Source organism: Phragmites australis, chromosome 16 (assembly GCF_958298935.1).
Source record: "Phragmites australis chromosome 16, lpPhrAust1.1, whole genome shotgun sequence".
NCBI classification, from domain to species: domain Eukaryota; kingdom Viridiplantae; phylum Streptophyta; class Magnoliopsida; order Poales; family Poaceae; genus Phragmites; species Phragmites australis.
The window spans coordinates 18,514,832-18,585,923 of NC_084936.1; the positions used below are offsets into that span (position 1 = coordinate 18,514,832).

Genomic DNA, 71,092 nt, shown 5'->3' on the forward strand with positions numbered 1-71,092 from the left:
AGATGGTGGGTACGCAAACACACCATCCTTTATTGCCCCATATATAGGAGTTCGATACCACCTCAGTGAGTTCAGGAGGCGTCGTTCATCTCAAAGTGGTTATGCTAACTATAGAGAATTGTTCAACCATCGTCATGCAATACTTCGCAACCACATAGAGAGGGCCATTGGTGTTCTAAAGAAGCGGTTTCCGATTCTAAAAGTAGGCACATTCTATCCCATAGAGTCTCAGATTAAGATTCTAGCTGCAGCTGTTGCATTTCACAATATAATCAGAGGGCAAAATGGTCAAGAAGGGTGGCTAGATGACCAACCAACTAATATCTCACCAGTCGACTATGTTGATGTTCCGGAGGGCGATGACAACTACCTAAATGACTTGGAGTCAAGTGATGGAAGTACTCTCAGAGATCAGATCGCACTACAGATGTGGGCTGCCTACAATAATTAGTTCAACATGATGTCTTGTAAAGTAGTATGGTACCTCTACTATGTGTAATGGATGCTTAAAGTAGTAGTACTCACTAGTTTGCTTATGATTTGATATGTAAGAGACATCATTATACTTTGATATGTCTTTTTTTTAATGCTGGACATGCTTTCTTTTTTTTTTAATCCTGGACATGCTGTCTTTTTTTTAATGCTGGACATGCTGGACGTTCTTTTCATAGAATTGATATGTCAAAAGAAGTTGCAAGGGCTGCTTGGAACTCCACATATGAGAAATGTCTTGTTGATATATTACATGACCATAACAACAACCCAAAGTTCAAAGGGCAAAATGGTTGGGTATCAGAGGGTTGGAGGAGTATCACCATCAAGTTCAATGAGAGGTTCCCTATAGCACATTTCACAAAGCAACAACTACAAGAAAAGAAGAAGGAACTTAAAGCAAGCTATAAATCAATAAGGGATGCAAAGAAACAGAGTGGTACGGGTTGGGATGATTCTATGGGCATGATAATTGCTGAACCAAAAATCTGGGATAAAATTATTAAGGTAAGACATTTACTCTCTCTAGAAATAGTAATCTTGTAATATTTTTTTACTAATTACATTGTTATGTTGCATAGGATCACCCTAAAGTGAGGAAGTTCCGCCAAAAGCCTTTTCCTCTATTTAATTACTTGGCATCTCTATATGAAGGTAAAATTGTTCCTTATATTGTGTAATATTATGTAAGAAATATGCTGTTCCTTACTGTTACATCTGGATAATACCACTGCTTCCATCAACTGTGCTTAGTAAATGAGTATAATGTGCTTAGCACATTACAGTGCTGTTGTTCCTTACTCTTTAATTTCTTGGTTGTTCTTTTTTTGGATTCTCCTGTGGCACTGTAATGTATGATAGTTTTTAGTGAATGAATGAATGAGGCATCATGTCTCATATTAAAGATCATGGAAAGTAGAGAACATGTTCAATAGAGTTAAGACCAATATGATCCTCGTGAAACCAGTCCTCTCAAATCCAGCACTGTATCATTTCAACTTGTTTTTGGCTTCTGGATCATGATAAGGCCTACCACATGTGCAATAGGAACCTTTGAAGTTATGGTTATAAGAATTTGCTTGATTCTCATAATTATGATCCTCGTTTTATCAGTTTTACAGTTTTTTGTACTGCTGATTTTTGCTTTGGAATAGGAAGCATTGCTACGGGAGATTTAAATTTTATATCAACTGAGCGAGTGAAACCTCCAAATGAAAGAAGTACCTCCGAACAAAGCATAAAACATGTGCCCCTGCCTCTGAACACGTGCATACAAATCCATTTGCTTCAAGTTTGGATGGTCAAGGGACATCAAATCAATATATTGAACCCAATGAAGCTCAATCTGCACCATCCGATCATAATTTAGGACAGCAAGAAGGTGATAGTGGGAAAAAGCGCAAGCAAAGTCAAGTTGCAGCTGTTCTTGGAGACTACTTGGACTACAAAAAGGAACAACAGAAAAAGTTATGGAAAATCTGGATGAAAAGAGAAGGCGTGAAGATGATTATTCCATTGAAAAATGTATCGATAACTTGGAAGCCATGGAAGAATTAACCGATGAAGAGAAGGCAGACGCATTGGTGGTCTTCGAAAGTGAGGTGAATAGACAAATATTCATCAAAACCAAGAATCCAAATGTGCGATTAATCTGGCTGAAGAAGAAAATTACTCCATAGGTATGATCCTTTCAAGTTGTATGCACAGGTTGGAAATGCAGACGCATGCATTAGGGGATGGGCTACTTCACCATGTCTTATAAATGTTGTTTTGAAGATATAATGTTATAATCCATTTAGTCCCTCAGCAGCAGAATATTGTTGTTTTTGCAGGTCAATTGTCTTCAGAAGTTCATTCAAATTTAGGTGACCTATCGTCAGAAGATTCCATGCTAAGGCAGAATATTCACAGTGTAGTGCTGATCACTAGCTATTTTGGAAAACAGAGTTTTAAAGTGATATTCTGTAACAGAAGTTTAGTCTTTAATCTTACGTTCTTGCCACATTTCAAGTTTATCTGGATGCTATAAATTGATACGTACATACTTCTTATTTTGGTTTGGCAATCGAGGAGTCAAGAGCAATATGAAAGCTGTATGACTTTATTCTGGTTTGGCAATCGAGGAGTCAAGAGCAATATGAAAGCTGTATGACTTGATGGATTTGCATTTCTATGCTTGGACATGAAAATACTCTTCGATTTTCAATATTACAAATCATAGTACTCTTTATCATAAGTATGTGTGATGATTTGATTAGTTTTGATCTACCAAATCAACAGCAACGTACAGCAGCACATGAAACCTACTGCACCAGCAGCAGCAAGGTACTGCAGCAGGCACAAAGACATCCCTGGAATTTCCCTCCAAACAGCAGCAGGGGAGTGGTTCCCCCCCCCCCCCCCCGGGGTTTGCATGTGCCATCAAAAACCCCCCTGGGACTTTCCTTCCCTGGGTTTGCCTACTCTTGCATCCAAACGAAGCCTTAAACTAGATTAAAGGTCTAAACCTCTCGCAGCGCATGTATGTACTTTTGACAATGGAATATACCCACGTATACATGTTATCCCTTTAGCCGCATGCCTTGATATGATAGGCAGCATTGTAGTGCTAAGGTTGGCTCCCCATTAGGAAGTTGTAGCACTACACTATCAAATTCCCATATTAAAGGTTTAAAATTCATTTATCAGATTTTGATCCTTGAAATCAGAAATTCAATTTTGAGGATCCCTAAATACTAAATTCTTAGTAAAAAAAATCCACAGAATTAAGATAATTTAGATCGAAAAGTTCATATCTGAATTTCAGCACCAGCATCTTCAAAATTCAATTCAAATATAAATATAAAATTCGAACCAAGGAAACACCGTCGGATACAATCCCTGATTCCGCCCATAGAATCAACCTATACAAAAATTCCTTAAATTCCATACCAAAGACAAAACAGCATTAAACCCAAACATCACAATGAAACAAACATCAAAGAGGAATATTTTGCTTGGGGCCCTAGATAGCGACCGCGGTGCGCGGAGGCGAAGCAGGACATCCTAATTGAAATCCTTTGGCTTTATGAGGGAGTGTATAACTGTATAATATTATTGTACCCTCTCGTAAAATACTGTTCATAAAAGGATCTGGATTGGATCGAGGGACAGCCCACATGAGCTGGTAGCAAACCCACCTCCACTTTCCTCCTCCCCAATTTCGTCCCAATTTCCCATCTATAGCAATCCTCATGCTGCCCCAATTGCCCTCTCGGACGCGCAGCAATCCCGCATAAATAGCGCGATTTCCACCCACTCGACGGGGCCACGGACGAACTGAAGCAAACCCTCTTTCATCTGCCTCGGAGATTGAGGTAGTTTCCCTCCATCTCGCCCTAACCCCAAGGCAGTTTCCCTTCTCTTGCGGCGGCGGACGGGCAGGTGATCCGTGACCCAACCGAGTTCTTCCCCGCGGTTTCTTGTAATTTGAGACGCGTTTGTTCGGAAATTTCTGCTGCGATGGCCGGGTTACGTTCTTGCGGGGGAGGGATTTCTTTTTCGCGACTGGTTTCTTGGGGATTTCTCCATGGGGCAGCTTTCTTGGAAATTTTCTCCGGCTACCTGCGCCTTGCTTCCCTTCCCGTTTAGACAAAAAAAAATTTAACTTTTTGTTCCTATCAAGGCTGGTGATTTCGACTGCTACCTCTTGTCCTCCGCCCACGACTCGTTCGTTGTTTGTGTGGCCGCCGCTTGAAACTTGGTGTCTGCCTCAACGAAGCGAGCACGACCTTGTAATTTCAGATGTTCTTAGTCGAGCACATGTATTTTTATATACGGTTATTCCACCTTTGCGACTCGGTTGCTTAATTATTGAGCACAGCCGCCAAATTTTCAATGGTGAAGGATACAAAGATAAGGTACCAGCAGGTGGCGTAGGGCAGATGCATACTGGCATGAAAGACCGCGACGTGCTGGTCACTAGTCGTTGGATAAGCCTTGCGGGTTTGTGCATTGACCATTCACTAAATGCTAATTATTAGCAGCATCTTGTGGAGTTTGACCACGCTTGTTCTGGCACCGTGTTTCTGCGGTGGATTTATTGAGGCCTCGCGCTGGCATCTAACCTTTATATGATGTATCCCTTCCCACGTCCTCCAACGTTACCACTTGTCTTGGCTCTACTCCTATATAGACCAAGATAAACCTTGCCTCTCCTTACTAAGCTTGTCGAGGCATATAGGTTCTTGTTCTTCTTTTCATCTTTGTAGTTCATAGTGCATCTTGTCTATGCTAGTTTGATATATTATTTGGCTATCTTTATCGTGGAATTTTCTTTTGTGAATCCATTCAAGCATGATTCTGTTGCGCGGTGATGTCAATGATTGAGCTGTTTTATGGACATATTTATCTAGCAGGAATTGTAGAGTTTTGGCATGGTAATGACATGCTTTTTAACATGATCTATTTATTGTTTGCAATACTGTTTCCTTTCCTCGCTCTAAGTGGTATAAATACTGCAATTGGTTGAGTCTTCATTACGAATGAGCTAGCCATTCTATGCTATCCAGCATACATTTATCTTTACTCATTTCCCTTAATTTTAGTCCAATAATGCTATCCCTTGTTGATTAGCACATCAGCTGTTTGTATGACACTGAAAGAAAATTTTGATCCAATGAAATTATTTGGAGAAGGCAACATCAACTGGATGCCACTTCTTTAGCATATGACTTCATTAAAATCCATTGTTCCTTCCTTGTAGATAAGACATGGGTCAAGCACTCGGTTTGATACAAGTGGATCAATCGACCGTAGCCATCAAGGAATCTTTTGGAAAGTTTGATGAGGTCCTAGAGCCTGGATGCCACTTCTTGCCATGGTGCATAGGGAAGCAGGTTGCTGGGTATCTTTCACTGCGTGTGCAGCAGCTTGATGTCCGCTGCGAAACAAAGACAAAGGTTTCCCTAATATCTCGTGTCTTGGTTTTTCTTTATGCTTTGCTAAAGCAATTAGTATGCATGGTGAAAAAAAAGTAGTTTTGTGACGTTCTGCATTCTGTTCAACATTTTTTTGTTTGTGCTGAGAATATCTATATTTGTGTCCACCATTTGGCCTAGTGTTAAAAGCATAATATTTTGGTGGTTGAGGACGTTGGGGCAAACCTCATTTGTTCAATCCTTCACTCCTTACATTTAAAGATGTCCTCCAATGTTAAATTAGTGTTGTCATCGAGTGTCTGCAGTAAAAGTATTTTAACTTAAATAAAAAATAATGCAATCATGAATATTTAGATAGGCCATACAAGAATATATGAATATATTTGTCTCAAGAAATGATTTCACAATATTATAATTTTTTTAGGTTTTGCAAATATTTTTCCATAGATCTTGATTGCCAAAGCTCTACTTTCGAGACAGAGTCTCCATACGACATTTAATGTTTGACTAGATGAGTAGTTACTCCTGTGTTTGAGTTTGTTCAAGAATATATATTTGTTTTCTCATTGAAATAGAATATTTATGCATTACACATATACTTGTTTTCCCAATTTTAGCTTTCTGATGATGAATATCATGTCGTGAATAATCTGCAGGATAATGTCTTCGTCAATGTTGTTGCATCTGTGCAATACCGTGCCCTTGCTAACAAGGCATCTGATGCCTTTTACAGGCTTAGTAACACTAGGGAGCAAATCCAGTCATATGTCTTTGATGGTAAGGCTTTTACTTGTTTCAAACTGCAAAAATCATGTTTCCACTGCATCCACAGCTTTATTCAATATTCATCTTGACTTGTCTCTCATTCTATACTCATGTAGTAGTCACCTGAACATGTTACTCATCCTCAGTCCTCCCATTCAATGCTAATAGAATTTTGTTACTCATGTTCAGTCATCAGGGCTAGTGTTCCAAAGATGAACTTGGATGATGTATTTGAGCAGAAGAACGATATCGCCAAAGCTGTGGAAGATGAGCTTGAAAAGGTTTGTGTTCATCATTTGTTGGTCTTCCAGAGCATAGATGCATTTTTACTGACCGTTTTAATCCACTGTACAGGCAATGTCAATGTATGGATATGAGATTGTGCAAACACTGATTGTTGATATTGAGCCTGATGAACATGTGAAGAGAGCCATGAATGAGATCAATGCAGGCAAGTTCAACATACTTGTTGTCCTTAGGAATTTTTTTTATTTTAGTCCTTTTAAAACTAATATTTTAAAAACAGCACGTGAGACATTAAATTTTCAAGAACCCTTTTGTCACGCTCGGCGTGACCACGTGGTGAGTCACGCCATGTACTTTGGCGTGATAAAAAGGGCCACGTGGCAAGGCACCGGGGCGGAACGCCAGTGCGGCTACCTTGGTCACGCCACCTGCATTGGTGTGATCAAGATGTGAGTCACGCCATGTACTTTGGCGTGACAAATGGGGCTAGTTTTTAAAAATTTAGTGTCACACTTACTGTTTTTAAAATATTAGTTTAAAAAGGGCTAAAATAAAAAATCTCTTGTCCTTAGTTAAAACTTAAAACATCAAGTGCATGCAGATTTCTTCTGAAGCACTACCAGTCCAACTGTCAGTATTTGACCAGTTGACATTTTGAGCAATGCTATGCGTTGACACTAAATACATTAGAAAAGGGGAAAAAGGGTCAGTGCTTCACTGGCTTGGCCTTGAGAGAGATTCAGCTTCTTGAGAGCTGTCGTCAAGATGGCACCTAATGCTGTTAAACTCAGTAGCATATGCATCAATGTTATATTAGTTGATCAAGATATTAAAAAATTTATACAAATTTAATCTCCCATGTTCCTGGTTTTCTTAAATTCAAATCATGATATTAAAAATAGTTGTCAGAATGTTATCAAATCTTTCACATGTAGATTTCAAGCTTCTGAGTTTAATTTGTAAGTGACAGCAAAATTTTAATACTCCATTGTAATTATATGGTATCCTAGAAGTCCTGAAGTCAAACCTATTTAACTCTGACTAGTAATTTAAAAAGAACTAGTCGGATTGGTCAAATAATATCACTGGATTTGTTTACATGATATTTCTGAATTGTTCACATGATTTGACGAAACAGCTGCTAGGATGAGGTTGGCTGCCAACGAGAAAGCTGAAGCGGAGAAGATACTGCAGATCAAGAGAGCTGAAGGTGATGCAGAATCCAAGTACTTGTCTGGTCTGGGTATCGCAAGGCAGCGTCAGGCAATAGTGGATGGGCTTAGAGACAGTGTTCTCGCTTTCTCAGAGAATGTGCCTGGGACCTCCGCCAAGGATGTCATGGATATGGTTCTCGTGACCCAGTACTTCGACACCATGAAGGAGATCGGGGCCTCATCCAAGTCCTCTTCAGTCTTTATCCCCCATGGACCAGGAGCTGTCAAAGATATCGCGGCACAGATAAGGGATGGTCAGCTCCAGGCCAGGATGCTCTGAGAAAGCATTGGAAACCACACGCTTCTCATTTCCCAATCATTAAAGAAGTCTGCATCACTATATATATCTTGTGAGATGGAGTAAAACATAGGGGATACGGTAGTAAATGAGTATTGCTTGCACTTCTGTACAGTTTATTCGTGCTATCTACTTGCATGGATTATGTTGTACAGTAAAATGACCTATCTGCTGTAAAAGTTTACTGGGTATTATGTTGTTTGGACCTATTTATGTAGGTGAACCTGAGAAAATGCCTTTACCAACTGTTTGGTGGTGTTCTTACTGCTTGTTGAGATAATCTTGTATTGATGCTTGTTAAGATGACTCTCATCTTGATTTTATGTGCCATAGTTAATCTAGAGTGTTGCTGTGAACATTATGATTCTTCTATTTGATTGGTTTGTTTTAGGATGCGTACCGAGTTGCTGTTACACATAATGCTCGAAAGAAATCCCAGACTGCAGTAGTCTGTTTCAGTGTTTCCATAGTGCAATCTCGGTGCAAGGCAGATGAGTTTCTTTTTTGTTTTGCAACCCAGGCAGGCTCTAGGGGCATATCTTGCATCAGAAATTAATTTTTGAGAACAAGCATAATATCAACGCATATTACTGTATCCACTGAAATTCTGATGACACAATTTTCACAACGTATGAACACAATATCTTGGGTACAACCAACTTTCATGTGACTGATTTCACATTGATCAAGCTGGTCAGGCACTGTATAGAATTTAGGAAAGTCGAAACTAAAATGTACATTTTACGGTACGGAAATACAAAACTTGTCCATTCAAACACAAAGGTCATCAGCTGCATTAGCTGAAAAATTGCTTCTTCTGCTCATCCGATGATCTGGACAAAATCTGAAACTTCCCTCGGCATTCAGCTGTCGCCATAACCCGCTCGATGATGGTGCAGCTGCTGCTGCACAGGCTGCAGTCCCCTCGAGCTCGAGGAGCCGAGCCACAGTATCCTGCTTCTTCGCCTTCAGGCCATCGATTTTCGCGTGGATCTTCTCCAGCTTTGCTCTCAGCTTGGTGGCAGCAGTAATCTCCTCAAACTCCTCCCTTTGCTTTCTTTCCTGTACTTCGCCGGTTTCGCCTAGTCAGTGTGGTCCTTTTACAATTTCATTGCAAACATAATCAAATTGCAGATATTCGTTAGTGATCTTGCAGCAAACAAAATTAACCGTTGATTGTAGGTTGTTGCTTAAAATATAAGGTTAAATGTTGCGATTACTTATTGTCGACGATCGGTGAACCATCGATCTTATGAATACGTGATAAATATAGGAGATACTTTCTCATGTTGAATCAAACGTCGAAAGATAAAGATTTATACAGATTAAAATCATCTGAAGGATAATAACCATATGTCATATGTTTTTTATTGATCTTGAGACAGATTATAATGGGGTCATACTAGCCTAGATAGGATCTATAGCTAGTCGAAGATAAATTTAAACATTGCAGCAGATTAAACAAAATCCGGAACCTTCAGGTTCAATCCGTAACTTCCGGCCTTATCTGGAAGTTTCATGCTTGATCTTGATATTCCAGTCACAGAGCTCAAAACTGAAATTAAACTATGCCTAATGAGTTCTAGCTCAAACCAAATTAAGTCGTGTGTTTCAAAAGATGATTTCAAGCAGATCCACTAAGCACCAGCAGTCAATTTCACACGAGCAAGTAGATCAAGCAAATAGGCACAAATAGAAAGCAAGAAGTCAAGAACAATAAAACCAAGAGAGGAGACACGTGATTTGTTTCCCGAAGTTTAGACATCTCCATCTGAGATTCCTACGTCTCTGTTGAGGAAGCTCGGTCACACTTGAATCGTGTCTTTTTTAACTATTTTCCTCATCAATACAACACCACCGTACCCATTGGGTTTACTCTTAATTTCTTCCCTTGTAGAGGCGAAATCAAGCCTTCACAAACTTCCTACGGCACACCAAAAGCTTAGGTGCTCGCCGGCGACTCCTAGTCATCTAGGAGACTTTGATCTCCAAGAGTAACAAACACAATCGAAAATTTGCTTGCTATGAACTCAAATGTTCAAGAATGGAGTTTAGCTTACTTGCACTCAATTTTTTAACCTCTCAACCCAACTCACTTCTCTTCTCAAATCTCACACTAAACTGGAGAGGGGGGGGGAGCTCAAATGGCTTTGGCTTTGAGTATATTCGGGGAGCACCAGTTGCTCTCAAAGGAGGGATGAGGGGGGTATTTATACCCAACCCTAAAAAACTAGCCATTACAGAGAAATTTGGCTCAATCCGGAATATCCAGATTCATCCAGAACTTTCGGATTGCCCTGTGTTAGATTCACTCAGAAACTCGACGATTTAACAGAATCCAGAGGTTCCAGATTCACCCGGAACTTCCGGGTCCAAACTTTAGTTCAACCCGAGGACCCCAACTGGAAACAATCCGGACCTTCCAGATAACATGTCCAAAATCCCGAGATTCCGAACCCAATCCGGAACTTTCAGGTCTAGAAAGAACTTTCACCCGAGAACCCTATTTCAGAGAAAATCCAGAGGTTCCGACTATTCAGAACTTCCGGATCAGCCCGGAACATCCGGGTATAGTTAGCACACTAGAGTTGCCCGGTGTTCGTGAGGTGTTTTGTCTCTCTCATCTTTAGGCTAAATGGATACTTTGAGTACTGAGACATAAACAAAGTTATCAATGTTACATCCTCTCAATAGTACGGCATTTCTATACTCAAATTCAAATAGATAATCTATATCAATAGGAACACCCTCATACCATCTTCTTTCTTCACCTTGAGAGGTGCTAACGTCAAATTTATTTCATCATTGGGACTATTCACCTGATCACAACTCATTGATCACATTAGTCCCATATCATTTATACCATTGCTTTGAGCAATGCCCACTTTGGATTTTGGCTTGATGTTCCTCAACTTATGAAGTTTAACATCTTCTATATCATCAAGCCACTTGATGTCCTTCAACATATGAAATCCAATATTTGCTCTTCACTCCATGTCTTCTTGCATTCTTTATGTGATTGATGCGAATCACCCATAGCTTCATATAGCCTTATACGGTCCATTGGCGCAAAACCTTCATTTATCCATCACCATCACATTGGTCCTTCAGCGCCAAGCTCTTTGCTTGCCTTTCCCCACCGGATGGTCCATTACAACCGAGTATTGCTTGCCCTTCACGTCTTGTCATAGAAAGCCACTTTGTATCTGGCATCTTCAATTTCTTCACTTTGTCATTTTAATCATCATTGGATCTCAAGAAGCTCAAGGAAACTCTCTTGATAGCTCCCATGCACCAAGCATGAAAGACTTCTCTTTTTACATCATCTTCATATGGTTTATCACCAAGACATGAACCACAAGCATAAATCGTATAAGTTATCCACTAAGCTTGCCTTGACCTTGCTCTTCCAACCTACCATATTGAATATCTTAATTCAACTCATGTATTTTTATGGAACCTAACACCAACTCACTCTCAAGCACAAAGCACATAGGTTAGTCCATAAAATATAATTGACAATCTCATACCTTTAGCCACTTAACCTCCATAAGTGACTTAGTCTTCACGCTTAATGTCAATCTTCTTGAGCTTCTCCTTCATCTCATGAGCATCATCTAGAGCTCAATGACATCGATGCATTTATTTGACCTCACGACATTTCTCAATGAATCCATATTTTATCACTTATACATCTCACATGGAACAATTTACTAACAATTTTTAACATAATTGTTAGTCTATAGATATTGTCATTAATTACCAAAACCATACTTAGAGGCTAGTTACACTTACAATTCCTTCACTAGATACAATTGAATGCTCTAGGTATCTAGGAGACCCACAGAGATTCATATACATATAAGATAATCATATACAATAGATCTATACCACTCATCATCAAGCTCCCATCAATATGCAAAATGAGACTGTGACAAGTCAAGAAACTGAGCCTAGACAAAAAAAACATCTCGGCAGGTTGCCTTTTTGAGTGATAACTCAGGTCTCCAGGTAGGGTGTACATTTAACTAGGTTCCTGGTTGTCCTCGAGTCATCTAGTCGGGATTTTAGGCATCTTCCGGGTAGCTCCGTGAGCCTCCTGGAAGAACCCTCATCCAAATAGGAACTCCGGGTCAACCAAAAAATATCATCCCAAATTCTCAAAATCCTAAGAAGGATGTGGAAATTTGGCTTTTCTTATGGCATGTCTTTCAAAATTCAAACCATCACGGCGAATATTTCGTGTGGTTGTGAAAGGATATTTCCTCTTTTTTGGCAAAATATCATGATGACGTTTGGAAACCAAGGCGCATTCCTCAGGGATGTGCGCTAGTTCACTTGGGATTTCGCGTCAACTGCCCCCACACGTGCCGAAATGGATTTCGGGCATTAAATACGATGGGCCCTTGGCAATAAACAACATAACTATGAGTAGTACTCAGAATCGTTGTGGGGTTAATCTGACTAACTTTGTTGTAGAACTATCCAAAGCCCGATATGCCCTAGTCCAGGCGGAGTTCCGAACAACCTCCGTCTAGCGGACCCTCACCTCCACCCTAGATTTGTTCCACATTGCTTTGAGTGGGGTGGGGCTATAGGTCAAGCCCCTGGAGGACTCCAGCATTATCGGCCTTGCCAACCGGGTGCCGGAGCTAGCTGAGGTCTTCAACGGCTTTTGGCTAGTAGTTGCCGACCACACCACCTGCCAGGCCTAGAAGGGAGTGCAGGATGCGGTTGCCCATGTGCTGGCGATCCTGAAGGCTCGTTACCCAAAGGTGGACATGGATATCCTGCAAGAAGACTTCCTGGGGGAGATTGAGGAGGAGTCCAACCAGCTGGTGGAGGTGATGGTGGGTGCGGCCAAGGGTTACGTAGACGAGATGACCTTCTCTGCATCTCCTTAGGCTTTCTTTTGTGGTAACCTATACTTAGGAACAAACTTGATCTTTCGTTAATAAACAAGTGTTATATGAAATGCTTGTATGTAAATGAAGTGGTAGGAATTCTTGGGGACTTGATACCGAGCGAATCCCAATAACCTATTATGCTTAGTACTACTCGCCTCTCCCTCCGGCTAGGGTAGAACTTTGTTACTACTCCGTCGAGCTTATTTGGCCAACCTTAGGTTCGACATGCGTGGGAGGTTCCGTGCTCCCCAAGCACTCATAGACGCAATAAGGAACCTTTTTACATCATATGAGGTCATAACTTAGAAAACCATCCCTTTGCGAAGGAAGCCTCTTTGGCACAAGTGTGATACGCTGTCGTTAGCTCTTAGTATATTGTACCTATCCAGGCCCTGACTGGCTACTACCTCCATTCTCTTTTAGATATCATTTTAGCCTTCGGCACAAATAAAAAGGTTGTAATAAATTCTTTCATGCATGACATGTTTACCCCTCTCAATTTCTCCCACATTCAATCAAATAGCACATAAGCCACCAATCCACCACACTAATTGAATTGAAACTCCACTTTCCAATAGCCTTTAATATGGGCACTCTAGTAAAACACCACCTTGAAAACTTAAAACGACATCTATTTGAGAATGAAATCAAGTTCCTAAAATGACATCTATTTGAGAATGGAGGTAGTATTTGGGAAGAAATCTCGGATAGGTGGTCAGAGAGAAAAGAATAAAGCTATCAACTGACTACTCGGAATTAGCTAGCCAGGATAAGAAAAAGTGAATGCCCATACCACCCCTTTAGTCGTAGAATCTTTTTTTTACCTAACATTGACCTTGTGTCACCCTTGCCCAGGCATATCCGGGTGCGTGTGCCAGGTAAAGGTACCCGAATAGAGGCTTACCATTGGTGTTCCCATCTTATGAGTGCCAGACGTTGATTTGTGGGGAAGATAGAAAGGCTCAAAGAGATTCATTCAACTTTAAGAGCAATGTGACATTTATTAATGTGAACACATTCTTAGTACTTACACATAGAACTTTTGGAGCTGGTCGATGTTTCAAGAATTATTGAGGAGTTGTCTATCCTCCATTGCTAACCTAAATGACCTAGGGCGAGTAGACTCGACCACCGTATAGGGAACCTCCCACTTCAGAGACAACTTGTTGCTGCCACTTTGGTTCTGAACAAGTCATAGAACCAGGTCTCCAACTTGGAGGGTTTGTTTTCGGACATTCTAGTCGTAGTAGCGTCGAAGGGATTGTTGATATTTTGTTGATCTATCAGTACTTGAGTCCTCTTTTCCTCAATGTTGTTTAGGTCATCCTCTCTCCTGAGGAGTTCATCCTTGTCAGAGAACAACTCGACACAAGGAGATTTTAGCTTTAGTTCATAGGGAAGCATGGCTTCGGCCCCTGTAGATTAGGAAGAAAGGTGTTTCACCTATCGCCTTGTTGGGTGTGGTCTGTAATGCCCAGAGTACGGAGGGCAACTCAGATGCCCAAGCTTTGGAGTGGGTGGATAAGCAGTTGAAGACGTGGGTCTTGATCCCTTATAGCACGAGGCCGTTGGCCTGCTCCACCTGTTCGTTGCTCTATGGATGAGCAACCGATGCGAAACAGACCTTGGTACCTAGCCTCTCATAATACTTAATGAACACCACACTCGCGAACTAAGTGTCATTGTCAGTGATGATCCTACTCAGGATGCCAAACCTTGTCATGACGTTCTTCATGATGAACCGTTTGGCAGCTTTCGAGGTGATCCTTCCAATTGTCTTAGCTTCGATCCACTTGGTGAATGTATCGATGGCAATGAAAAGGTACTTAAAGTCCCCAGACGCTACCGGGAAGGGCCCCAAAATGTCCATCCCCCATGTCGAGGAAGGTGACGACAAGGGGATTGTCTCCAAAGCCTGAGCGGGTTGGTGAATGTGTCTACTATGAAATTGGTATTTGGCACATATTTTAACTATCTCACTCGCATCATGGAGAGCCATAGGCTAGTAGAAACCTTGTCTAAAGGCCTTTCTGACCAGGGTTCAGAAGGAAGTGTGAGCTCCGCACATCCCTCCATAGATTTTTTTCGATTAGTTCGCTACCCTACTTCTGAGAGATACATTTCATGAGCACTCCATGGGTACCTCTTCGATAGAGGATGCCCTCAATTAGGGTATACATCCTTGCCCTATGAGAAATATGCTCGGATAGTACCTCATCCTCAGATATAATTCAATTTTGAAGAAACTTACAGATTGGATCCATCCATGTATCTTCGTACTCAAGCGGAGCTAAAACGAGTTCCCTTGTGACCCCTTGTAGAGCGTCAATTCTTGGTGACGTCCCAAATTGCTTATAGGTCTCTTGGACCACCAATCCTTTTGTTGTGCCACCTTTCAGTATCATGGAAGGCTTTGAGAGTCTTTCTACAAAGATCCCAGGTTGTATTGGAGATCGTGAGGAGGCTAGTCAAGCAAGACTATCGGTGTGGCGATTATCCTTTCTCGAAATGTACCTAACCTCAAGTCTGATGAATTTCTTTTCTAGATTCCTCACCTCTACAAGATAAGCTACCATGGTCTTATCTGAGGTTTGATACTCCTTACTAACTTGCTTCACCACTAGCTGTGAATTTCCATTCATGAGGAGGCGGCGGATGCCAAGCGCAGAAGCTTCTCGAAGACCGGTAAGAAAATCTTCGTACTCAGTGATGTTGTTTGTGGCTGGGAAGTCAATATGCAAAGCATACTGTAGGCCTTCTCTAGTCAGGGAGATGAGGATTATCTGAGCCCCCGGCCCTTTGAGCATTTGTAGAGTCCATACATCGATCATCTCATCGTGGGCGTTCTGGAGCGGTTCGAGTTCGGTCCATTTACCGACGAAGTCCACGAGCACCTGTGACTTGATCGTTGTGCGAGGGACGAAACGGACATCAAACTCCCAAAGTTCAACATCCCACTTTGCAATCCTTCCTGTGGCATCTCTATTATAGAGGATCTCTTCGAGTGGAAAAGTAGATGGTATGGTGATCTTGTGAGCCTGAAAGTAGTGTACTAATTTACGGGAGACCATCAGTACCGTATATATCAATTTTTGTACTTGTGGGGGTAGCATTCCTTCAGACCATGAAGAACTTTGCTAACATAATATATCGATCTCTGGCTCTTCTCCCATTTGTCGGGTACTTCTCTTTCTACTGCCAATACTCCACTCATGGCATGTGGTCCGGCCGTTATGTAGAACAGGAGTTCCTCCTTTGGGTTGGGAGAAACTAGCACAGGAGGGATGAAAGATGTCTTTTGATGTTCTGGAAAGCCATTTCTACCTCCTTCAACCACTTGAACCCATGGTGTTGGCGTAGCAGCTTGAAAAAAGAAGCCCCCGATCTCCAAGTTGGGAAATAAAATGTCTTAGTGCCACCATGCAACAGGTTAGCTTTTGAACATCTCGTATTGACCTGGGGGACCGTATTTCCTCGATGGCCTTGATCTTCTAGGAATTGACCTCGATTCACTGGTGAGATACCAGAAACCTGAGTAGCTTTCCCACGTCGACTCCAAACGCGCACTTCTCTGGATTCAGCATGACCCAATGTTTACATAGGTTGTTGAAGGTTTCTTATAGGTTGGAGATAAGGTCCTCCTTACTTTTTGATTTGATGACAAGGTCATCGACATAAGTCTTAATGTTTCTGCCAGTTTGGTCATGGAGAGTTATTTGCATATCGTGCTAGTACGTAGTGTTGGAGCTTTTTAATCCAAATAGCATCTTTACATATCAAAATATTCTGAAGGGGTTATAAAGGAGGTCTTCTCATCCTCAGAACACATGCTAATCTGGTGATAACCAGAATAAGTGTTGAGAAGGCTTAGATAGTCGCACTTAGAGGTGGAGTCAACTATCTAGTCTATTCTCAGTAGAGGGAAGGTATCTTTTGGATAGGCTTTTTGTTGAGGTCTATGAAGTCCACACACTTGTGCCACTTGTTGTTCGACTTTCTAACCATGATGGAGTTAGCCAGCCATCCAGTGTGCTCCACCTCTCTGATGAATCCTGGCTTCAAACGCCTCTCAATTTTCGCCTTGATTGCTTCTTTCTGGTCGGGGCTGAACCACCGAAGCTTTTGCTTGACAGGCTTGGCGTCGGGACAAATATCCAGCATGTGCTCAATCAGCTCCTTGGGGATCCCGAGCATGTTGGATGGTTGCATGTGAATATGTCAGTATTTGCTCGGAAGAAGGTGATGAGGTCGAGTTCCTATTTCTGGTTCAGGTCGGGGCCGATCCGAACGGTCTTGAATGGCACCACTAGGTCCAAAGGAACGGTCTTTACTTCGTTGTGAGATTTCACGGCTACCTTGGGTCTCGAGTTCTTGGTCTCCTTGTCAACGCGATGCTACTCTGTCATGTCTAAACTCAGTTTATTGCAACATAGGTCTGACTTGCCACATCCCCAAATAGTGATGACTCCCTCAAACCCTGGGATCTTCATGCACTAGTAAGCATAGTGTGCGGCAACCATGAACTTGGCAAGAGTTGATTGTCCTAAGATGGAGTTGTATGCCATCTCGAAGTTAACCACATCGAATAGAATTATTTTTGTTAAAAAAAATCTATTTTCTTGAAGGTGATAGGAAGCATGATCTGGCTAATTGGTGTGACCGAGGATCCAGGTACTATACCATAAAGGCTTGAGTCACTAGCTTGATGGCAGACCAGGGGATCCGTATTGCATCAAGCGCACTAGTGAAGAAGATGTTTAAGGAACTCCCTCCATCCATGAGCACTTGAGCAACCTTGCAGTTGTTGATGATGGGCTCAACCACTATTAGGAAGCGACCAGACCGGACGAAGTTCTCAGGACAATCATCTGGGTTGAAAGAGATCTCGACATTTGATCACTTAACCATGCGGTGACTCTGAGGGATGAAAGCCAATACCTCCTAGACCACCATCTTGTGCTGCCTCTTAGACTCGTAGTAAGTCGAGCCCCTGAACATGTGGTCGATAGTTCTCGCTTCTTTCTAGAAAGACATACGGTCCGAGTCATCGCTGGAACTGGAGTTTCTACTCTGGCTTGCAACATGTGGAGCTTTCCCATGTTTCTTCTTGACCTCATCTTTAATAGGCTTTAGGAATACATGGCACTGCTGAAGACTATGACTGTTAGATTGGTGAATATCGCACCAAGTGTTGCCAGAACGCTCAACCGTGGCCGGTTGCTTGCCCTTGCCTCGGGGTGGTCTGAAACACTTGTCGAGAAGGTTCACCATGATTTCCTCAGTATTAGGCTTCTTTCAATTGTCTCCATTGAAGGGCTTCTTCTTGTGTTTGTTCTTCGGCGAGTTACCATCTTGTTTGGGTTAAGGGCATTGAACGCCTTGATCCCTTTCCTTGATGAACAAGAGGTCCTCCTCAACATTGGCTACCTTATCGGTGATGTCCATTGGCTCTTTGACCATTTGGGAGTCAGCGATGGCAATGTCTTCATCACATCTAGATAACATCAACATTAGTTACCTTAGTGTTCTGGATGTTGCTGAAGCATCAAATGAACTTGCGCATGGGCTCCTTTTCCATTTGGAAGAGTAATAAGATATTGTTTTCATGCTAGGATGGATGTACGTGCCCTGGAAGTTTCCTTGGAACAAGTCACAGAGTTGCTCCTATGAGTAGGTCATCCTCGACCGCAGGTTGGTCAGCCAAGTCCTAGCTGGCCCCATAAGGGAGGTGGGATGGTAGTTAGCCGTGACCTTCTCGTCCACACCAGCCGCTTGGATAGCAATAGTGTAGATCTAGAGGAACTCAACGAGATTAGTAGTCCCATTGTACTTCTCTATTGACCTGGGTCTGAACCGAGCCTTCCAACAAACCCTTCTAAGCTCTTGCAAGAAAGCCTAGCACCCGTTGATGGCACCCTGAGTGGCCATGAGTGCCCCACTCGCAGGAGTTGGAGATCAGCCGCGCCTCTCACCCGAACGACTTTGGTGTCGGGATGTCCTCCAGTTAGGTCATTATGGAGAGGGCAACTGATCCTAAGGGGTCTTAGAGCGTCTTCGCTCGTCAATGATATTATGTAGATTTGAGATGAGGTGATTTTGGATTGGCGAGGCCCTGTGGCAACGCAAAGGTCGGTCAACTTCCCGGAGAGTCTAATTCTAAGGATGACATCCTTCTCAATCCGATTCATCATGAGTTGTTGGCCGCTGGCACAGGGAAGATCCTGATTGGCGATATAAGTTGCTTGCATGAACGTCTTGGTTCTCGGGTGATTCAAGCTTGATACTGTAAGCCCTGGCATACTCATCCATAAAATGACTTACATCGTTGTTGGACTCATCATTAGATCTTTGTCAGGCAAGATGGCAAAGTTGTCACAGAACCCTTTGTCTAAGTACCCGAATTTTGATATGGTCTTCAGTGAAGTCGATGACAAGATCGTTGACAAAGATTCTGCATTGTCGATAATTATCCCCACGGACGGCACCAGCTATCGACGATAGGTGAACCGTCGATCTTACCGATACATGATGAATATAGGAGATACTTCCTCATGCTGAATCAAGCACCGAAAGACAGAGATTTAAACAGGTTCGGGCCTGCCAGGGGATAATAACCCTATGTCATATGTTTTTTTTTATTGATCTTAAGACATATTACAAGAGGTTGTGGCTAGCCTAGATGGGATCTATATCTAGTCGAAGGCTCCTTGCTCGTTATCTGGCGAGTTAGCAATGTAGATCTCTCTAAACCATGATTGTAATCGGGCTTTTGATTCTAAATGTCCTTCTCCGCAGGATCCCCCGACTCCATATATATGGGGGTTGCCGTGTAGCACCCGGACTCTTTTATAAGTAGAATTCTGTCATCCTTAAACTTATGAATAGATATCCTTGTTTAAGGGATATCCTGATACATGCATGTAGTTTTCTTACATCCAGGGATTTCTTTTCTAGATACAACTGTATGCTCTGGGTATCTAGGAGACCCTCAGAGATTTATATACGTATACGACCATTATATACAATAGATTTACACTACTCATCGTCACTTACCTTGTTCTTCGACTCCTCTTGTTGCTTCTGGTGAGTTACATCTTTTGCTTCTATCTGCAATGTGGGAGAGCAGAATGGAACGTTCGCAAGGTTAAATAGATTGAACACACACCAATTGCATTTTGTTTTTCACGAACAACGGAACAAAGCATGTTGTTTAATTTATTAAAATAATTAAAGAGCAGTGGGAAAGGCTACAAAAAAGATAGCAAACCTTAGTTGTTGTTAGGTTAGGCTCCAAAAAAGAAGTTGTAATGTTGCTAGATCAATCCCTGAAAGTGACAGAGCCTGCAGGAAAGTCATGCTCAAAATATCAAGATTATATATGAAAAAACAATCAGTTGATTCAGCAGTGCTAAGATTTATATTTGCTGCAGTAGTATGTTTCCAGTCTGCAATCTGATTCAGCAGTGCTAAGGCCTATGAGTTGCTTCTTTGCTGTGCAGCCCATACAGGCTCTTTTGCTGTATTATAGAAATTAGCAGATATTTTAATCACTAATAAATCAATGTTATTCGTTTTCCTCTTTTGCTGCTTTCTTTCATCCCGTCAACAGACGCAATGCATGTCATACAAGCATTTCACGATGATAAGCTTGCTGACGTCTCATCTGCTAGGTGCATATTCTTTTAAATTCGCGCGTTTACATTTTCATTGCGAATGTTCCAGTGCAAAGAGATGCATGCCGTGAAGAAAGTCCAGGAGCGGTCAAGTTAGAAACAGGTCAAATTAAAGGAATTTGTCTACACTGTTAATGGCAACTACTAATAAGGATGTCCAGGTGCTAATTATGTTATGCCTAAAGAAATTAATTTTACCGTAAAATTTCCGTGTGGGCAATGACTGCTCTGTACAGACCATGGCTAATAATGTTTTTAGCCAGGTCCCTTCGAAAATTAGAAGCTGTTGACAGTACCAGAAACTGCGAAGGTCCGTGGTTCCTTCTTATTGTCTATTACAGTTTCCTTTTTATTGTTGTAAACATAGGATATTAAAGCATTCCAACAAACTATTCTGCAAGCCTGCCTAATTAGCAAAAATATTTCCTTTTGTAATAATTGCACTAGTTGGGATTTTATTGGCAGATATAAGAAAAATCCTCCAGTTTCCAAGTGAAACGCACTACTAGATAAATCATTTGTACGAACGATTTGGAAACCTCGTGTGGAATATTTTTTTGAACCGTATGTGGAAAAGAATTTGTACAAATCACATTTATACAAACAAGTTTTAAACCGTCTACATAAAAAATTTGTACAGACGGTTTGTGACTGGAGCCGTCTGTATTAGGTAATAGTACAGATGGCTTGATATTGAAGCAGTTTGAACTAGCGTAACAAGTATAGACGGCTCGTTATCCTGAGCTGGTTGAAATGGAAATATAAAGTACTGAATATGCGAGGCTGCGAAGCAAGTGTGCAACTTGAAACAAACATTGACAAAGAAGTGCAGAATGGAACTACGAAGTGCATACGAAGTTGAGAACTATCAAAGTATCAAACACATTTTATCCCTTTTTTACGAGAAGATACATATGTAACCTTGCATATAGTGCATCCCTTTGTTTGGAACACAACAATAACACGCCAACACACAAAAAGGTATATTGGCATGATCTTAGAATTTGTACTGGCCCTTCTAGGAGATCTATCTCGATGTTCCACCTTATTGCGACATTCATCGATGTCACGATGTAGATCTCACACAAGGAGATCTCTGGGAGGCATTGTACAACATGCTCGCCAGTCACGAGTGTGCATCCTTTCGTGGGCTAGTCTAGCCTCTCTCCGCCGACCTAGGGAAATTAGGTTAGAACTGTTTCAACATGAGCTACTCATCTGAGTGGTAGATCTTGCCAAGATGGAGGCTTCTGTCTATTGTTGTGCATTAGTAATAACCCTGACAATGTCCTCCAATAACACACCGCTTTTGGAGTATTCAACATCCCTTGAGGTGAATTGGAGAGTAGGGTTTTTATGCCTTGTAGATGCTGGCAGTACGAAAAATAAACTGGGCTCCGTTACCTGTCAACCCAATGAGCCAAAAACAAATCTAGCCAGGTGGTGTCTAGCAATTCCCACGACGTTTGAGCTCATCTCAAATGTATGATGCTGTGGGATGTCTTGATGGACTCTACTCTTCTTGTCGTGCCTCGTCATCACTGTTACTTGCATCAGGGTTCTCATGGCCATGAGTAACCATCATAGGGTCCTTTGGCTAACCAACCGCTGATGATTAGCAAAGTCAATTATGCAAATATTTATTTAAAGTAGGGATACTTTTACATCAACTATGCTTATGTCTGTTTGGATTAATCTTAGGAGAATAATCGTATGTCATGTCTGTTTGGATTAATCTTAGAAGAAGACAATTACAATGGAGTTGTGTCTAGATCTACTCATACGAATCTCGGTGAGTTCTCTCATATTTTAAATCATGAAGCTCTTGTTTGATGAATCTAATCGTGGCTTGAATCTACCATGGATCTCAATGGGTTGTTCCTGTTTTTATCCAACCTCCTATTGCTTTTGTTTGGCTCTCTCCCTCCCTCTAGTATGTCCCAACCCCTCCTAGCTTGTCCTTCAACATACCCCCCTCCCCTCCTTATATGGTCGGGTCAGTGAAGCATACCATACTCAGATTCTCAAGCATGTCTTCCTGGACTGTGTTATCTGACAGAATCTTTCCTAATCCATGGATAGTTTTCATGTAGAACACGATGAACTGCTTGGAGTATCCGCACATGCTTTACTTACCTCATGACGCTTATTAAACTTACCATACAAGATAACAAATATGTGTATGTTGGTACTCCATCCTTAGGATATATTATATTTCTAGTAATTCCTTAATACTAATTATCAACTCCACATCAACACCCTCCTCAATACGCTTGGTTGCTCTTCTGCAGCGGCGGAGCTTGGACCCAAAATCGGGGGGGGGGGGGGGGTGAAGCCAAATGAGCTCCAACTGAATCATAGGGGGGAGTGAATAAAGGAAATATGAGAGATTGAGCTCAAAATACACTACAAATACATAAAATTTATTAAATTGAGAGAAAAATACACTACAAAATATATATAATTTGTTGGGCCAGGGGGGCCACAACCCCCGCCCCTACTCTTTTGGCTGAAAGGTTTGCTCAAATCTTTGTTGACTCTACAGGGTTGAATGTTAGTTATAAAAAAATCTTTCCAGGTGCCAATCAACTTGGATGAAGGCAAAACTCTACATTTGTCCAGAGAACTAGGATGCTCGGTTGGCACCATGCCTTTTACTTATGGGAGGAACTAGCGCCCGGATGTCCGATTCGAGCGCTAGCATCGGACACATCCTTCATCGTGCAATCATTAGAGCTAGACAACCTTACACCATTTGATCCCGACAGAAAAATCCCACCTCAACATTAGACCTTGTTTCATGCAACATCCCTGGGTGAACTTGCAATTCTTCCTCGTGTGGTCACTCACCCTCGAGCTCCCCTAGGAGATCGTCGAGGAGCTCGACTCCTTAACCAATCCATAGCAAAATTGAATAAACCTTGTCTCAAATCTAAAATATTGAGTTCGCTACCGCGAGATCAGAATTTTTTTTTCTCGAACACGCAGGAGAGCTGCGCATCTTTGTATTGGATAGGGAAGACGGGTCCATACAAAAACCTCCAAAGAGAGGCGCGCACACACATACCCTCACACTCACACAAAGGACACACACACACCTTCAAACTCACACAAGGACATCCACACACTAATTAAGTCAAAGCTCAGCTAAACCTTTAGCGCCTACAGAACACCATAAAGGGATTTCTTCTCTAATTCCACGAATGACTTCTTGCGACCGAGGGGTTTTTCCATTGAAAACACAATCATTGCGGTGTTTCCACAGCCACCAAGTCCCAAGAATGACAAGAGAACCAAAGCCTTTTCTGCATCTTTTCGCTACTCGATGGTGAGCCCAACGCCACCATTCAGAGAAGATAGTATGCTCACTAGATGGTGCTAGATGCTGTAGGTTCACATGAGAGAAAAGCTCAAACCAAACTTCCCTCGCAAGAATACAATCAGTCAAGATATGCTGCGCAGTTTCGTCATCTTGATCACAAAAGGAACACCAGACCGGATGAGGCAACCCTCGACGCGCCAAACGATCCGATGTCCAACAACGATTGCGAATAGCCAACCATAAAAATAATTTGCACCGTAAAGGTGCCCACGATCTTCATAGCCTCTTTCAAGGTTCAAAAGCAATGGCACCAGTGAAGAAGGCCCTGTATGCCGATTTGGAAGAGAATTGCCCGGAAGAGGTATGCTTCCAGTAGTGAATATCATCCTATCAGGGATCAGAACCATCTCCTCCAAAATATCCCAAAGATGTAGGTAATCCATTATGACTTGAACCGAAAGAGCTCCCTGAATATCCCTGATCCAAGTCCGCTTTAACAAGGCTTGTGCCACAGTTTGTCGATTCAAAATTCTTTTAGGAACTACTGCTACCAAAACAGGAGCAAGATCAAGTAAAGACTGACCATGAATCCACCGATCTGTCCAGAAAAGAGTATTCTCACCATTCCCAATCTGAGTTGTGATTGAAATGGCAAACATGGCCAGTGTATTAGCATGGAAAGTGAGCTGCAAGCCATGCCAGGGACGATTTGGATCTGTTTTTTGAAACCATAACCACCTCATGCGAAGAGTCCAGTCGAGAATTTCTAAGTTATGAATCCCAAGTCCTCCAAGATCAATAGGCCGGCAAACTTTATCCCAGGCCACAAGACAATTGCCACCATTTACCTTCTCACGACCCTTCCATAGGAAGGCCCTTCTTATCTTATCAATTGCCCGAACCACCCATTTCAGAAAATCAAAAGCAAAGAGAACATAGATGGGGATGGCTGTGAGAACCATACGAACCAGAATAGTCCTTCCAGCTTTATTGAGAAGGGTTGTCTTCCATCCCAGCAACCTGTCCGCTACCTTCTCAACCAAAGGAAACATGTCCGAACTTCTTAGCCTTCTGTCTGACAGGGGCAGACCAAGATAACGGCAAGGAAAAAAAGCCGTGGGGGCAAGGAAGAGCAGCCTCTACCGTATCCATCACACCCATGTCACAATGGATGGGAATAACCGAAGATTTCTGCAGATTAGTATGCAAACTAGCAACATTACCAAAGAGATCAAGAAGGACTTGGTAAGACACATCTCCTCTTGAGTTGGCCGAATAAAGAGAACAACATCATCCGCATAAAGAGAAAGCCTATGCCTTGGAGCTCCGTTGGATAGGGGTTTGAACAGTCCCAACTCGCCAGCCTTAGAGATCATGCTATTTAACACATTCATCACAATAATAAACAACATTAGCGAAAGGGGATCCCCTTGGCGAAGTCCACGGCGGTGCTTGATCACCTCACTGGGCTGACCATTAAGAAGAACCCGGGTGGTAGCTGAGGATAGTAGGTGAGAAGTTAGATTACACCAAGGCCGGCCAAACCCCAAGTAGCTTAGCACCTCCAAAAGAAAAGACCACGAAACTGAGTCGAAAGCCTTTGAGATATCAAGTTTAAGGAGTAACCGAGGATTCTTTTGACGGTGAAGGAGCTTCACAGTTTGTTGAACCAAGACAAAACTATCATGAATACATCGACCTCGAACAAAAGCATTTTGATTTGGAGACACCAGGGAGGGAAGCCGAGGGGCAAGACGGTTAGCCATGAGTTTCGCAATCAATTTAGCAAAACTATGGATGAGACTTATTGGTCTAAAATCTTTTGCTTCAATGGCATCAGCTTTCTTTGGAAGAAGAGTCAAGAAAGCGGCATACAAAATTTTGACGCTTGCAACAAACCAAATTCACTTCCGTAGCATACAGAAAAAGCTATTGCAACATCCTCATTTAGGAGATCGTCCTAAGTGAAGCATGAGTTAACATATGCAAGTGCAACATCTGAAGGTCATGAAGCATGAGTTAATATATGCAACATTTCATAAGCACCTTTGCAACATAAAAAAATGAACTATTGCATCATTATTTTGTAGAAGACATAACTGGATATGGTACAAAGGCATTCAAGCTTGCAACATTTCAGGTAGATTATTGCAACATTAAGTTAGAGCTATTGCAACATAGATGTGAACAAAGTGCAACATGAAAAGTTCACAAAGGTCATTAAAGACTGCAACATTTGATTTGCATTTTTGCAACATGAAAAGTTAACAAGTGCAACATTACAGTTTTTGTTGAAAACGTACATGGTAGAATCATTCAATGTTGCAACACTTCATATGCACCATTGCAACATTAAAAAAGAACCAGTGCAACATGGCCAAAAGATGCCGCCTCATCGAGCTCACCCACCCGCAGTCGGCCCACGATGCATCCACGGCCAGGTTCGCCACCTGCAAGCCATCACCACTCCCCCATCACTCGGTGCTAAGCTCGCCCATCGCTGTGTGCCCGTGTGGCTCCTAGCTCGCCAAAAGAAAGCATTGCAACATCACACGAGAACCACCGCAACATCCAAAATGAATGAGGGCAACATCACACAAGAACCGCTGCACCACTCAAACAGATTGACTACAACAATTAAAAAGAATCACTACAATAAAATAAATGAATGAGTGCAACATGGCCATAGGACGCCACCTCATCGAGCTCGCCCACCCACAGTCGGCCCATGCGGCATCCATGACCGCGCTCGCCACCTGTAGGCCATCACTGCTCCCCATCTCTTGGTGCTGAGCTCGCCCACCACGGTCGGTCCTTGCGGCTCCGAGCTCACCCACCCGTAGCCTGTCACTGCTCCCTGTCGCTCAGTGCCCAGCTCACCCACCGTCGTTGGTCCATGCGGCTCGAAGTAGGCAAGCGGCGGAAAATGCGAGGTCATGAGGGGGAAGCGAGCAGCGGAAGAGACGAGGTTGGGAGGAGGGAGCGAGCGGTGGAGGAGGTGACATAGGGAGGGGGACTGGCGGAGGAGGCCGGATTTGGGGGGGGGGACAGGCGGAGGAGAGCAGATCTGGAGGGAGAGCGGCAGATTGGGAGGGGGGATGGTGGATTGAGAGGAGGGAGAGTGGCGGAGAGCAAAATGAACCGGGGGGGGGGGCAAAGTAATTAGGTGGGTTAGAGCATAAAGATGGTGCAAGAGAGAACTGTGACCATACCATATTGTGTCTGATGCTCCAAACGCTTGTGATGAAGCATTATCGTTTACTTATTTGGGCCTTCCTCTAGGCACCACAAGACCCTCAGTGGATGATTTCTTGCCACTTTGGAATAGGGTGGAGAGGAGAACGAAGGGGATCGATCGATTTCTCACTTATGCTGGCCAGCTGATAATGGTTAACTCAGTGCTCTCGGCTTTACCAACTTTTTACATATGCACACTCAAGCTACTGGTTTTGGTTATCAAACAGTTGGACAAATACAGAATGTACTGTCTTTGGGACAAAGGTGATGTAAATAGAAAAGGTGGTTGTTTAGTGGCCTGGAAAAAAACATGTCGGCCTAAAGTCCAAGGGTGTCTTGGCATCATTGATCTAAGAGCTCATAAAAAAAAACTCTGCTAGTTAAATACCTTCACAAATTTTACAATCATTTGGATCTACCCTGGGATCATCTCACTTGGGAGCATTTCTATCAAAACACAGCTCCCCCTCATGCAAATAAAAAGGTTGACTTGTTTTGGTGGAGAGCCATTTTAAATCTCACTGACAATTTCAGAGTGGTGGCTTCTTGCAATGTAAAGGATGGCTCCGCAGTTCTATTCTTGCTCGATAACTGGGACTTTGGCTGCTTGAAATGGAGATTTCCCCAGCTCTACTCCTTTGCCCAAAACAAGAACATCTCGGTCAGAGGCTTTTACTCCAAGGATGTCCATGAAGAAAGGAGAGAAAATTCCTCATGATGCAAGGAGCAAACATGTCACAAGGTTCATTTGTGCGATTTAGCACACTAACGGTTAAGTTGTTTTAATCGGTTGAATCAAATAATGCTAATATAATTCTATAGATTCCGTTTATTATTATTTATGCCTACACCCGTTTGTTTTTTTACGTAGAACTAACAATTCCAAAACTTCTGCAGAGCAACCAAAGAAAGCCACCAGCAGAAAATAAAAAATGATAGGGTCTTGCTTCAGTACACCTTCCAATGAGAAACAGTTAAATCTCAAGGCGATTTAAAAGTGTAATTTTAAAGCGATGGTTGCGCCATTTTTGTTTGGCAGATATACTAAAGCAAAGATTGCACCATTTCACTAGTTATATTTTCTGCTGGTGGTTCTAGTTGGTTGCTCTTCAACAGACGGGAACCGGCTGTAGTTCTCTCCCTAGTTCTACATAAGAAAGAACTAAGTACTATTTTTAGCTAAGTGATGGATTTTATGTTTTTGTGGATGTTATTTGCTTCCGTGAGACTTCCACTCTTATCCCCACGCTATATGCCCAAATCCATACACAGCCCTAATTATAGAAATGCATTGCTCCTAGTCAGAATAAATTTGCACTGATCTTGGTAATTTAAGCATTACTTTTCTTCGGGCTTTGTTACACTTTCAGGGATCGATCTAACAACATTACAACAACTTTTTTGTTGAAGCCTAATCTAACAACAACTAAGCTCTGTTATCTTGGTGAAGGAAAGCTATCCTCCTTTCCTACTGCCTTTAATTAGTTTCTTGTTTGGAGAAACTTCATACCTTGTTCATGGGTGGGGGGGGGGGGGAGATAATTCAATTGATGTGCGTTCAATTCTTGGGATCTTATAACTGATATTCTTGTGAACATTGTCTGATCTCATACAATAATGCAGATGGAAGCAGAAGATGTAACTCACCACGAGCAGCCAAAGGAGGAGGACAAGGTAATCAATAGAAACATTTTTCACTTACATTTAGGCATAAAACCAAAAATTTACAGTTTATCTTGCTTGCATCAAGCTCCATGTGACCTGACGAACATCTGCATTTTCATTACGTTTTTCTCAATTACATTGTACAAGGATCATGCTGAAGAGGCAAAACCGGCAAAGGAGAAGAAAGAGAAGAAGCATAAGAAGGAGAAGAAAGAGAAGAACAAGGAGAAGGAGAAGGTTGGGGAGATCACCGATGCTACCAAGCTGAGAGCGAAGCTGGAGAAGATGGATGCAAAGATCGACGACCTGAAGGCAAAGAAGCAGGAGATTGTTGCTCGACTCCTCGAGCTCGAGGGGACGGCGCCAGCCAATGAAGCAGCTGCACTGCCGGCGACAAGCGGGTGATGGCATCATGCAACTGACTGCCGAGGGAAGTTTCGAGCTTCGAGCAGATCTTAGAATGAGCAGAAGGAGCAGTTTTCAGCTAACCAATTATATAGATCAAGCTGCACAAGCAGAATAAATCGACCATTGGCATACAAGTATCGATTTAAAAAAATCACGTTTGAGCTTTTCTCGAGCATGATCCTGCTAAATAAGAGGGACGAAATAATTGCATTTTTATTTGTTGGTCATAAGTGAGATACATTATGCTTTCACAACTCCCAAGCAATGGATTAACAATGCCATTGCGGAACACGGCCATTTCTTAAAGCGGCCTGACACAGGACTCCCAGCCAACGTTGGTCGCACGTGAAAGCCTCGACGAGGCCTTGGACATACAACTTGCTCTCCTTATATCCAAGGCTACAAGTTCATCGTCGCCTTCGCCATCACCATCTCGATCAGCCTGACAAAAGGACTATGAAGTCAACAGGCATGCAAATATTGCTCAATCTTATAAGCACCATGTCACGACCCTATTTAAATATAATATTTTATTACGAGTTTTCTGGCCACACTAAGGACCATGGCGAGACAAGAAGGTTTGCTGAAAATTTAGTTAGGGAGGAACTAGTATTAAAATATTAGATTTAAATGAGTTAAAAATAAAAAATCTAGCCGGGCAGCACATGTACAGTGTTGGAGCAGAGGTAGCGGTGGTGGTCAACACAATGGGCACTTGGTACCACTGTACCAGTGGCGGACCTGGGGGTAGGGTGTTGGAACATCCCTGCCCGTTGGAACACGAGGGAAAAACAAGGGGTCGAAACGGAGAAAAAAAAAGAAAAAGAGAAGGAGGTTAGAAGGAGGAGGGAAAAGAAAATATCGTCTCTACGTACACCAATACTTGATGTTGTTCCATGACGAAACTACTTCTTTGTAACGAACGTAGGGGGGGGGGAGTTTGCCGGAGAAGAAGGAATCCGATCCGAGGAAGGAGGCTAGAGGTAGGAGAGGGCACGATAGAGCCGTGAACATGTCATGTTCCTTATTCCAGTTCATCCATATCCTTTTATACATCTGACCCATAGGTCCCACACACACATGCCAGCTTAATGGCAGCCCAATCCAAATGCAACACACAACTCGTCCGAGCCCGCTCCTCATTCTCCTGCCGCAACTTCACTCGTTGCCGTTGCCGTTGCCGTTGCTGGATGGATAACAGATGCTAACATTCTTTCAATACTTGAAATATGATTCTCACCAAACAAAAAAGAATATGAATATTATATGTCAGAGAGGACATATCTCGATGAGGCACGGTCTCATCAGAAAGAGGGAAACAAAAGACAAAAATAATCATTCTTTGTGAATTTCATATCTCACAAATGAAGAGTAGTGCGGCAGGGGCACGGATCCAACGACAGGAGTTGCCGAAGATGGGAGGAGTGCAGCGAAGCGGAGGCGAGGGCGCAATGGCGGACAGAATGGGGAGACGAAGCTTGAGGAAGAAGATGCTCGGAAGGAAGAAGATGAACATGACGTGTCGGATTTGGATCAGATGGCTGAAAATTCGAGTGTGAGGAGGCTCTAAAATGCTCGAGCACGAGATAGAGGGGGGCTTATAATTTAAATCGTGTATAATGTAACGTAACAAAACAAAGGCATAGTAGAATATGGAACGAGCAGCAGGCAGCCGTGGCGAGGGCGGGAAGTTAGAAGAGGCTGTTGCCGGTGGCGGCAACATGGTCGGATCCGGCACTGTGATTATTTGGTTGCTTTGGGCCATTGAAAGAGATCAAGGACGGGTGCTTAACCTGGCTCGAAAGCACAAAGCAAATTCTATAAGATCTATTCAGAAAGATTTTTATGAGATCTTATCTATACTATCTATTATGTGATCAAGAGTATAGAAAGAAAATAATAAAAGAGATTTTTTAATCAGGTGCAATAGAATTTATTTCACAGAAGCAACCCGGCCCAACTTTCCTACGACTCCACTGTCTACTCCACTGCATAGCTCCATGTGACCTGGACCCTCCTCGCACGCCCGCCCGGTCTGTCCGCCGCCTGAACCCCCGAACCCTCCTCGCGAGTAATGGCAGCCTCGCCGGAGGAGTTCCGGGGCCAGGCGCGCCTCCCGCGCTTCGCCTCCCCGCTCCGCTACGACCTCCGCCTCCGCCCCGACCTCGCCTCCTGCGCCTTCTCCGGCGCCGCAGCCGTCGCCGTCGCGGTGTCCGCGCCCACGCGCTTCCTCGTCCTCAACGCCGCCGAGCTCGCCGTCGACCGCGACTCCATCCGCTTCCAGGCACGCACGCGCTCTTCACCCCTCGGAGGGGACGCTGTCGGTCCTCTGCGCTCGGTCGGTATTTTTCCCCGGAGTCTCATCTTGTCGGTGGTTCGGGTTGTTGCAGGATTTGGCGCCTTCCGAGGTGGTGCAATTCGAGGAGGACGAGATCTTGGTCGTTGGATTCGACCGGGAGCTGCCCGTCGGCGAGGGCGTGCTCACCATGGACTTCACCGGGACTCTGAACGATCAGATGAGGGGATTCTACAGGAGGTACGGTGGTTTTGTCGTTCTGATAACAGGGATATTTAGAAAAGCCTCAGTTATTGTTTTATTGTCCAAGACCTGGTAATTAGGTATTTAGGGTGTTTGGCTAGCGTAGTAACAACAAATGTGTGTTTGGAACCACTCGATCCGGTTGCTTCATTATCACGCGAATTGTGTACATCGAAGACATTTGGACGGGTTCTTGTTGCAATGCTTATTGTTCTAAAAAATAGCAATAGTTACAGGACCTAAATTAGTATTTATTACCAGAAAACAATCATCAGGGTCTAGCTAGGATGCTGATCCTGACAACCTTGGCCAATATTTAGTCTGTACAATTTGCTAGTCAGTAGTCACTGTGCTACCATAGCTAGTGCGCATTTTGGTACAAGCAATATGCTTCATTAGCATATGTATGTCTCAAATCAAGTTTGTCGGAGTCTCGAATTCCATTCTATGATCTCACAGTTCTGTGACCCTAGATTGATTGGACCAATCCGAACCCAGGTCGTCTTAGTTTGGTAGTCTTAATTTTGTTACGATTCTACCAAGTTTTTTTGTAGGATCGTCATGAAAATTTTAGTGTGGTCCTACTTGATTATATCAATTTTAACGAGTTACTTTATTAGGTAAGTACTTTTATACGTCATTATAATTGTATTTTTTGATTTTTTATCTATCCGTGTCCATGATAATTTGAATAAATAACAGATGATCGTTACACTATGTTTTTATAAATAGAAGTTCTAAAAGTACAATTTTATAAATGTGTTAGAGTTGACAAACATGGTAGATTTTCACAAATGGTTCTTTGGTACAATCAGGTAATGCCTTAGGTTCAATATCGATCACACCCAAAAACCTCTAGTCAGATTCGAGATCGCGATTTGGAGAACCTTGGTACTCACAAGTAGCAGCTGTCTGTTTGAGGCATGAGGCAGGGAAAGACAAGGTTCGGTTAGGGGTCCATGTGGGCCAAGTTGTGCTACATTTAGGCCCAAGCAGCGAGAACCTTGCTATGCCTCCTGATTTGTTGCTATATGTGGTATATCTAATTAATTTCCTCTCATATGAGCTATTATTATTATCATTGTTCATTTCCACCGTCCAACTATCGCCTAGGCATCCTGGTGCCCCAGAATCACTATGATAACTACCGTCCCCATTGCGGCAGTACCCATCACATGGGCTATCAGTCTGGTACATGCTCATGTACATGGTGCCATGCAGAGATCCAAGAAGTTTATCTGTCCAATAACTTGACACAAAAAATGAAATCCAGTACATAAGGATTCAGAACTTAGTAATGATGTGGCTGTGCTGGCTGACTGCTTCAGTCAGTGGTCATGGTACTGCTAGCGTTGGTAAAACTTCAAACATAAATAGCAGAAATAGGATGTAGTTAATTTGTGGGTATTAATCGTGCCATCAAGGTTCATGATTGTAATGTGTAGCAGGGATACCAACCCATTTCCAGAACCTTTATTCATGGATTATTTTAACCTTTTGAACAACATTGTATAATTTGTGAACATTTGATGTATTAGGTGCTTGTAGAATACTGGAATGCCAGATGCACATGATCTTAATATTTTTCTGTATAAATGCCCTCTCTTTTTAATGCCTTGTGTTGGCATTTGATTGCAGCAAGTATGTGTACAATGGGGAATCAAGAAACATGGCGGTTACACAGTTTGAAGCTGCTGATGCGCGCCGGTGCTTTCCATGCTGGGATGAGCCTGCATTTAAGGTGTTTAACATGTTATTTTTGTTTTCTGAACAATGTTTTGATGTATTTTTGTATTTAGCCTTCATACAGGTTAAAACACCCTCTTATGTTACTATTTTTTAGAATTTTTAAAATGTAGAATTCACTATCTAAAATTACTTATTTATTGTCTTGGTACTTGTGTTTTTCAGGCTAAGTTCAAGCTAACACTAGAAGTTCCATCTGAGCTGGTAGCCTTGTCCAACATGCCAGTGGTTAGCGAGACAGCTAATGGACCTATCAAGACCATTTATTATGAGGAATCACCGCTTATGTCAACTTATCTTGTGGCTATAGTTGTTGGCTTATTTGATTACATAGAGAGCTCGACATTAGAGGGTACAAGATCTGTTTTCATTATGTAATTTCGTTCAAAGTGCTGTTATAATGCTCTTCTTTCCCTACTTATATATTTCTATCAATTTGTTAATTTAACTAGGAACCAAAGTTCGTGTGTATACTCAAGTTGGAAAGATTAACCAAGGAAAGTTTGCACTAGATGTTGCTGTGAAGTCACTGGATCTATATAAAGAGTAAGCTTAGTCTTGATTCTAAGATATATTTCTAAATAATGAGATCAAATGGGGAAAGAAGATTTGTTCAATAATTGAATTCGTCAATGGATGGTGCCAGTGGGATCAGAATCACTAATGTCATTTTTTCCCCAGTTATTTTGCCACTCCTTATCCGCTACCTAAGTTGGATATGATTGCTATACCGGATTTTGCTGCTGGGGCCATGGAGAACTATGGGTTGGTCACGTACCGTGAAACAGCTTTGCTCTATGATGAGCTATTATCATCAGCATCCAACAAACAACAGGTTACAGCTACATTTACTTTTATCAACTTTATTTGTTTGATTGTCTATAATGGAGAATGAGTGTCGCACTTGAATGCTTCACTATAATTATAACTAAGTAAATCTCCTGTTTTTTCTTAATATCTCCATTTAGGTAGCAATAACTGTTGCACATGAGTTGGCTCACCAATGGTTTGGCAATCTTGTGACCATGGAATGGTGGACTCACTTGTGGCTAAACGAGGGTTTTGCCTCCTGGGTAATCAATCCTGCCAACATTATTGAGCAATTATATTAATAGCCAATTGTTGTGTAACCTTAATTCCTTAATAGTGAGTAAGTCTTATGTTTCAACAGGTAAGCTATTTAGCAGTAGAATCTTTATTTCCTGAATGGAATAATTGGACGCAATTCCTTGATGAGACGACTTCTGGCCTCAGACTGGATGCACTTGCAGAGTCTCATCCTATCGAGGTATTCTTCTTTTTTTGTCTTAGTTCCAGTTGATGAAAATGGTTGCTTTGCATTTTTTAGCATTATTTTGTATAAGAATGTTTTCTGATAATTCTACAACAGTTGCTGCAAAATATTTGCACCGGCCCTTTGACATTATTACGTTTCAATGAAGTTCTGATATTTAGAATAACTTTTGTTTGAAGTATTCATGTTAAGTGCAGTATATGTATATATAGTAACTTGGCTTATGTAGTGTATCTAGTCTAGGGTTGGCCCAAGAGGCATGACACTTGTATGCATACCTAATAGTAATGGAATAATGTGTGCAGCTGTAGATAACATCTCTTTGTCTTTAACATGATATCAGAGCGTAAGACTAAACCCCAGGTGCCTTTCTCATCTCTCCACCAGTGCCACCTTCTCTAGTGGTGTTGTTGCCATCTCCAACAGTGCTGCCATAATCTCCGGTACTGTCTTCCATCGTTGTTACGGCGGTCTGGCGATGCGTGGCAACCTATCACCTTCACGACTTTACAACACCTATGGCACGCGGCATGGCGACACCATACATACATTGGCATGGCGAATACACAACAGAGCAACATTGTCGAATATCTAACTAGCATAAGGAGTACATCATATATGGACAAGATACTTTGATCATATCTTTAACGACTCGGGATATTGCGGACCAGGTATACTCGGAGATCACACCCATACTAGGAAGGTCTCGATTGGGTTAACCGACTTGAGTTTGACAAGTATCCAGACTGGATTCGGCTACCTTGCCTTGACTGACAAGATGGACGACAACTAGAATTACAACTAGATTCACAACTTCGACGACCTAGAGTAGTTCAACACGACTCAACTCGACGCAAGCACCAAGACCATAGGAGATACTTAGCGACTTCAACTCTAGTTTAGTTTAGATTCGATCTACTCCTTGTAATAGGTTTAATCACCTTGCTTGTACTCGAGAGAATAGAAATACATCAACCTACATACAAAACGTAGGTGATTACTCCAGCCGGGGACCTGAACCTGTCTACATCGCGTGTCTTGTTTTGTGCTCGATCCTTGATCTGAAGGTACCCTAGTCTAATTCCCGACACATTGTCAGGAACAAATCTTTGACAAGTACAACACACCAGAGCTTGAAGCCTTGAACACTTAGCAGATCAGGGGCAAAGCAGTAGAGCTTGAGGCTTTCAACACTTGATATGCAATAATATATTGTGAGTAAAACAAAAGGAAAAAGGGAACGAAGACAAGAATTAATAAGTGGGCTACTAGGCTGTCCAGCCCATCAAGGTAGCCCACAAATCCAGCCAATCGACTCATTCTCTAACCCTAGCCAACAACCCTCTCCACTCGCGCACGCAACACAACAACTACCCCCCTCCACTCACACACTCACACAACATGCAGGCGGGCCGAAGAGGCGGGCGGAGTAGAAGGTTGGAGATCCGAGGTAGGGGTGGCCGGAGATCCAAGCGGCGGCTCAAGCGGCGGTGGCTCTATTGTGGCCGCTACAGCGCAAAACGACGCCACAGAGACGCGACGGTGCTATGGCAGACGCCATACACGCCGTAGCTGTGGCGTCCCTGTGGCGAGACGCCGTTCACTGCCACGTCGATATCTCGACGTTACAGCGACGATATTTCGACGTTATGGCGACGATATCTCGACACCAAGACAACTATGATGTCTTCTTTCCAACCACCCCCTTTCCATCTAACATGTTGGATTTGTTGCTGCCTGCCGGTTCGCCGTCCCCAGCCCTGGAGGAGCTGCTGCCTCAGATGTCAATGCTTGTATTATATTGTCATTTTAGAGGACGTTAGCAATATGCCAAATATTGTCAAGCATTCCTTACTGTTTTTCTGACTTCACATCATTAACATGTCCATTTGTCTCTGTTGTGAGTGACTTCTATTTATTTGAACCAAATATTTTTCCTGTTTGTTCAGGTTGAAATAAACCACGCCAGTGAGATTGATGCAATTTTTGACTCCATAAGCTATGATAAGGGAGCTTCTGTTATTCGTATGCTACAAAGCTACCTTGGTGCAGAGCGTTTTCAGGTTTGATGTTGTTTCTCCTATGAGTTTTATCCTTTTTTGTATCTTTATTGGTCCAACATTGCATCTTATCCTTGCACATTTAATTTTTTGTTTTCTTCATTAACCCATTAACCTCAAGGCTAGATGTTGCTGCAGCTATTCTAATGCAGTGCATCTTCACTAAAGATATCCTAACGAATCTATAAACCAAATTTCTAGGGAATTGTAATTATTTATTCTGGTTTTGTTGCTTGTCATATTATAATTCTGCCAGGTGCACCTGCTGGAGAATAGCTTGAATTATGGTTTTTCTAATATAATCGAAATGACCATTTTTTTGTGTTTATAATTTATGTTTGCCTATCTAGTTCTGTTCCTTCATTTATTCTGCTGGTACCGACTTTGTTAATGTTTAATGTTTCAGAAAGCTTTGGCTTCATATATAAAGAAGTACGCCTACTCAAATGCTAAGACTGAAGACCTATGGACTGTTCTTGAGGAGGAATCCGGGGAGCCTGTTAAGGATTTGATGACTACATGGACTAAGCAACAAGGATATCCTGTTATTTATGCAAAACTTAATGAACATGATTTGGAACTTGAACAGGTTTGCTGACAGATCTTTCATTTTCACATGTGTCTTGACTAATATACATGGAGAACTGAGTACTGAAAGGTTTTCGCTAAATTATTTGTTCCGTTACAGGCACAGTTTCTCTCTGACGGATCTTCTGGTCCTGGCATGTGGATTGTTCCTATAACATCATGCTGTGACTCGTATGATGTACAGAAAAAGTTTTTATTGAAAGACAAGACTGATAAGATGCAGATTAAAGAGTTCATTGCCTCTCAAAGTGCCAATGGAGAGAATAATCAAAACATTTGGATCAAATTGAATATTGATCAAACAGGATTTTATAGAGTAAAGTATGATGATGAACTTGCTGCTGGACTTGTAATTGCAATAAAAGCCAAGAAGCTCTCATTAATGGATAAGATTGGTAAAGACAAGACATCTTTTAGCACTTTTGTGTTCTTTTTCGAGGTTTTTGACAAGGTGGCACGTTACTATTGCAGGTATTGTGGAAGATTCATACGCCCTTTCTATTGCTTGCAAGCAAACACTGACATCATTGCTGCGACTGCTGAATGCTTATCATGATGAGTCTGATTACACTGTACTATCACATGTAACCTCTGTAAGTAAATCTTGCACCTCCAGTGGATTCTTAATCCTTGTTATCTCCAATCAATTCTGTGGCACTTGATGTTACCATTAAAAATTACATACATGTTTCCTCTTTCTTGCCAGGTATGCTTAGGCATTTCTAAAATATCAGTTGATGCTACTCCTGACTTGAACAAAGATATCAAACAGCTTTTGATCAACCTTCTTCTGCCAGCTGCCAAGTATGCGAATAAGCTTCATATTTTACTTTTTTTCACCATCTTTTTTTGTGGTTTTCCATAAATTGTCTTCAATCCATGTTTATTTATGCATGTCTTCCTCTTGTGTCTATCCTTATGCATGTAAACAGAGAACTAGCTTTGTGTTAATTTCTGTTGCTGCAACATTCTTGCTATTCCCTTTCTGCAACCATATTAAAGACTACATGTACCTTAATATTTCAGAAAATTAGGCTGGGACCCCAAGGACAGTGAGAGCCATCTGGACATAATGCTTAGATCACTGCTCTTGATTGCTCTGGTCAGACTCGGACATCATGAGACTATAAATGAGGGAGTTCGGCGTTTCCACATCTTCTTAGAAGACCGCAAAACTTCCCTTCTTCCACCAGATAATAGAAAGGTCATAGGCCTCATGGTTTTCCTTTACATACTGTTGCAGTGTTACCTCTTTGATGTCTAACATGCAATGTTCTGCAGGCTGCATACCTTGCTGTGATGCGGACTGTTAGTACCTCAAGCAGATCCAGTTATGATGCTCTCCTCAAAATCTACAGAGAAACAGCTGAAGCACAGGAGAAGTCACGTGTCTTGGGTTTGTGTGGATTTTTTGACTGTCTAGATTGTGCAGCAACATAATAGATCTTTCTGAAGATATGGCTTATCCTGAAAATCTTGTATTTGTTTCCAGGCTCACTGTCTTCATCGCCGGATAAGGATATTGTTTTTGAGGCATTGAACTTTATGTTTACTGACGAGGTTTACCTCTAAACCATTTCTATTTTACATATCATCAAATTTGCAAACAAGTCGTTCCAAATAGTTACTGGTTGTGGTTGAAGTAGCTTCGAGTCTGAACCATAGTTTTAAAAGCCAGACCGTTGTCGAAACTGTGGGCTTCCTGGTTCACTGGTTCAACCGCCAGCTCACCAATTGGACCACTGATTCGCATAAAACAGTAAGGTAATAATTTTAAGTGTTATAGAGATGGAATAATGTTGAGTAGAAATGTTTTGTTATACAAATCAGCAACCTAGTGTTGCTCGGTCGTTACCAAGTGGTGGGAGCTCCTTCAGTTCCCAGCAGCCACACTTCATTTTTTTTCCCCACACAGTAGCGTCCGGTCTGATGTTGGTTCATTGAGAAACCAGTAAAATCGGTCGTTTTTCCTGGTTTGTAGCAGTTCTACTGCAGGAACTGACTTTGGTCAAATCAGACCGGGCTATTCACAGGTTCCAGGTTTTTTCGGTTGAACCGCCAGCCTGGTCGGTGTTCTAAACTATGGTCTGGACAACTGTATGTACAAAAGTCAATCTAATCTGTTGCTTGCTTATTAGGTACGGAATCAAGATTCATTTTATATCCTTGGTGGCATTAGCTTAGAAGGACGAGAAGTTGCATGGATCTGGCTGAAGGTATGTCAGTTGCAGGGCATCTAAGCCAGTCTTTTATGTTAAATATCTGATACGATATGCACATATTTCTGATATTTTAGAATTTGCATCTGCTCTATTGAGAAATTGGTGTGACATATCATAAAGTGTGTGATGCATGTATCAAAGTTCTGTGCTGACTCATGCATTAATGAATTCAGAGACAGCACCCATTAGGGATCCACCGCTTCTAAATCAATGTTCTAAAAAAATAGACAACCACTTAATCTGGTGCATGGTATTCATACTGCTGCAGGTTGCAACCAATACATTGTAAACTTCTTGGTACCACCTGATATCTTGACTGTGGACAATATGAATGAAGGATACGCCATACTTCAGATGAAGATATGCCAATAAACGTTTGTTGTTAATGTTTACAGTAAATGGTCAAAATAACTATGAAATAAGAAAAATTGCACTTAAGAAATAGTATCCCTAGCGCTATGCATGTCTGTACAATCAATCCCCTTGTCCAACATTAGCGCAATCAATCTCATGCACTTCGCACTTTTGTGGCTTCTAACCAGAATAACTGCAATCAAACAGATCTGCTATTGCATATTGAAAGAGAACTAGGTCATCTACGGTCTGTCCATAAAATGAAATCCCATTTACCTGAAATTGTTGCAGTTTTGCTCATCTGCTATACCATTAGCACATGCAACAGAGCCCTCTGTGGTGAATCTGAGTATATGGTGCACAATTGTATGCAAAAGCATAAATATTGTTCATCTGTTACGATTTAGTCTATTAACTGTGCATCTAAGCCACTTAAAGTAAAAGATGGATCACAAATTTGTCCAGAACATAAAAGAGGGAGGGTTGACACAAGGCAATGCTGGTTGCACTAGATAGCACACTAGTATAAGGTTTTTTTTTTCAGAAAGTTATCCTATTATTTCAACAACTATAATTGAAAACATGTTGGATATTTATGCCCGTATTTGTCACATTACAGCAAAACTGGGATTACGTGCTGAAGACCTGGCCATCAAGCTCACTGATATCAGACTTCATCAACTACATTATTTCACCAGTATAATGGATCATGGTTACCTTCACTGTTCTTCCCGTGGCTGCCATTGCCATTTAGTTAGTAATAATGTTTCTCTTTTGTGTTTGCTCTGCATGGTTAGTTCACCTCCGAGGAGAAAGCCACTGAAGTATCTGAGTTCTTTGCCAATCGAATCAAACCGTCATTCCAGAGAGCATTGAAGCAGAGCCTCGAGAGGGTGCGGATCAGTGCGAGATGGATTGATAGCATCAGGAGCGAGCCCGACCTTTGCCAGACAGTGCATGAGCTGCTGCAACAAGAGGTGTAAAATGTGGCTTGCTGCAAAAGAGTTGTTTCTAGTGTGATCATCTCATGGGAGTACGTGATAATGCTCTTGGGAAATCAGCGTGGCGGTTCTTATAGTGGTGCATTTGGCGATTTAGCTCGTGCCTGATCTGTGCTGCGACAAAAGAACACATGACGTTTGTTTGAAAGACTGCTGTGCTTAAGTTCACGGTTGTAAGAGCAACAGTAATAAAGCAACAGGAACACAGTTATTGTACAGTGCTGATTTCATTTTCACATGGCAGAAAAAAAGGTCACAAGAAACAATATACAGCACATATCAATATATTAGAAGAAAACGTTATACAACATAAAAGATGAGCTGCTGGTGATTACAAAGCTGCATCAGATATGGTCTGCATCGCATATTGTTCAATGGCCAGCTGAAGTATGCAAGTCTCTTCGAAAGTCTTAGGCTCTGGGTTGCACATCTCAGTCGCTGATGACGTTGAAGGAGAACTTGGACAGCAAGTTTGGAATCCCAGATATGATTGGACAATAAACCTGCGAACGAAACGGTGACCGATTAGACAGACGTTCACGAGGAGCCTGGGTCCTGAACTCTGGAATCTTTGGTTATGAATCTGGGACAGATGCACGGCCAGCAGCTTCAACCATGGACTACAACTCAACTCGTAGCTATGAGGATTGCTTATCATCGATCGTTGACCAAACTAGAAACCAACGGTGACATCCGTTGCGAAATTAACACCGGTCAATTAGCATCCACCACCATCCATTGCGGTACACCCACTAATTGGTAACTCTGCGTTTATTACACCCCAATCGCCGGTAAATAAAATTTATTTACTGAGGGTAAAGTAACGTCAGTTCGCCATTAGCTGCCAACAAAAGGAGAAAGAGAGACTCGAATTTCTAAGGAGAAAAAAAAAACCCAACGAGATTGCTGGCTCAGTCTCACGAGTCACGACACGCACTATATATCGCAGCAAGCACGCAGGGCCGCAGGCGCAGCTGAGGGCCTGTGCAACGCTGCTAAGTGGCTAGGCGCTTCAGGGCAGTTGCTAGCTGATCTTGACACGATGGAGGTCAGCACGTGTGAACGGAAACGCTTGCTGACGGAATCGACCCTTGACCAAGCGGCCAACGCTTCGAGCAGTTTCCAAGCGTCTCCAGCTCTCATGCCAGAGTAAAAGAATTGTTGGAGTATGTTCGAGCGCGTTGTGGACTTGTGGCTCATAGATGTTTAATCGAGCTCCTATTTTTTTAAACTATTTAAGCGTCTATAAACCGTTGTTCCCATTGAAAATTAGGGCTCCTATGCAGGCTGTAGATGGCATACCATTTATTCTCTCTCTTTAAGTATTCATCTAAGCGTCATTGCATTGGACATGCCCTGAGCTACGCTTGCCGTTGTTGGTCGGACCGGACCTTTGTCAAGACCGGTAAAAGACTAATCTCGTTTGTGGGTTAAGGTCATGAATTAATCTCAACATATTGTAATTTTATATATGAATATTATTATAATACCATATTTAATCGTCGTTACATGTCATACAAAAGTGACCTTCATAGAACAAGATCCAAATAAGACTCTACAGCGGAACTAGGTAGATTTTAATCCTTCATAACGACTTCACAGGCTAAACTGACATAGAAAGCATCTTAGAACGATCTATTCTCAGCGAACTCTTCAATTTCTTCTCTAAGTGTTTGGTGATAGCAAGATTAAGCGCATGTCAAACTTAACAAGTTGTGAGGAAATAATATGCATATGAAGACTTGACAATAATACGGCAATGTAACTCTTTTACATAAAACAACATTTAAATAAAACACTCGGAAAGCAATAAAAATTAAGTGACCAACAGTAAATAAACATCCGTCTCAAGATTCCAACCATCCTTACTTAACCATTCTTCCAACACCTCAACTAAGATTCTCACCACCAAGATTGAACAACACCTCAATCATAATTTCCATCACTATAATTGACCAAATTGACCAAATCACCAATTTCTAATTATTTGAGGTTTCACTTGCCACTCATAATCATGAGTATGATTGATTAACTAATTTTACACTCTTCAGAGATCGTACACTTTACCCACAAATCATAATCATACTTTGTTACCGGTACCCGTCAGTACCGTATATACTTCCGAGGTATGCACCAAGTTGACCACTACAAAGCTTTTACAATGCCCTTCTAAGTACATGCATACTCGCTAAGGTTTTTACCGCTGTATGAATACACATCATCAATAGAAGCCCACTCTTGCACCAATGGAACCCTAGAAGTACATCTTTTTGTTTCACACAATCGGATGGTCCACACAATATTGAGAGTATGCAAATTAATTGACTAAGCTTGTCCCATTCTATACTTATGGTTGTACTATTTACTCGAAAAGAAAACTCCACGAATGGGTCCTTAGATTTGAGCAAGACTACCACATTCTAACTGTATAATCTGTATCGGTCTCATCAAACCATTACTCAAATCCTTATACCATATTACTACAAAAATTAGATCATCTTTTTATCATTGTTGCATAGGACCATTATCATATTTCATAGAGCCATTATTATGATCATCATCCCAAAGCAAAGCAAAGCATATCTACCCTTTCATAACCCAAAACTATAGCGACAAGGTTGAGAAGGAAAAACTAGGGTAAAACCTATCTCTTGGGATTCTTGACCAAATTATTATCATGTATGTTTTTAAAATAAAATATTTTAAAAACTAGGATAAATATGTTCATGAACACAACTCACATTCACTGTACTCAGTTGGATCTTCAAATTCTTGGTTCTGAAGTCCTTCTAGGTCGTCTGGAATGTTAGCGTCTACTCGTAAACATAAGCAAAAAGGAAACACATAAACACCAAGATAAAAAAAACCAAATATCACATAATAAACAACATCACACACAAAATCACGCTTTTCTGAACATTTTGACGAAAGAACGGGTCAAAACAGAGATACACTTAACAAGTTACTACCTCCAAAATATTAAAATAGGATAAAAAGATTAACTACAGATGAAATTATATTGTTAGGATTTTTTTTAGAATTTTCTAGAGTCATATATGATTTTCTACGATTTTTCTAGCATTTAATTAAATTATAAAACTATATAAAAACATTAAAAAATATTTAAATAACATTACAAAACATTATTAGAATTATTTACTAATTTATTCCTATTTTTAGAATTGTTTTTGGACTTGAAAACATTATTTAAAACCATAACCGAATTATTCTAATCATTTGAATGTATGTATTGCGTCATTATCACTATTTATGACTTCATCCGATCGACGGCGAGGGGTTTCGGTTCCACTCTGGCGAGATTGCTAAGCTCCTCTGGCGGCGGATTCGCTCTGGATTTCAAGGGAATAGTTTGCGGTTGTTGAGGGGAAGGTCTGGGTGCACAGCACATATATAGGTCCGGGCGGGGTAGAGACTGAGTTCAACATGATTTAGGGTTCGCGTGGTTTCCGGCGGCGGCTCCAAGTTCAAGTTGGATTCCCACTGAGCTCGGGAAGGGATAACGCTTGCAAAAGACGTCGTGGTGCTTATGGAGTTCCAGAGAGGATCCCAGTCAATCTTCTTCCAATTTTTTTGGATTTGACTCAGCCGACGGGTTGATCTCCATTTTTATTTCAAAAACGCATCAAGCTCTAGGTAATCTTTCACGGATTCGTCTTTGCTATGGTCAATTGAACTCATCTAGAAGGTCCTGTGGTGGAGTTCGGCTTGGACACGAAAGATCGGACGCGGTTCCCTTTGTTGTCATTGTTGTTTCGGACGAGGAGCAGAAGGGGAGTGACGGCGGGAGGTAGAAGACGACGATGTGCTTCATGAGTCGGACGTCACGCACACTGGGCCGAAGGCCGTTGGGCCGGAAGAGAAAAGAGAGGGAGAAGGAAGATGGGCTGGGTTGAGATGTCAGCCCAGATGGCTTTCTCTTTTTCTAATTCCCTTTTCTTTTTCCTATTTCTCATTTACTAGTATACCTATATATAGGTATACATATACTAGCGCATATACTTCATATATATATATATATATATCCAATATACAAACATATATATCACAGCAATATTTCAATCAACCAATGTGTGTGTATATATATATATATGCATATATATTTATTTATATTCTTTTAAATCATTTGCATATGTTTAAACCTCTTTATAGGTATATGTATATATGTACACTCATATGTACACATACATACATATGCAAATGCTTTCCCTTAAGGTTTTATTTCCTTTATGAAAATTATTTCTATTGTATTAAGAAATTAGGCTGTCACAACTTGGCTCGTGCATGGGTCGCCTTGTCAGACGCCATGTGCCAGCCTAGCCTGGTACATCTACCATGTGTTTGGTTTATGGGATAGATATGGATAAGAGATGATCATCCTAGTTTTGAGGGTGTTTGATTAGATGATGGGGTGGCGAGTTAAGGAGAACATATCTTGAGATGATGGACAAGATGGACGAGCGGAAGCGGCAAAAACAACCGGATGGAGACATCCCATTTGCGCTCTGTCTATCACGTGAGTTGCACATGATGTTAGCGCTCACCGTTTCTTCACCGGCCACCTCCTTCGTCCACGCGTCCTCCGACCCGGTCACATCCCTCCTACGTCTGCCCATCCTCTGACCCGGTGCCCCACTCATCGTCGTCGACCTCCAACGTCGCCCCACGGCGGCAGCCGCCATGAGGGGCGCAGGAGCCTCCACACACGCAGCAGCGCGCCATCCACGCCGACATCAACCCGCAGCTGTGGCCATGGCCCGGGATGCAGAAGCTGGCCATCACCGCCATCGTGGTGCTCGGGTGCCTTCAGACAACCCCGCCGATCCGCATCACAACTGGATCCCCTTCGACGGCTCCCGCAACCCCACAGTATGGTACTGCACGCCGAGCTTCGCTGCGCTTGTCTCACTGATCTCTGTGAGTGTGCTTTCCTTTCTTGGACTTGGAATTAGTAAAGCTATGTGCTTTGCCGATTAATTTCTCGATATTTGATCTGTAGAGCATGGTAGTGCTAATGCGTAGGGGGATTACTGCACTAGAGTTTTCTGCGCTGTATTGAATCATAGAATGGTTAAAATTTGAAATGTTATAGTACCGGTTTGCTGCGCTATGGGATTCTCATGTCTCCCAAGAGATGGCACTGTTTTGCGGTGAATATAGTTTCACTTGCTGTGTGCTTTCGCTTGCATGTTAATCTGGGTTGACATAATGAAAAGTGGATTTCTTAATGAACTACCGATTTTGTTGCAGGATTCCTTAAATGAGGTCGGAAGTGTAGATGTCTTCTCGGATAAACTGTCTAGATCTTCGTACTCTTGCTGTGCTGACAAATTCCACGGAGTAGACCTAACAAGGATCAGACTTTCCTATTATGTGTGTAAGGAGACTTGCTAAATTTCAGTGGGAATATAATGAAGTAGCAGGAGAACAACTCTTTAGGGCTTGATTATATTACTGATCATCTGATTTTATTAATGATCATCTGTTAGCTTCTGGCGTGCTTTTCTTGTAAACATAGACAAGCATATTTCAAGTGCCTTCTACTTATTGTTCATATACAACTTGCATATTTCTAAGTAGCCTTGCTGAACAATGTTCAAGAAAAAAGAGAGAGAAATTTCTATTTTGTGACGGTTGGAAAGTAAGATAACGATCCAATATATGATAAGGGGTAAGTTTACCAAAAGGTCATCACAACCACTCAGCACATCTCATCCATCCAATCAAACAGAAAACTAACTCACTATATCCACTCTAATTCCACTAAACAAACAAAAAATTGAACCATCCGACCCAACCCAACTAAACAAAAAATTAGATTAACCTATAAAAAATAGAAATAGCCATGTCCCATCCAACCTTCCCTTCTAATCAAAGGCACCCCTGCACTATCAGACCAGACGGTACCCTTTCAAAAAAAAAAAAAAGACCGGGTAGCAGCGTGATTTTTTTAATATTAAATTTTTATGGCAATTTCAGAAATAATATGAAAAATCATGAAATTTAAAAAATATCACCTGTTCACACGACTGTTTAGCAAAAAAAACAAAAATATAAAAGTTGTAGTGTGAAAAATAGAGTTTTTGCACTATGGTTGAGTGAAAAATATTTTTGCAAGACCAAATAGCAAAAATAGAAAAGTTTTTGCAGGACCATATCGTGAAAATAGTTTTCAAAGGACCATTGCAAGAAAAATAATTTTCGCTAGACCGGATCACAAAAATTATAATTTTCGCTAAACTGTCTAGCGAAAATTGTTGTTCGCCCGTGAGGCCCCATACCTCCTTCTCTCTATTGGTCGACGTCTTTGACACACTGTCTTGGTCGACGTCTTCGACACACTGTCACCGGGCATGTGAGGATAAGAGAGGCCGAGCGTGCGGGGTGGAGAGAGGCCACACGTTTGATAGGGAGAGGGAGGAGGCCGATTGGGAGAGAAGAAGAGGAAGAAGAGGGAAGAAGAAGAGGAGGGAGGAGGAGGAAGGAGAAGGAAGGAGGAAGAAGGGGGAGGAGGAAGAAAAAGGAAGGAGGAAGAAGAAGAGGAAGGTAAAAAAAATATTTTTTTAATTATGGATTAGAAAGATTTAATTATGGATTAGAAATTATGTATTTTGCTTCATATGTATATATGTAAGATTTCATTACGGATTAGCAAAAATGATGGTAGGTTATATTTTAGGTCACGAAGAATTTATTTTGAGTATTAGGTTAAGAAAATTATATATATATATATATATATATATATATATATGTGTGTGTGTGTGTGTGTGTGTGTGTGTGTGTGTGTGTGTGTGTGTGTGTGTGTGTGTGTGTGTGTGTGTGTGTGTGTGTGTGTGTGTGTGTGTGTGTGTGTGTGTGTGTGTGTGTGTGTGTGTGTGTGTGTGTGTGTGTGTGTGTGTGTGTGTGTGTGTGTGTGTGTGTGTGTGTGTGTGTGTGTGTGTGTGTGTAGAATTATGAGATAAATTTGCTAAGTTCATCAAATTAAAGAGATGCAAATTCTTTAGAATTAAATATATGTAATTTCTTGTTATTACTAATGAGTATACAAAATAATTGTATAATTAATTATATTATCTCATATTTAGGACTGTAATATTGGTTAGATTTTAGGTAACCAAGATTATAATAGGTCACATTTCAGGGAAAATAATTGAGCATTATGTTAAGCAATTCTAAGTTAGTCACATTAGATAAATGTATTTCTAATTAATAGGGGAAATAAGTTGGTAATTTATTTGATATATTTTTATTAGGTCGCAGTTATGTCAAACTCTATAAGACTTAGAGTTTTCTATAGAAATGGTTAATTCCATAACGGTCCATCTGGTGTTGATTTGAGCAATTTTTCGTTTACCGTCCTTGAGCATAAAAACCTTGAGGGTACAAGGATGAAGGAGATAAAAATGTTGTTCACCTAATATTTTCAGCTGGACGCTGAGATTTATTCCGTTATGGTGCAATGCATGTGGAGTCGTACGTTAGATCCAGTTTTTTAGGACTTAAAGCCGGTGTATGGGATGAAAAAGTGGTTGAAATGGTTGGAGTGGTGCAGACAGCGTTTGGCCGAGTTCAATATCTTTGTGCAAGCATTTCCAAGAGAAGTGTATGACAGTAGCAGTCCAGCGACACCGGTAGAAGAAGATGATTGGTGGGGGCATGCAGCGTCGAGGGAGGAAGTTGAGCAAAGGCAAACGGGTGAGCCAGAGGTTGTTGTGCATAGAAAGGTGGCAAAGGTTGAGGGTCAAGCTGAAGTAGGGGAGAAAATTGAAGAAATTGTTGCTAAACTTGAGAACGTGAACCGTAACGCAAGCTATGAGGAAGATGCTTTATTGCAATCTATACATATGGGGGATGATGATGGTGTTGATGAGGATGATGAAGGCAATGAGTCGTCTAATACTGCCATCCCACATGAATGGAACATGCTTGACAAAGCGAGGATGCAAGTTATGGTGAATCATGATTCCCCTTGGGAGTATGGTTTAAGTATAGTTCACCTCAATCAGGCCTTCCTCAATCGATCTGAAATGAAGGATGCAGTTGCACGACAGGCAGTGACATCACATAGAGAGGTGTGGGTTGCTGTCTCAAGCCTAGAAAAGTACAATATTAAGTGCAGAACTCCTAGATGCAGCTTTATGTTCATGCATACAAGCTCCAGCATTCGACCCATTGGGTAGCCTATATAGTGGTTCAGTACAGTTGTAAGCTGCAAAATGTAGGTCAAAAGCACCACAACCTCACTACTGCAATAGTTACAAATGAATTGTTCATTGAGATTATTCAAAAGTGGGACATGGAATGCTCATTCATCCAACGAGCAATATTACAACAGTTTAAATATGAAATTACTTACCAAAAGGCTTGGCGTGCGAAGCAAAAAGTGTTATAGAAGCGCTGGGGTACCTATGAGGCCTCTTATTGAAACCTACCTTGTGTGTTTCATATTAATAAGGAAAGAAACCCTGGCACATACACCGCTTTCAAGGAGACTGAAATTGATGAAAACCAGCACAGGATTTTTCAACGTGCTTTCTTTTCCTTTGGTCAGTGTATTCAGTCCTTCCAGCATTGCCATCCTTTGCTTTGTGTGGATGTCACATTATTGACTGGGAAGTACAAAGGTCGGATTCTCATTGTAGTTAGAGTTGATGCAAATAACCAGATACTTCCTTTGGCATTTGCGTTTATAGAGGGTGAGAGCAGGTCGAGCTAGCTCTGGTTTTTTAGTGTCTTAAGGTTGGTGTTATCCGTGATCGACCTAATGTTTGCATCATACATGACCGGCATGCTGGGATCTTATCTGCTATAAAGACACTGCAAGAGGATTCATGTGAGCTGTTCCCATGGCGTGACCTACAAAACAGGTGGTGCATGTGTCACATAGGAGAAAATTTCTACAATAAATTCAAGAGTAAGGCACTGATGGACATACTCAAGAGGCTGTGTAGCCAGAACCAAAGTTACAAGTTTGATGCTGTGCAGCCGGACCACGAACGCACAAGCAGGAGAGGAATAAGAAGCTGCATACTAATGATGACACTGTACCAGAGGTGCTGTCGCTTCTTGGAGAAGGAATTGACCCTCCTAATATGAGAAGAAGGTCGACAAGAAACATCAAATGTTTCTCGCACTGGATCGAGGCAGAGCCAAAGGAGAAGTGGTCCTTACTCTACAACACCAGAGGTGCTAGGTTCATATACTGGGCTTCCTTTTTATCGAATATGTGTATTATGTACTAATATGTTTGATAGTTTATAACACATGCATTCGGTTGATATATTTTGGTAGGTATGACGTCTTGACTACCAGCACAGAAGAGGTTTACAATTGGGTCATCAGAGGGCTACATGCACTCCCTCTTGCTACAGTCGTTGAGGGCATGTTGTACGACATGATTAGGTACTACCAAAAGAGGCATGCTACCACTATTATTCATTGTACAATAATGCATACACTGTATGCCAGTCGAATAATGGAACACATGCAAAAGAAGAACAAGAAGGCAGTAGAACAAATGGTTCGTAGCATGAGCGTCAATGAGCGCCACTTTGAGATAACCCTAAGATCAAAAGGAGAAGTGGGGAGCGATACCAGAATTGTCACTCATGAGGTGAACATAGGACAAGTTTTGAATGGATGGTGCGAATGTACCTGCAATAAACCAAAGCTTTTACATGTCCCATGTTCTCATGTGCTGGCTGCATTATCATAAGTGGGTGTGGGAACCTCATTATATGTGTCACAATTTTACTTGAAGAAAAATATGGTGCAGACCTGGACTGGGGAGTTCCATGGATTCGGTGCACATGGTGACTTCATAGTTTATGATAGATATATGCTGATATGTCTACGCCTATGAAATTCAGTGCACATGGTGACATGCCCATGGGAAAGGTGGTCGGTCACAGACTAGACGTATTCGCAATGATATGGATCAAGTTGAAGTTGGTGGGAATGTGAGGAGGTGCAGTGAGTATGATGAGTTTGGTCACAAGGTAAAGGATTGCCCACAGTATAATTGCAGCGATGCTGGAGTAGAGCCATCCACCGGTAGTCTACGTGGGAGAGGTGTCCGTAGAGGACAAGTAGTGCACAAGATTGGGACAAACTAGGAGGGATATGCTATCTAGGAAGTATGTGTTTCTATAGTTATTTGTGTATGATTTAAGTTTGTTTGCGTATTATTTATGTTCCTGATGTAAGAACTATGTGGTCATCTATTTATAAGAACTATTTGTTACATGTTGTTCCTATTAATTGTTGTATTATGTGTGTACCATCTGTGCTACCTTTTTTGTAGGGATGGAGTCATCGTACAAGCTTCTGGACGTTCTTTGGATGAGCGTCACCGTGGCTTCTTATAGGCCACGCGTGGCCCTACGACCGTTCCTATGTTGCAGATCCGTGCACCACAAAATATCTTGGTGACTTCACCCTTAGTGGTTCAGCAGGTTGTACACATGGTTCAAATTTGCTTGCAAGAATATTTAATTTTGTATCTTAACTAATCATGTGTTGTATTTGCAGGTTGGCCCACACAGGACTTCTTCCTCTTGCACGAATGACTCAGGCCACAGATGATGACGCCGGTCCGCATGAGGTGGTTGAGGGTGCGGATGACGACAGCCTCCAGGAGCGGTCATAGCAGTTCCTGTTTGACCGTTCCCTTCTTTCGGCTTTGGTGGACCGGTGGAGGCCGGAGACACACATGTTCCATATGCCATTTTGGGAGATGATAGCTATGATGTAGGATGTTTCCATGCTCACTAGGTTACCAATTTCTGGTGAACTGATCAGTCCCTCAATCACCCCACTTGGTTGGCAGCAGGACTTGTTCGAGAGGTTTTTGGGAGTTCTACCAGAGGCACTACACAGGGGTGTTTTGCCCATTCAGGTAGATCAGAAGCACAGGTCCAAGAATAGTGGTTGGAGTAGTTCAAGGTTAATAATATTTTTTGTTGCTTCATTAATTTCATATTGTAAGTGGTTTTTGCATTTATTATTGGTAGTAACAATCAATTGAATTATGAAGGTGGAGAGGCTAGCACATGATCCCACAGAGTACTAGGTTGCCCAACATCTGGAAGCTTACCTGCTGTGGTTGTTCGGTTGGATGATGTTCACCTCCACCCATGACAACACTATTAATGCATGTTGGATAGCCTATGTTTGAGCTATTGCTGACGCAAATGTCAAAGAGGTTCCTCATGTATCCTGGGGTTCAGCCGTTCTTGGCGCCACATACCACGCCATGTGCGAGGCCTGCATGAGGGCACACAAAACGTCCATTTTGGCATGGAGGCCTGTACTACTCTAGCTGTGGTCTTTTGAGCACTTCCAGATTGGATGACTCCTTGTGCATCTTATATACTACACCCAGAGATGTATACCGACGATGGCATCGATAGGCCAACTATGGGATCACTTTGGACACACCGACAGGTACACAATTTAAATTAATAGAAAATTTTGTATGTCTTATAGTGATTCCTTAACTTAGATGAACTATAATTTTTTAGCTGCAGTGGGCTAGAGTGTAGGTTCGTGGTGAGTATGAGGCTTTTATGGAGCAGTTCGACCACCTGAGGCCTGATATGGTCGTTTGGGTGCTGTAGATGCATGACTTGGTGCTCCAATTATTCATAGGCTGTTGGATATCCGCACTATGCTATAGGGACTCGGCGTTTTGGATGATGAGGAAGAAGCTGGTGTTTGACGTATTCTTTGAGGACTATGTCGTCCACCGAGTGATGCGCCAGGAGATCATAGTTTCACTGGGAGACCATGTTCCTACTACCATGCACACGTGAGTTATAATGTTAGCTACCTTGTTGTATTATGTCTATTGAATTTCTCTAATTTAAACTCCATTTTAGGTTGTTGACAAAGGGGCCACCAAAGAGCCTAGTTGACCTGACCAACATGATGCAGCCCTAGGTGCAGCAGTGGAGCTAGGCTCTTGTGGACGTGATTGATTATGGTGCACCTTACGATGACCACATTTACCAGTAGTACCTGTAGTGTACACTACGTGGACTCGCACATGTCTCATTTGTGTCAAGGAGCCACCACATCGTCCCTCTACTAGCACTGTTGCAATTTACTCAGGACACGCAGGAGTGTCGCTGCACCTTGCGATACGTGAAATGTTCAAATTCTTATTGACTTTTATATTCACATAATTATTAGGGCTAACAATTTCTCATATATGCCAGTCTAACTTGGGGAGAGAGATTCACACGAAGGCAACGAGTTCGGCTACTAGGCTGCGTGAGCATGGCACATGTTGTATGGCGTTGGAGGATATCATTGAAGTGTTCTCCCATTTAGCTACCAAGGGCCGACATATCATGGAGTGCACATCATGCTGGCAGCCCAACACCATTGTACGCGACCCGTCGGCCATGCGTTCCATGCAGAGGCTCCCACGACCTTCCTCAACCTGGGGCTCGCGCTCTAACCAGGCAGGAGGCTCTGGTTGGACCATGCCTCTGTATGTTCCTACGGCAGGTATATCATGTCTCTTTATTCTATAATGTCTAACTTATTACACATTATATGGGAATACTCACTTTTTTTTTGCATGATGAATTGCAGGTACTTTCCACATTGAGACCACATTGGTTTTCAGGAGCTCACCGCACTCCAGTGGAAACCCGTTCTTTGACTTCGGAGGGGCCTCCGAAGATATCATGCACCCATGATGCACCGTGCCTCTTTCTCTCTCCGTCGACTTCACACCACAGATTTGAACACATGGTAGGATTCCCTGAGCAACACCTTGCCATCATTGATGTCTAAAATAGGCCACGATCACCTACTCTATATAAGGGTGACCCCAAGGACGAATATACTTTAGTGCATACAAACAAACTACTTCATCTCCACCACAATCCCATTCATGGCTTTCGGGTCCGATGAGGGTAAGGGCAAGATGGGCCTTTACGAGCAATAGTGCGACATCCTTGATAGATGCAAGCGTGAGGACGAAGAGCGAAAGAGAAATGAAGACCCAAAGCAGAAGAAGAGGGAGATGGAGTTGTAGATAGAAGTGCACGGGGCACACATGCCACGGTACGACTGCGGTAAAATAGCAAGCATGAAACCGTTCCCACTTGCCACGGCTGCTTGGTACCATTGTGGGGTAAGTGTACATGACATCCTACCGTGCTACGAATTTTATCTAATTCAGGTGCAACTATGAATAGTATGTGAACAAAGAAGAGTATGCGAACATCAACTATAGCTATGAGGAGGCTGAAGCAATGAAGCGCGCGAATGTTGAACGACCGAACATAAGTCTACATAATCTCAATGAAGAGTGGTGGGATAAGTATCTCACTACATACGGTAACATGCAGGTTGCTAAACAATACGTGTGTGGCCTACCGGCTGTGGCGGGGCCTGTGGTACGTGGACTGGTACAAGGGTACGTGTGCTAGGAATATCCTGTTGATAAGCCTCTATCTTTTACACCAACCCAGTAGATGTTTTCCTACACCCGATAATCTATTTTTCCATAAGACATGCTTCATTTAGTGATAGGTTACTACATCCCATTGTAACTTATCGTAGATTGTGTAGGAATATGGTATGAGTCGGTGTATATTGTCTTATGTACTGTAGCCACAGACATGCAATGAATTCTTACGATGAGCTTTTTGTGTGATGTAATTTACTTTCATCAATGAAATGGCCGAGATTTATCATTATACTAATACGTCTTTTTTAAGCTCAATGTTTTCATAGGATTCACTGTCTTCCATGCAGAGACAACAATAACTCCTTACTGACCTTTTACAGAATAAGAGGATCATACCAAGCAATAGCTTATATAGAGAATCTCTGCCAAATATCAATATCACAACTTTTATAGCTTCCATAGGAATCCCTGCTCATTTGTCCTTGTACATAATACTTCCATGCTCCAGCTCCCAACCATATCCATGCACTCACTCCATGCATCATCCCTTAGTCACCATAAATAACCCTACACTAAACTATATATAGACCACTCATTCCTCAGCTCTCTCAACTACAATATCTTCTTCATATTAGCTCTACCAAGCCCACCCAAAAAATATTTTTTTGCATGCATAAAATATAATTTAAAATAATTTTCATTTACAAGATATTTTCGTTGAATGGAAAAACTACGCGATATTTTTGCGAAACCAGATGTAAAAACCTATATATTTTTGCACTATCGTTCAACGAAAATTCTATTTTTCGATTTTTGGCAACACGAAAATATTTTCGCTATTCTTAGCTCGAAAATTATATTTTCACAAAATGGTCGCGTGATTCCTGTAGTTTTCGCTTTACGGTTGTACGAAAATTAATTTTCACTGATCGGTCGCTCAAATAGGTGATATTTTTGAATTTTGTGATTTTCCATGTTATCTCTGAAATTACCCTAAAAATAATATTAAAAAATTTCGCAGCAGCGCTAGTCCTCGAGCACTTGCCCAGAGTGATACCGTACGGGATTCGGTTTGGAAACAACCGGCGGAGATAACAACTTGTTGTACGGCTTTGACTCAGTAGTTCTATTCGGATCGTAATATGAGTCCAACTCCAACCCTCTCTGTTTGTTCTATATTAAACAATTCAAACCCACCGGTGATCAAAATCAGATTGCTGTGATTTTGCAATCCGCTTCCCCTCCTCAGGCACAAGTCGCTGCCTCACCTCGCTCCAAAACCAAAACCCCAGCGGTGCTCGGGTGTGGGAGGTGTCTTGTCGCAGGGCGATCAGGGGTGGGAAGCAGTGAATGGACCTGTACGCGGCGAGCCTCGACGCCACGCGGCAGCGGAGGGCGGCGGCGGCGGCGGCATACGTCGCCGACGGTCTTCGAGGCGTGGCCGAGCGCGGGGTGGTGGCCTCGGACGCGGGCGCGGGGGCAGGGAAAGTGGCTGCCGTCGCGTGTGGCTTGGTCGGCGACAGCGCGCAGGGGATGGCCCGTTTGGTCGTGGCAAGGGAGGAGAGCGGAGGCGGCGAGGTCGGGACGAAGATGTGGTCGGCGCCGCCGACCGCGCGCTACCCGCCGCCCAAGCGGAGGGCGGTGTCCGCGAGGCGCCGCTTCCCGCCCGGCTGCGGGAGGGACGCGGCCGCTCTGCTCGCCGGCGCCGACGACGGTTCGCCATTCGGAGATGCATGCGCTGACGGTGGTTCTGCTCCACCGCAGAAGACGGATGCCGCTGCTGCTCCTCTCGCGGGCAGCAAGGACGGTGTGCTGTTGGAAGCGTTTTCTCCCACCGCTGCTCCCGGTGCGCTGGGTAAGGTGACTGCTGCGGATGGTGCTGGTACAATGGCGGACGGCGGCTGTCATGGTCCAGAGGCTGGGGTGGCGAAATCATCGGAGGCTTCGGGCCGGAATGGTTCACAAGGTATCGCACGGAGTGGTTCACAACAGTTGGTACCAGCAATGCGTTTGCTACCAAAGCCGAGGAAGGTTTCTGCCAAGCGTAGCTTCCCGCCTGGGTGCGGGAGGGTTGGAGCGTTTCTAATAGCTGGCAGAGGCAGTAGCCAAGTGTGTTTGCCGTTGAAGGAGGAGGCGGTGGCAACAGATGGCGCAATTTCTGCGGCAGACCGAATTGTGTTTGCGCCATGCAATGGTGCTATTGATGCAGGAGTGAAGGACGGGGAATTGGAGGGCGAGATCTGTAACAGCCCGTTTTCCAGAATTTGATTTGTCGGAGAAATTGAATAGAATAAGTCCATTTGAAATCTGTTTATAATTAATTTTCCCCAAGTTTCCCTTCTGTGCGCTTGTTGTTTTTGTTTCCAGATAGGTGTTTAGCTTTTCTTGCCTCTTTGGTTTTTCCAAGAAAAGTAATTAAATATGACAATGACTATTAGGTAACTAATATATCTAAGGCATCATAGGATTTCTTGCAATTATTAGGACGTATCTCTGTCTCCGGAAATGAGATTATTGGATGAAAGAAAACTGTCCGTAGGAGCTCAAGGTATCTTGTAAATAAGAAAGTTTATCTCTAAGAATGAAAAGAAGACTAAAAAACAAACAACACCTTGATATGCACACGGAGCCTAGGACCCCTGCAAACAATGAGAGAAAGGAGCAAAAAAGAGACACAAGCCATTGCAACTAGAGCAAGCTGAGCAAAAAAGTCATCAGCTAGATTTAGATCTATCTAGTCTAGCCACCCCTTGTAACAGGCTCTATTCAATACAAGATAAACATAGCATAAGATTAGGGACTATTTATTTCAGCTGGAGATTGTGAAAACAAGCTTGTAGATTTTATATTATAAGAAGCTGAATTGTAAGAGCTGGATTGTATAATCTGTAGAAGCTGGTGGAACCCGGATTACTCGATTGTTACAATCTAGGGGCTGCATTGTTACAAGCTGCATTGCGATAAGGATCTATTCGTTTCAATTTGCAGATTATAAATAACAATCCACAATCTTTAGCTGAAACAAACATGGCCTTATTATCCTAAGAGAGACCCGAACATGTATAAGCCCCTTATGTATTTTAATGTAATTCGTTTACTTGAAGCATCCATTTTCTATTATACAAATTCGTAAGATCGACAGTTCATCAATCATCGATAGCTGGTGTCGTCCGTGGGGATCATGACAATAGACGTTAAAGATTCTGCACAGAACATGCCGTCAACTACACCAGCACCGAAGACTGGTTTTTCGGATGAGGGGTTTTACGATAACTTTACCCCTCCTACCGACAAACCAGTGATCGATCAGGTGGACTTCGGTGAGGAACTCTTCGGCGACGACTCCAGTGATAAGGTAAGTCGATTTATGGATCAATTAGCCAAGGATTATGACATTGAGTTCAAACCATTGGGCTGCCAAGACAATGATGAATTCCCTATTCATCACAAGCCGAGAACCTCCCCTATAGCTTCTAACAACATGGATTGTCAAGATATCAATCCAGAGCATTCTGACGAGAAATTCATGATGGATTTGGACACTTTTTCTAATGAAAATTAACCCTGAGAAGTCTTCGCCATCGAAGATGGGGGTGATGGTCTGGGTAACCATGATGACAATCCAGCAAATATGCAGGGCCCTTTAGCTCTGCGTACGGGTGAAGGTCAGCACCAGACGAGCACACCTCTCCTTCAACCTCAATGGAGCGCCGATTTTACCATCTCCCAACCATTAGCAGGGGGTTGAACACTTTAGATTTATTACCGCTAAGAGAATCATTCTTGTACAAGAGTCCTTTATGCGTTTGCCGAGTACAGATTTGCAACCCCAGCCAGTAAGGACTGGATGAACTCACGATCGACTTAACGAAAGAGGTCATCATCCAGACTGAGAATTCTCACCTGGCCCTAGCCGAAAACAGTGCTAACTGGGGTAGGTCATGTAATTCCCCGTTGCAAGACATATCAAACTCGGAGAGGTGAAACCCTCAAAACAAGGCTTCCCAAGATGACAACCGGTTGAATAACCACCTTAGAGCCTCGCCAATCAAAGGTCATCTAATCAATTACTTACGTGAGGTTATCGACAGCCAGCAGAGACGACCGAGGACCTCCGAGGGGGCTTCATCTACCCCCTCAACAATCCGATCTGAGGACATCCTGACATCGATCAAAATAGGACCGATCCTCGACCCCCGTGGGTAGAACGCCTAAGGCTGCTGGAACCAAGTCGGGTGCCATCAATGGATGCATGACCTTCTCTCCAGATCTACATAATGTAAGTCGGCCGACAAGGTTCCGCCATGGAATGATCGAGAAGTACAACAAAAGTATGATTCTCGTTGAATTTCTACAGATCTATACCACACCATCCAAATAGCTAGTGGGGACGAGAGGGTAATGGTGAATTACCTCCCTACCGCCCTTGAAGGGGTAGCCAGTTGATGGCTTACCAACTTACCTCCAAGTACTATTTACTCATGGAAACAGTTTTGTGACGTATTCTGAGCTAACTTTTAAGATACATATGTTCGCACCGACACGAAAAATGACATCTACCGTTGCGATCAGACGGGGAACGAAATCTTGTGCGACTTCGTGCACCGCTTCAACTGATTGGGGAACGAAATCTTGCGTGACTTCGTGCACCGCTTCAATAATATCCGGAACAACATCCCCAAGGTTAATGACTATTGTAAGACCCCAATACCGGGATCTCCTGTGCCTCCTGTATCAGTCTTGGATCAAGTAGCTGATATGCACAGTAATAGTTGTAATATCACAGTCAAACTTCGTGCATAAGTATTATGGTTTAGAGTACAAAAGGTTACAACCCATACTATATATTACAAACCTGGCCGAAAGGACAACATAACACAGCGGATTGCAAAAGCCCAAGCCACAAGTAGCTTAGGGTGCGAACGTGACTTCTAAGACTAATATCCATCCCCTCCTTCACCTCCAGTGGAGTTAGCATTAGCTTCCTCATATGAATGACAGCAAGAGTTAGTATGGAAGGTACTCAACAAGCCCTATACTACTTCAAGGTGTTTGATAGATGCATAAAGGGGTGATTCAAGGATAAGGCTTTACGGTTTAGTATTAAGAGTAAAGTAGTTTATGTAGGTATCCAATTGCATCATCTATGATTAATTTTAAAACAGTTTAAAGAGTTCAAAACTAGGCAACAAGCTGTATCTGGGGGTTTCTCGGTCCTGGGAGGGGCTACGCCTCACTCTGCAGTCCCTATCATCTCATCTGGTGTAGCTCTAGTTCTACACAGCTTCTAGGGGATTGGGCAGGAGCCTCATCACACGGACATCTAGTGCATACACTCACTCATCAAAACATATGCACACAGAGACTAGTCAAAAAGGTTCTACGTTCACATGTCCATGACTGTGGACATGGTTATTCGAATAGATTTATACTCTGCAAAGGTTGTACAACTTTACCCACGTGATATGCTCAGCCTCCAACCGTTGCAAGCGGAGGAGCAAATCATACCGAGACACTTTAGTCACCTTTCCTGCCGGGCTTTTCTACGAGATTTACCCTCAAGCGCCAAAGTCCATGTACTGAAGGACAATCCCCTTTTTAAGCCTAGGCCGATACTAGAAACCTACAAACAGAGGGACATATGGACACTTAACTGCTCGCTGCTCTCAGCCTTCTAGTATGATGCCCAACTCAGTCTAGTGAAGGAAAGTCAAGTCCTGCACATTCAGGACGCATGGTTGCATGGGTGTTGCTAAGACATAACTGCGAAATGACTCGATACTTAAATAGCTAAGACAGGTATGTTCCATCAATGAATACCACAAGGGTAACTCAAGCCCCTAAAAACATCCTCGTCCAGAGTACTACTCTACCTGCCCCTACCAAAGCAGTTTTCACCTATTTTTACACATCTCCCACCATATCCCACATGGCATCAAGGATTTCACAACCATCACAGAATTCATAACCATCAAGGATCCATGGTATATGAGTTATCATTGATAGCAGTAAATTTTATCTCTGAGGAGAGGTGTTTTAAAAGTGACATCTCTGAGGAGACATATTTATCATAAGCATGCTAGATATCAAGGTATCGTCTGTCATTAATATAGATAACAACAGATAATCCTAGGGTGATATATATTTTGGATGATAACATTTGTTGCATGGTAATTGTTTAATAAGATTAACTACTACAAGCAATATGTAAAAGTGCAATACATAGCACGTGCGATATAAGTCCAATTTTAGTTGAACATGTAGATTAGTTGAAAATATAGGTTCAATATGATCAAAGAGATAGGACTTTCCTTCTCTGGATTTTTCTTATAATTCTTGGTTGTAGTCACGATCCTCCTCGTTCCTAACACTTCCCGTGTAGAACTCGCAGAAATCGTGTGCTTTTGTAATTAAAGCTACGATTAACAACTGGTTATACTAGAGAAGAATCAAATAATACTAAATAAAAATTTAATTTATTCCTAATATATATCATAATATGATAGATGAGTAGATCTTAATTTTAGATGAATTTCGATGAAATAATCGTCGAAATCAGAGACAGAACGAAGAAGTTATGGCTTCCGGAAGATTTAATCTAAAATTAAATTGGGAAATTACAAAATGGCACTATTCATAGGTGCGACCCATAGGTGGGCCCCACTGAACAGTAGCCTGGGCCCACATGAATAGTGATTTTGTGGGACCCACATGAACAATACTAGATTGAGCCGAATAGTCTTAGATGGGCAGGGTCCGACCCTGGATGGGCTGGGCCGGGCTTTGGGCTCTCCACCATTCTGTTTGGAGTCTATTGCTATGTTAAGATGCCTTTCAGATTGAAGAATGCTGATGCCACATACCACTGGGGTATGCAGATAACACTCCATGACCAGATCAGCTGGAATGTCGAAGCCTACATCGATGGTCTCATCATCAAAACCAAAAAGAAGGAAGACCTCATCTCCGACCTACAAGTGACATTCAAAAACCTGTGTAAGAATTGAGTCATGCTAAACGCAGAGAAGTGTGCATTTGGAGTCGATGTGGGGGAAACTACTCGGTTACCGGGTGTCCTACCGGGGAATCGAAGACAATCTTATTGAAGAGATGCAACCTACCAAGTAAGTGCGAGAAGTTCAAAGACTAATCAGGTGCATGGCAGACCTTAGCCATTTTATTTTTTGACTCGGAGATTGACAACATGACAAGTTTGAGTGGTCAAAAAAGGCAGATGAGGCTTTCAAAAATCTGAAGAGGTATCTTTCTTCCCCCCTGTGCTAACTGCTCCCAACCCTAATGAAGATCTACTCTTATACATCACAGCCGAACCATGTGATGTAAGTGAGGTATTGGTGGTGAAGAGAGAGGTGCAAGACAAATGAGAGAAAAGCTAGAGACTGGTGTACTATATTAGTAAAGTATTTCACGGTCCTAAAGAATGGTACCCGTAAGTACAAAAGCTATTGTATGTTGTACTGATGGCCTCTCATAAGCTGTGACGCTACTTCTGGCCTCTCATAACCTGTGATATTACCGTACCATCAATATTCCCACTTGGTGAGATCCTGCACAATAGAAATTTAATGGTCGAATTGCCAAGTGGTCCATTGAACTTGGGGAATTAGACGTTTGCTTCGTGTCTCGAACAACAATCAAGTTGTAAGTACTCGTTGACTTCATGGCCGAATGGACATAACTCGATCAACCCCAAGATAACCATGACAACTTATTAGATGCATAGACTCAATTTTTCAATGGGTCGCTAACGCTACAAGGCACGGGGGCTAGGATATTACTAATCTCTCCTATAGGAGAAATCCTGCAATATGTTTTGCAGATCAATTTCTAGATCATGAATAACGTAGCCGAATATAAGGGTCTGATCGTTGGACTCTGAGTAGCTTCTGCTCTTGGCATCTGCCACCTACTTGTGAAAGAGGATTTATAGTTGGTGGTGAAGCAAGTTAGTAAGGGGTATGTCACACCCGGTTTTAACGGACAAAACCAAATACGGCTTATGTGTGCCTAGGATGTTCAACACACATAAAGAAGTCACAGGTGAAGTAGCAAAAGCAATACTTTTATAGAATAAACGTTAACTCTTACAACAATTGACATATATTGTTTTCTATATCGATATCAGCAGCGGAACAGAAGCACTGGTGCCTAACAATACCATAGGTAATGCAACTCTGCAGTTCCCGACTATTGGATGTATTACCCAATTGGCCGAGTCATAGCGAATAGGGCTCTGATCAGGTGGTGGAGATTCACGACTAGAAAAGATTTCATGCACTTGGGGGATCTTTCCGAGTAGGAACAACATTGCTTTCTATTCACAGGAATCTACCAGCTAGTTCAGGTCTCAGAAGCTAGATTCCTGATTACTTCTATTCCAATTGCTACTAAGCCGAGTTGGGGACTAGCTAACGAGGATATCTAATTATTTATTATATATTCTATAAATACGATGAATCTACAAGGGATATCCACTTCGCACATGGCATTTACTCGTTCTGATATAGTTTGTAACCACGATAGAGTATTTAAGGCATATAGATAGACATTGGGTAAGTAATCGTATCCGATACATATGTTATTCTTATAGTTGCCATGTCTCTCCTAGATATCTGGTGAATCTATGGTATGTGGAAAATACTCTCAAAGGAGTCCAAGTAGATTACACACGCCATGTCCTGACTACAAAAAGGAGGGGTGTAATATCTAGGCCCCTAGGTAAGTGGTAATTGTTTCGATGATTAATGGTAACCATATCATTGTGACTAACAAGTTTATTTAAAAGAGCAATTAAAAGATTAGTTCATAATATTGTTGGGTGATCTTGGTCCCTTAATTGAATGGTTGAGCGATCAAAGGATGTGAACTTCAAGATTAAGGACCTTCTAGTTCTAAGTGTCACAAGGAGATGAATGACACTTAAGTAGCATATGCTCTCTTTTGTTATTTCACCGTATTATAAAGAGAGGCTAAGAGTAGTAGTTTGACCTAGTTAAATCTAGATATGGTTGAATATACACTCATAAAATTCTAGCACTATGTAGCTCAGAGAAGCCTATAAATAAGTTGAAGTGAAGATAGAACTTAAAGAAGTTTGAATTAGATAAGTTCTAAAAACTCCATACTTGTCGGATGGTCCGCCGGTGAAGGCGTTGTAAACGTCGGAGCTTTTATCTCAGCGCTCTTGTATACGCCGGATGATCTAGCGAAGAGAAGTTGGCAACACCAAAGTATTTTTCAAAAGAAGGATTTCGAGTTCTATATGACAGATGGTCTGGTGCATATATCGGAGGCGTCGCTGGAGTAAAGTCCAGAGAATTTTTTTGTATTCACTGGAAATGGACTTATACACTCTGGATGGTCCGGCACATATATTGGAGGCGTCGCTGGAGTAAAGTCCAAATGTTCTATTCACTAGAAAATGGACATATACACGCAAGATGGTCTGGCACATATATCGGAGGTTTCACTGAAGCGTTTAGTGCAGTAATGGCTAGTATTGGGTGGACGATTCATATCAGATGGTCCGATGTTTGAAACCTATGCATGCCATATTATCTGACGTTCATAAAAAAATATGGGTGGTTGGGCAACGACTAGTTTTAGACCTCTAACCTATAAATACCCTATCATTTCATCTCACTGGGTAACCTTGCGATTCAGAAAAACTGAAACACTTAGTGTGGGATCAAGAGGCAAGGAAGTGCACTAGAGTGATTTGTAAAGTTCTTAATTGAAGATTAAGGACACCATTAGTATAAGGAGAGTAAGTGTGCATCTAGTTATAGCCTAGACTTGATTTGGGTCAAGTGAAGCTATTGGCTTATTACTCTAGGTGGTTAGCAACACCTAGCCGGTCTTAGTGATTTATCTTGATGAGCTCTTGGACTTCTTATGGGAGTCCCAAAAGAAAGTTTTGTGCTTGGTTTGAAACCCGTCAATCTGGAGATATAGAAGTGGCTATTATTAGGGAGCAGTAGAGTCTTGGTGACTTAAGTGGGAGCGATATCCTTAGTGGATGCTCCAACGAGGATTAGGGAAGAGTGTCAACTCCTCGATACCTCGGGAAAAAATCGGCATCTCTTTACCTATGTCTTTACTTTTCCATATTTACTTTAAGCATTTACTTTCTTGCAAACTTATGTTCCTAATTCTTTTCTTGTTGTAGCTTGCATATTTTCTTACTTAGCATTCTATCAAATTTGATAATTGTAGTTGTTTTTCTATTCATCTAAGATAATGTTCTTTACTTATTCTAGAGTTCGATTGAAATAATTTTAATTAGGGCCCAATTCAACTCTCTCTTGAGCCATTCGATCTTTTCAAGGGGAGAGGGGTACATGCAAATCACGCCATTTCAAGCCTTTCAACAGCAGAGCAGCTTGTGCTTTCAAGATCTACGAAGTTGCAAAACCCTAGATCAAGCCTAGTCGGGTAGAAATCAGATACCCAACGAAGATTCCTGATATAAACCCTCATCATCTAACTAAGGCTTAGAAATAAGAACACAGAGCAGTCGACCTAGATCCTTAGGACCAGATACACATATCCCCCATATTGTTTATAACATATATTCCTAAGTTAATTAAAGTAAGACATGATATAAGGTTATTATCCTTCGAGAAAACTGAACCTGCGTAAATCCATATCTCTTTTGCAATATTCTTTTATAATCAACATGTATCTCTATTTTTACCTTTAAATATTTCAACAATTGTTTACCAATCGTCAACACTCACCCTACTCCATTTTGTCCTGTCCACGCAAGCTCTTTAACATATATGTTAATTCCTCTTTGCTCTATTCAATCGTTTAGGCTAGCTTGTCTTGTTATTTTTGTGGTGCTTAGTTGGTGGCTTGGTGGGTGTGCTCATTTCGATATCACTTACACATGTTCGATTCATTTCGTATTAAGGGGCGCTCAGGGTCAATCTATTTCGTGGTATTATGCACGCTATAGCCCTAGATCGGTAAATGCGGCATTTGAGGTTTCAGGAACAAGGAATCGATGGGTGCTATAGTCGTATGGCATTTCAAATCATAGTAACCACTGCACAACTTTGGCGCGGAGAAACCAAAACCGATGCATCAACCATGGACTACAGATCAACTCGCAGCTACGAGGGGATTGCTTATCATCGACTGTTGATCGACTAGAAATCATTGCTGACATCCGTTGCGAAATTACCACCGGTCAATTAGCATCCACCACCATGCAATGCGGTACACCTGCTAATTGGTAACTCTGCGTTTACTACACCCTAATCGCCGGTAATTTATTTACTGAGGGTAAAGTAACGTCAGTTCGCCGTCAATTGCCAACAAAAGGAGAAAGAGAAAGAGACTCAAATTTCAGAGGAGGAAAAAAAAAAACAACAAGCTTGCTAGTTCGTTGCTCGCACCTGATCTGGCTTGCGCGTGCCCAACGGGTGGGTCGCTTTGCCAGACGCCAAGTGCCCGTTCGGTGGGATAATTTCATAATTTGTGCACTCCTATTCTTTATACTAGTCATACATTTACATTAAAATTTATATTAGAGGGTTAAATGAATAAAAAATATATAGTATATGAAAGAATTAATAGATGTATGAGAAAGATGGACGGTGAGCCAGAGGGAAGAGATCCTCTAACTTTGCCGAGCAGAATCAGAGAAGCACAGTACATGACTTTAGTCCAAAGTGAGCAGTTGGATTAAAAATAGACGAACTAAGAATTGCAAAATCAGAAAAGCACAGTACCATGACTTTAGTCCACGGTAAGTGGTTGGATTGAAAATAGACGAATTAAGATTTATGGTATAGTAAAATTAGTACAATATTTTCCCGGCCCGTATTCAACTGCACAGCTGTTCACCCTCTGCAAAATACTGTTCCCTGACTTTACCCGAACCGGTTCCGAGACAGAGTCACAGAGTGCGTGCTTGCGGAGTTGCATTTGCCCGTGCCATGTGCCGGCCCAGCCAGGTACATCTACAAGTACACTACCAGACGTGGGAGTAGCAGCAGCGCCGGTCCTCGGAGCACGAGCCCGGAGGCCACCCCCTCTCCTTGGGCCCACCCACTTCTCCTCCTGAGGCACTCGTCGCCGCCCCAAAACCAAAATCCCAACCGCCTCCTGCACCACCTCGACGTCGTCGTCGTCGCCGGTTCTTGCCGTCCGAGTGGTGAGTACCTGCTTCCGTGGTGGCCGTCGCGTGTGGCTTGGTCGGCGACATCGCGCAGGGGATGGCCCATTTGGTGGTAGCAAGGGAGGAGAGCGGAGGCGGCGAGGTTGGGACGAAGATGTGGTCGGCGCCGCCGACCGCGCGCTACCCGCCGCCCAAGCGGAGGGCGGTGTCCGCGAGGCGCCGCTTCCCACCCGGCTGCGGGAGGGACGCGGCCGCTCTGCTCGCCGGCGCCAACGACGGCTCGCCGTTCGGAGATGCACGCGCTGACGGTGGTTCTGCTCCACCGCAGAAGACGGATGCCGCTTCTGCTCCTCTCGCGGGCAGCAAGGACGGTGTGCTGTTGGAAGCGTTTTCTCCCACCGCTGCTCCCGGTGCGCTGGGTAAGGTGATTGCTGCGGATGGTGCTGGTACAATGGCGGACGGCGGTTGTCATGGTCTAGAGGCTGGGGTGGCGAAATCATCAGAGGCTTCGGGCCGGAATGGTTCACAAGGTATCGCACGGAGTGGTTCACAACAGTTGGTACCAGCCATGCGTTTGCTACCAAAGCCGACAATGGTTTCTGCCAAGCGTCCCTTGCGGCCTGGGTGCGGGAGGGTTTCTGCCAAGGTGATGAACAAGTCTGGTAGGAGTTCATGCAATGTTGTTGCTGAATCTTTGGCTGAAGATCCTTCGAAAAAATATCTGAGGGGCAAGAAAGTGTCTGAGAGTCCTAGGATGGACAGGGCATCTTATGATGTTCCAGCGGGAGTGTCTGGCTCTGGAAAAGGTAGTATGATGAGAAGTAAGGTCATGTTAACACCTCGAGAAGTAGTAGAACCTACCAAAGTGACACAGGGAAAGGAGGTTGCCACAGTTAGGGGCTCCTTTGGCCCCAGGAAGAAGGAGAAGGTAAAAGATTCAGCTCATCTTCTGATAAAGGTTGCCTCTGCACGCACATTGGGTAACAAGGAGATACTGAATGATAAGATGGTTTTCTACTTGGAAGATGATGACATTTTGGAGGCACTAGCTGTTCAAGAAGGAAAGCTTGAATTGTACGTCAATAGTTCCTCAGCTGTTCCTTCTATGAGGTGCCAAAGGCAATATGGAATCCAGAATCCGGATGCTAGGAGCAAAGTCAAGATGATGCGCAAGAGGTTTGAGTTTATATGGAGGAGTCTAGCAAAAGCTGTGGAGCAGCACTCATTGATGGTTAGGAGAATTGACTTTGCAGCAGGTAAAGCGATCAAGAAATTGCCGGGCTTTACCAAACATGGTCCTATTGTGGGAAAAGTTCCTGGAGTTGAAATTGGTGATGAATTTCTATATAGAGTTGAGCTGGCCATTGTTGGCCTCCACCGTCCATACCAGGGAGGCATTGACACAACCAAAGATAGAAATGGCGTGCTTATTGCCATAAGCATTGTTGCTTCTGGAGGTTATCCTGATGAATTGTCTTGCTCAGGTGAATTAATATACATCGGTTCTGGGGGAAAGCCTGCTGGTAAGAAGGATGATGAGGATCAAAAGCTTGAGCGTGGGAACCTTGCCTTGAAGAATTGCATCGAAACGAAGACTCCTGTCAGGGTGATTCATGGCTTTAAATGTCAGAATAGAGAGGAAGGCATCCATTTGAGAGCCAAAGAAATCTCAACCTTCACGTATGATGGGCTGTATCATGTGGTGGGATGGCAGAGAGCAGGCCAACGAGGATCAAAGGTGTTTAAGTACGAGTTACAAAGGATTCCTGGGCAACCAGAACTGCCCCATTGCAGCAAAACTGCGATCATGCGTTGAAGACTTGGCCATCGAGCTCATCATATCAGACTTTATCAACTCCATTTTTTCACCGGTACACTGGAGCACATTTATCTTCACCGTTCTTCCCACTCTGTCATTTAGTAATGTTTATTTTCTCTCTTTTTTTAGGCGTGTATGTTCTATTGTTCTGCATGATCAGTTCACCTCTGAGGAGAAAGCTGCCGAAGATTCCGAGTTCTTTGCTGGTCGCATAAAACCGTCGTTTCAGAGATTGCTGAAGCAGAGATTTCTGTATATAGAACACATTTGTGAAGCCATTAAGATTTCTGTATTAGGATACACAGTCTTTTGACCTTGCAACTTTTTCGTCATGCTGCATATTTTCTGTGATATAATTTCTCTGAAGGCAGACAATCTTTACAGAATGAAAGAAGAAATTGAACTAGAAAAATGTGTTCTTGTCCATCTCTGCACTTCCGTTGTACTGAAAGGTATTCTCTAAATGATTCGTTCAGTTACAGGCACGGTTTCTGTCAGACGGATCATCTGGTCCTGGCTTGTGGATTGTTCCTATAACATCATGCTGTGGCTCAAATGATGTGCAGAGTAAGTTTCTATTGAAAGACAAGACTGATACTGTGCATATTAAAGAGTTCACTGCCTCTCAAAGTGCCGATGGGGAGAAGGGTCAAAACATTAGTGAAGTATGCAGATGGTACTCCAAAATGCAATCAAAGCGAAGAAAGCCGCTGAAGCATCTGAGCTGATGCAACGAGAGGTGTAAAATGCGGACTGCTGCAAGAGAGTTGTTTCTGGTGTGATCGTATCATGGGATTGCGCACAGAAATTAAAATTTCGGTAATTTCGGTGGGGGAACAAAATATTTTATTCTGGAATTTTTTCTTCATTGATATATAGGACCCACAGAGCATAGGACAAAAATGATCGAACTATTCATAAATTTCGTGCTTTTTGCTAATGAAAAAAATTGTAAATGAACTTGAAATCCCTAATTACGCATGATGATGCTCCTAGGAAATGAGCGTGGTGGCTCTTATAGTGGTTCTTTTGGCGGTTTAGCTCGTACCTGACCTGTGCAACGACAAATGAACACATGACGTTTGTTTGAAAGAGTGGTGTGCTGAAGTTCAGGGTTGTAAGATCAACAGTAATAAAGCAATAGCAACTCGGGGGAGTCTCCTTGTTATGGAGAACAAAATAAATAAAGCAACAGCAACAAAAGTTTGTTTCCAAGAAGGGTGTGCTTAGCCCAGGACTGTGATAGCAACTGTAACAAAGCAACGTTTTTGTACAAGATTGATTCATTTTCACATGGCAAAAAAAAGGTCACAAGAAACGTTAATACAATACATATCAATATATTAAAAGAAAACGTTATACAACATAAAAATGAGCTGCTGGTGATTACAAAGCTCCATCAGATATTGTCCGCATCGCATGCTGTTCAATGGCCAGCTAAAGTATGCAAGTCTCTTCCAAAGTCTTGAGCTCTGGGTTACACATCTCAGTCGCTGATGACGTTGAAGGAGAACTTGGACAGCAGGTTTGGAATCCCAGATATGATTGGACCATAAACCTGCAAACGAAACGGTGATCGATTAGACGTTTACGAGGAGGCTGGGTCCTGAACTCTTAGAAACTTTGGTTGATGATGCAGTATCCAGGAGACCTGGGCGTTGTTATGAAGCTGGGACAGAGGCACGGCCAGCAGCTTCATGTTCCTCGGCACGATGAACTGCCGAGACATCGGCAGCCTAATGAGGAACAGCTTGATGCATTCCTTCAAGGAGCAAGGGAATTCACTCAATTCAGGTTAGAAGAATGGCGAGGAAATGAAGTATGGATTTACCAGGATGCCATTTTTTTTTTCTACCTTCGGAGTGCGAAAGTTCGGAGGCAAGTATGGAAATGGAACGGCCTCGAATTCAGATCTCCACCACATCCCAATGCACTCCCCAATCTACTCGATAACCCCGGCGCAAAAAGGAAGAAAACAAATCAGTAACATCCTACGTTGGTACCACAGGATAGTATCACTGAAGTTAAGTAGTGTTAACATTTCTTCTCGTCCTCTGACAAGTTTACCTGCCAGTCGTCCACATCTTCAGAAGTGGCCTGGCCGTCGTCGACAACTGATAGCTTGCTCGAGAGTTTGCGCTTGAGCCCTTGGACATCTGAAACGCAACAAATCTGTCAGCCTCCAGGTCACAAACCACTGATAACTATTACTACCTTGCTTCTTTGCAAGAGATTTTACAGCACAGTATGACAATTTCTCTGTTAGGAAGTCCTGGAAAACTCTTGCGGAAACAAGGTACCTTCCTCTCCGGGCCTCAGGCGGCCTCCCGGGAGCACGAAAGAGGAGTTCCGGACTTGCAGCAGCAACACGTGGGGATGATCAAACAGATCCACCTGCAACCAGACCACCAGACAGAAATCAGATCCCGGTTGCCAGGGCAGGACGTCACCAGCAAGATCGTGTGAACTGGTTCGTGTGATTGTGCTGCTCAAACAGAGCTAATGCAGAGACAGAGATGAAGGTAGTACGAGTACCAGGAGGACGCCGTGGACGCTGGTCCGGAGCCCGTGAGCCGCGAAGCTGCATGCGCAAGCACGAACGACGCACAACGCGGAGGTGATCAGTGGCAGTAGCAGCTTAATTAGCGAATCGGAGCTGCCAAGAACAGGTAGGTAATTTCGACTCACTTGGCCTTGAGCCGAAGAGCGCGGTCGGCGGCCGTCTCGACGC

General features: G+C 42.6%; 6 protein-coding genes and 1 pseudogene across 9 annotated transcripts in view; 6 read left to right on the top strand and 1 right to left on the bottom strand.

Annotated features, from left to right (window-relative positions):
* The window catches only part of LOC133895106 (uncharacterized), a 1,273-nt pseudogene extending 822 nt beyond the window's left edge, over positions 1-451 (top strand).
* Positions 452-672: 221 nt separating this feature from the next.
* Positions 673-1,861, top strand: LOC133895107 (uncharacterized). Its single transcript, XM_062335297.1, has 3 exons — positions 673-999; positions 1,074-1,146; positions 1,647-1,861. Exons 1-3 carry the CDS (start codon positions 679-681, stop codon positions 1,859-1,861), a joined length of 609 nt encoding a protein of 202 aa, XP_062191281.1. The 5' UTR covers positions 673-678.
* Positions 1,862-3,589: 1,728 nt separating this feature from the next.
* On the top strand, positions 3,590-8,179 carry LOC133895269 (hypersensitive-induced response protein 1). Of its 4 annotated transcripts, none has more exons than XM_062335441.1 (6): positions 3,590-3,915; positions 5,237-5,432; positions 6,068-6,188; positions 6,366-6,457; positions 6,531-6,627; positions 7,561-8,179. In XM_062335441.1, the coding sequence occupies exons 2-6, from the start codon at positions 5,244-5,246 to the stop codon at positions 7,914-7,916; spliced, it is 855 nt and encodes a 284-aa protein (XP_062191425.1). In that variant the 5' UTR covers positions 3,590-3,915; positions 5,237-5,243; the 3' UTR covers positions 7,917-8,179. The 4 variants fall into 4 exon arrangements, with proteins under 4 accessions (XP_062191425.1, XP_062191423.1, XP_062191426.1 ...); XM_062335439.1 differs by having other exon boundaries at positions 3,591-3,848; XM_062335442.1 differs by lacking the exon at positions 3,590-3,915 and adding an exon at positions 3,984-4,265.
* A 20,517-nt stretch (positions 8,180-28,696) lies between these two features.
* On the top strand, positions 28,697-29,143 carry LOC133895108 (ATP-dependent RNA helicase DBP3-like). The gene is made up of 2 exons (XM_062335298.1): positions 28,697-28,747; positions 28,886-29,143. The coding sequence occupies exons 1-2, from the start codon at positions 28,697-28,699 to the stop codon at positions 29,141-29,143; spliced, it is 309 nt and encodes a 102-aa protein (XP_062191282.1).
* A 1,969-nt stretch (positions 29,144-31,112) lies between these two features.
* On the top strand, positions 31,113-41,168 carry LOC133895487 (aminopeptidase M1-B-like). Its single transcript, XM_062335827.1, has 19 exons — positions 31,113-31,430; positions 31,537-31,682; positions 33,324-33,426; positions 33,597-33,783; positions 33,884-33,977; positions 34,113-34,266; positions 34,400-34,504; positions 34,603-34,719; positions 36,675-36,788; positions 37,192-37,374; positions 37,474-37,768; positions 37,845-37,966; positions 38,080-38,177; positions 38,400-38,577; positions 38,655-38,769; positions 38,866-38,933; positions 39,512-39,589; positions 40,569-40,646; positions 40,747-41,168. The coding sequence occupies exons 1-19, from the start codon at positions 31,221-31,223 to the stop codon at positions 40,930-40,932; spliced, it is 2,631 nt and encodes an 876-aa protein (XP_062191811.1). The 5' UTR covers positions 31,113-31,220; the 3' UTR covers positions 40,933-41,168.
* A 25,471-nt stretch (positions 41,169-66,639) lies between these two features.
* On the top strand, positions 66,640-68,358 carry LOC133895109 (uncharacterized). Its single transcript, XM_062335299.1, has one exon. It carries the CDS (start codon positions 66,640-66,642, stop codon positions 68,356-68,358), a length of 1,719 nt encoding a protein of 572 aa, XP_062191283.1.
* Positions 68,359-69,565: 1,207 nt separating this feature from the next.
* LOC133895724 (pre-mRNA cleavage factor Im 25 kDa subunit 1) overlaps positions 69,566-71,092 on the bottom strand; it is a 1,947-nt gene continuing 420 nt past the window's right edge. Inside the window, exons 1-7 of the mRNA XM_062336220.1 lie at positions 71,050-71,092; positions 70,897-70,942; positions 70,662-70,755; positions 70,429-70,517; positions 70,217-70,303; positions 70,013-70,123; positions 69,566-69,919 (exon numbers count right to left, since the gene is read on the bottom strand). The exon at positions 71,050-71,092 is cut by the window's right edge and continues 420 nt beyond it. Of these exons, the coding sequence (XP_062192204.1) occupies positions 69,848-69,919; positions 70,013-70,123; positions 70,217-70,303; positions 70,429-70,517; positions 70,662-70,755; positions 70,897-70,942; positions 71,050-71,092 (542 nt within the window). The 3' untranslated portion in view covers positions 69,566-69,847. The remainder of the gene's footprint in view (positions 69,920-70,012; positions 70,124-70,216; positions 70,304-70,428; positions 70,518-70,661; positions 70,756-70,896; positions 70,943-71,049) is intronic.

Bases quoted from the DNA above. Each gene is read 5' to 3' on its own strand.
- LOC133895107 (XM_062335297.1), top strand. From the start codon at position 679: ATGTCAAAAGAAGTTGCAAGGGCTGCTTGGAACTCCACATATGAGAAA. The intron at 1,000-1,073 runs GTAAGACATTTA...TATGTTGCATAG, and splicing joins TCTGGGATAAAATTATTAAG to GATCACCCTAAAGTGAGGAA. The intron at 1,147-1,646 runs GTAAAATTGTTC...GCTTTGGAATAG, and splicing joins CTTGGCATCTCTATATGAAG to GAAGCATTGCTACGGGAGAT.
- LOC133895269 (XM_062335441.1), top strand. From the start codon at position 5,244: ATGGGTCAAGCACTCGGTTTGATACAAGTGGATCAATCGACCGTAGCC. The intron at 5,433-6,067 runs GTTTCCCTAATA...AATAATCTGCAG, and splicing joins GCTGCGAAACAAAGACAAAG to GATAATGTCTTCGTCAATGT. The intron at 6,189-6,365 runs GTAAGGCTTTTA...ACTCATGTTCAG, and splicing joins CCAGTCATATGTCTTTGATG to TCATCAGGGCTAGTGTTCCA.
- LOC133895108 (XM_062335298.1), top strand. From the start codon at position 28,697: ATGGAAGCAGAAGATGTAACTCACCACGAGCAGCCAAAGGAGGAGGAC. The intron at 28,748-28,885 runs GTAATCAATAGA...ACATTGTACAAG, and splicing joins AGCCAAAGGAGGAGGACAAG to GATCATGCTGAAGAGGCAAA.
- LOC133895487 (XM_062335827.1), top strand. From the start codon at position 31,221: ATGGCAGCCTCGCCGGAGGAGTTCCGGGGCCAGGCGCGCCTCCCGCGC. The intron at 36,789-37,191 runs GTTTGATGTTGT...TTAATGTTTCAG, and splicing joins TTGGTGCAGAGCGTTTTCAG to AAAGCTTTGGCTTCATATAT. The intron at 37,967-38,079 runs GTAAGTAAATCT...CTTTCTTGCCAG, and splicing joins TACTATCACATGTAACCTCT to GTATGCTTAGGCATTTCTAA.
- LOC133895109 (XM_062335299.1), top strand. From the start codon at position 66,640: ATGGCCCATTTGGTGGTAGCAAGGGAGGAGAGCGGAGGCGGCGAGGTT.